This window comes from Oncorhynchus mykiss, chromosome 7, assembly GCF_013265735.2.
Source record: "Oncorhynchus mykiss isolate Arlee chromosome 7, USDA_OmykA_1.1, whole genome shotgun sequence".
NCBI classification, from domain to species: Eukaryota; Metazoa; Chordata; class Actinopteri; order Salmoniformes; family Salmonidae; genus Oncorhynchus; species Oncorhynchus mykiss.
Window position 1 is genome coordinate 83,705,352 of NC_048571.1, and position 54,113 is coordinate 83,759,464.

The following is a 54,113-nucleotide window of genomic DNA, read 5'->3' on the forward strand; positions in this document are numbered from 1 at the left end:
TTTGTTCATCAAGTTTGGCTAAGAAAAAAACCCGAAAATCCAGTCATTATAAAGCCAAACATTTTTCCAAATTAACTCCATAATATCGACAGAAACATGGCAAACTTTGTTTAGAATCAATCCTCAAGGTGTTTTTCACATATCTATTCGATGATATATCACTCGTGGAAGTTTGGTTCCTCCTCTGAACGACATGGAAAAATGCCTGCAGCTGGAGATTGCGCACCAATTTCGACGGAGGACACCAGGCGGACACCTGGTAAATGTAGTCTCTTATGGTCAATTTTCCAATGATATGCCTACACATACGTCAAAATGCTGCAAACTCCGTGAGGAAACGACAGAAAGTGTAGGCTCATTCATTGCGCATTCACAGCCATATAAGGAGACATTGGAACACAGCGCCTCCAAAATCTGAGGCATTTCCTGTTTGAAATTTCATCTTGGATTCACCTGTAACATCAGTTCTGTGGCACTCACAGATAATATCTTTGCAGATTTGGAAACGTCATGGTGTTTTCTTTCCAAAGCTGTCAATTATATGCATAGTCGAGCATCTTTTCGTGACAAAATATCTTGTTTAAAACGGTAACGTTTTTCATCCAAAAATGAAATACTGCCCCTAGAGTTTACAGAAGCAAACGGAACAAAACGGCGATAAACATACCTGAAATTTGTCCAATTGAAACTATCGTTTGCAACTGTTGGACTAATTATTACACCGTAGATTGACTAGATGCAGGCAAGAGTGAGCAAGGCAGTATGAATGTGTCACTGTCTGTCAATTCAAATGATTCTCTCAACCTGTTTGTGCCTACATTGTAAACTTTCATTCATAGGCTAGGTTGTAGCAACCTCATGATGCGTAAAGGGAAAATGTACAGTAGTAGCCTAAACCTATCTATGTTACATTAAACTGGGTGAATGGAATATGAATGACAGTCGTCCAACATGCTGTAATAGAATTAAGGCCATTCTCATGAAAAACATAGTGTCCTCCATCATCATAAACGTCACCGACCGACACTGGCAGGCAGACCAGCTCCTTGGGAGTGGAGCACCCTTACTGGGTTGTATGGAACAAGCATGTCTGTCAGATAAGAGGGGGCAAGGTCATGCAGTACTTTAAAAGTTAAGTGTAAGATCTTAAAAATCAGACTGATACTTCACAGGCAACCAGCCTAGTGCAGATACAACTGGAGGGATTGTAGTGTTGGTTAAAATCCCAGCTGCAGTGTTTTGGACAAGTTGTAGGCTTTTAATAATAGAGACTGAGCAGTTGGAGAGGAATCCAATCGTCTAATCTAGATTGAACAAATGCATTGCATTTTTCGGTATTTGACTGTTAGATTAAGTGTATGAGCTATGGGTTTATCTGTGATTGACTGTATGACTATTTGAACCTACATTTGTAGTGTGTGTAGGGGCAGTGTTCACCAACCATCTTTGCTGAGATCGGTGGATTTTCACCACAAGGTCACATAACACAACAGATTCCGCCAAACAAGTTCTTGTTGAGAAGCCAAGTATTCAATGGGAAAGGTCAGATGCTTCTTATCTAAATGTTGAAAGTGCGTGGGTGACGGAGAGAAAAAAAATAGTGAAGTTTGAGGCAAGGTGGTGGAGAGTGATGTGGAGCTGAAGATGAGGGTGTGAGCAGGTGGGTCTGGCCAGGTGTGATGTCGTAGTGGCGGGGAATATAATGCAGGCAAACATAAATCTGTTTAACCTCATTTCTACCAGCATGTCAAAAAAAAAACTCTAGACCACCTTTACTCCACACACAGCATGTCACATGTGCAACCAGAGGGAAAAAACTCTAGACCACCTTTACTCCACACACAGAGATGCGTACAAAGCTCTCACTCGCCCTCCATTTGGCAAATCTGATCGTAATTCCATCCTCCTGATTCCGGCTTACACAAGAAGTAAGAAGTACCAGTGACTGGCTCAAAATGGAAGTGGTCAGATGACGCGGATGCGTCATCGGCTTCATCAATAAGTACATCGATGTGGTCGATTGACCGTACGTACGTATCCCAACCAGAAGCCATGGATTACAGGCAACATCCGCACCGAGCTAAAGGTTAGAGCTGCCGCTTTCAAGGAGTGGGACACTAATCCGGACGCTTATAAGAAATCCCGCTATGCCCTCAGACGAACCATCAAACAGGCAAAGCATCAATACAGGACTAAGATTGAATCCTACTGCACTGGCTCTGATGCTCATCCGATGTGGCAGGGCTTGCAAACTATTAAGGACTACAAAGGGAAACCCAGCTCTAAACCCTCAGAGGTAGGAATCACATTACCTTTGTTTTGGTAGTGTTCAGTAGAGAAAGCTTGTTGGACACTAAGAAAGCTTTGCTGTAGAGCTTTTAACACAAAACCCCGGTACGGGCCAGCTGAGTATAAGACCGTATCATCTGCATGTAAATGGATGAGAGAACTTCCTGCCTGAGCTATGTTATTGATGTAAATTGAGAAGAGCGTAGGGTCTATGACTTGGGTGGCTGGAGTCTTTGGCAATTTTTTGGGCTTTCCTCCGACACCGCCTGATATAGTGGTCCTGGATGGCAGGGAGCTCGACCCTGGTGATGTACTGGGCTGTCAGCACCACGTCTGTAGCGCTTTGTGGTCAAGAGCGGTGCGTTTGCCATACCAAGCGGTGATGCAGCCATCTTGTCTCCCAAGATGGCATAGCAGTCAGGCGTCCTTTGTCCTCGTATTTTCGTGTCCCGTATATATATATATATATATATATATATATATATATATATTTACACCTTTCTTCGCATATCTTTTACATATTTTCTTTTCCAAAAACTCAACTTCAAAACACTCTTCTGCAACCGGCAGTATTATTTACCTCAAATCTGAAATGCACAATAGAAGCTAACCAGAAGCTAACCAGAAGCTAGCCAGAAGCTAACCAGAAACTAACCAGAAGCATGCCTGAAGCTAGCCAGAAGCTAGCAAGTTTACTGGCTAACTTTAGTATTCAGCCAACCACGGTTTGTGGTCATCAGCTATCCTTTATCACGAAAATATATCGCCAGTTTTGTACAACGCAACTCAGACCAGAACATACCGGCCCTATTTTTCTCTCCTTATCCCCGGATTTCAACCACAAGCTCTGGACATTTACACCTGTATCTCGCAGCTAGCTAGCTGCTATCCGTGTGACTATTGGCTCACGTCGATCCTGGAGCAAACATCAATTATTCCGGAGCTAGCCAGCTGAAGAGTTCCATCAGCCACTCCTGGGATACAATCACCTATCCGGACCCGTTTTACGGCCAATGCGGAGCCCCACTGGGCCTTCACGACTGGACTACCGACGTTATTCAACTGGCCCCTCCGTCGCGACGTTACCTGAACGCCCATCGGTGGCCCGCTAATCATTAGTTGTCTTATCGGCTGCTATCTGAATAGGTCTATCGGACATTTTTTCTTGGGTAACTATAACTATATATATTTTGCCAATTGGATTGATCCCCTCTACCACACGGAACCCCACTAATCTACCGACGGAAACGCACGAGGTGGCTAAAAACAGACCTCCATTCTATGCTAGCTTGCTACCGATGGCCCGGCTAGCTGTCTGAATCGCCGTGACCCCAACACACCTCACTACTCACTGGACCCTTATGATCACTCGACTAAGCATGCCTCTGCTTAATGTCAATATGCCTTGTCATTTGCTGTTCTGGTTAGTGTTTATTGGCTTATTACACTGTAGAGCCTCTAGCCCTGATCACTATAACTTATCCAACCTTTCAGTTCCACCACCCACACATGCGATGACATCACCTGGTTTCAATGATGTTTTTAGAGACAATATCTCTCTCATCATCACTCAATACCTAGGTTTACCTCCACTGTATTCACATCCGACCATACCTTTGTCTGTACATTATACCTGGAAGCTATTTTATCGCCCCCAGAAACCTCCTTTTACTCTCTGTTCTAGACGATCAATTCTCATAGCGTTTAGCCGTACCCTTATCCTACTCCTCCTCTGTTCCTCTGGTGATGTAGAGGTGAATCCAGGACCTGCAGTGCCTAGCTCCACTCCTATCCCCCAGGCGCTCTCTTTTGATGACTTCTGTAACCGTAACAGCCTTGGTCTCAAGCATGTTAACATTAGAAGCCTCCTCCCTAAGTTTGTTTTAGTCACTGCTTTAGCACACTCTGCCAACCCGGATGTTCTAGCCATGTCTGAATCCTGGCTTAGGAAGACCACCATTTTCATCCCTAACTACAACATTTTCAGACAAGACGGAACGGCCAAAGGGGGCGGTGTTGCAATCTACTGCAAAGATAGCCTGCAGAGTTCTGTCCTACTATCCAGGTCTGTACCCAAACAATTTGAACTTCTACTTTTAAAAATACACCTCTCTAAAAACAAGTCTCTCACCGTTGCCGCCTGCTATAGACCACCCTCTGCCCCCAGCTGTGCTCTGGACATCATATGTGAATTGATTGCCCCCCATTTATCTTCATAGCTTGTGTTGCTAGGCGACCTAAACTGGAACATGTTTAACACCCCAGCCATCAATCTCACACAAATTATCAATGAACCTACCAGGTACCACCCTAAAGCCGAAAACATGGGCACCCTCATAGATATCATCCTAACCAACTTGCCCTCTAAATACACCTCTGCTGTTTTCAACCAAGATCTCAGCGATCACTGCCTCATTGCCTGCATCCATAATGGGTCAGTGGTCAAACGACCTCCACTCATTACTGTTAAACGCTCCCTGAAACACTTCAGCAAGCAGGCCTTTCTAATTGACCTGGACGGGGTATTCTGGAAGGATGTTGATGCCCCATTCAAAAAATGTTGAACCAGGAACAGATATAGCCCTTGGTTCTCTCCAGACCTGACTGCCCTTAACCAACACAAAAACATCCTATGGCGTTCTGCATTAGCATCGAACAGCCCCCGTGATATTTAACTTTTCAGGAAAGCTAGAAACCAATATACACAGGCAGTTAGAAAAGCCAAGGCTAGCTTTTTCAAGCAGAAATTTGCTTCCTGCAACACAAACTCAAAAAAGTTATGGGACACTGTAAAGTCCATGGAGAATAAGAACACCTACTGCCAGCTGCCCACTGCACTGAATATAGGAAACACTGTCCCCACTGATAAATCCACTATAATTGAGAATTTCAATAAGCATTTTTCTACGGCTGGCCATGCTTTCCACCTGGCTACCCCGGTCAACAACACTGCACCCCTACAGCACCTCGGCCCAAGCCTTCCCCATTTCGCCTTCTCCCAAATCCAGTCAGCTGATGTTCTGAAAGAGCTGCAAAATCTGGACCCCTACAAATCAGCCGGGCTAGACAATCTGGACTCTTTCTTTCTAAAATGATCTGCCGAAATTGTTGCCACCCCTATTGCTAGCCTGTTCAACCTCTCTTTCGTGACGTCTGAGATTCCCAAAGATTGGAAAGCAGCTGCGGTCATCCCCCTCTTCAAAGGGGGGGGAAACTCTTGACACAAACTGCTACAGACCTACAGTGGGGCAAAAAAATATTTAGTCAGCCACCAATTGTGCAAGTTCTCCCACTTAAAAAGATGAGAGAGGGCTGTAATTTTCATCATAGGTACACTTCAACTATGACAGACAAAATGAGAAAAAAAAATCCAGAAAATCACATTGAGAGGTAAACATGGCAATGCTTTCACTGATTGCATGTAAAGGAAGATCATTCCTACATGATAGAGTGCTTGCTTTGTTATCATCTGATCTTTTGTCTTTTCTGTCATCCTGTGAACCCCTGTCATTGCTGTTCACGGGCAATATTTTGTTTTTTGGATGCTGAAAACATTTAACTTATTGCCAACCACTAGAAATGGGCATCTATTTCTGAATTAATGTGTCCAGTTGTCTTTAAAAAAAAAACATTTTTTACTAAAGAGCAAATGTTTGTCTTACTCTTTGTCTTAGGTTGGCCATGGGTTGAAAGGGCTTCCTAGGTTGTTTCATCCTGTTTATGTCTCTGGCTTCAGTATCCAATATCAAACAAACCCTTATTTCAATACATGACCTCAGGGGCATAGAGTTTGGCCACACTTTTCCTCGACATGGCCTGATGCTGCTCCACTGGCTAGCCAACAACATTCACACTGACAACAACGGCAACATGAGACTCAATTTCAACCCAACTAGGGGAGACTATGGCTTTAATTTCTATGGAAACGCTGACAGACCCCGCCCATTACCTTTTCTGCCCTCTGAAAGTGGTAGTTACTACTCATTAGGGAATATTGATGGAAATTACAACTATAATGGCACTACGGCACTTCCTGATTATGTCACTCAAAGCTTCTACAACTCATGGATACCTGAGAGAAACAGAGACAGAGTCATTATCAGAGTTAGGGAGGAAGGATCCAATCAGTTAATTGTAGATGAGGTCTACATCACACAGCATTACCCGCCAAATGAAAACAGAGGAAGTGTCTATGATCCAGACAATACATACCCTGTCAGTTTCAGCCTCAAGATCAACGACAACAGTGTGGAGAACATCTGGGGACACACACCTGGGCTGGCACTTCTTTTGGCAATTGCATTGTACTTGGCACGTCCCAAGGTCTCATTTATACAGCAAGTGTTTATTACCATGGAAAGCCAGCATCACATGCAGGATGATGAAACTAAATTGATAAAGCTTGAGGTGAAAACCACAAATAGAGGAGGTGCCAGGATCACCTTCAGTGGTATCCCCAGGAGGCTATTTGACAAGGGTGTGATTTGGGCACTTTATAAGAACAATGACAGTATGGACATGCTAGACTTTTCCTCAGTCATAGGGTGCCTCTGGGTCCTTTGACACCTCAGTACCCCTCAACCCTGGTCACCAGGCCAGGCTTCATTTGTATTATACGGGATTTACAACACATCTGGGGAGGAAATACATAGGAGTCCTGAGATTCATGATGCCAACAGAGAGATTCCTGTTTATATTAGCGGCTATAAGCCTAACGCCAGTCTGCAGCTCTTCGTAAAGGAATGAAAGGCCTGCGCTCGCCTGTATGTGAAAAAGTCCTTCACTGACTGGAAGGAGAAGTTTAATAACTCCTGGGTTGGGTTTTACTCTTCAGAAAAAAACAACACCAATGAATATAATACCTACCAATGGAAATGGGCTGTGAAGTTTTCTGAGGAAAGCCGCTCAGATTGGAAAGATATACCTGAGTATGACGTCTATGTGTACAGGTCTAGTATGCCCATGTCTCCTGGGGTCCAGGCCCGATTCATGCTGGAGAAATCTGGGGGTGAAAAGGCACGCACTCCACCCTGGGAGGTACATACATCAGCAATTTAAAGCACACAACTTTTTACTGGTACGTGCTTTTGTCCATTGTGTTTAGCCGGGTTCTTACATGCCCATCCTCTGCTTATTGTTAATGGATTATTATCTATGGGATTTTTCATCCTGTTTCGTATTGATTACATATGCCATTGATATTATCATTGATATCTAATTGTGTAATTGTCTCCGTCCATTTTTGTTTGTCATTTCTGAACCCTGCTTGTCCTTTTTATTGATTGATTTGAATTGCTAATCTGTGCAGAGTGTAAAAATAAAAATATAAAGAATCTGACCTCAATAAACTATTGATGAAATTGAAGTGAAAACACAATAAAAAGCTGTGAAAACCAAATAATCTTGAGCACTTAGAAGATGGTCTGAGTGCAAGGGTGAGATAATGCTAGCCGGTCACGCTGATTGTTGACTAATGTCCATAGTCAGTCAGTTTTCATATTAATGTAAGGTATTATGAAGGATGGAACCATCTGTGAACTGTCAAATATACTGTACACATACACAAACACACACACAGGACTGCATGAATAAGTTTTAAACCTAAAAATATAACATAATTTCAAGAAACTTAATTTCAAGAAAAGCATGTGTTGTAAGTGAATGGATTTTGCAACTTTATGAAGCTTTCTTTACCCTTCGTGTTCGTTACTAAAGAGCTTCCCCTTCATAAGTTTAGATAAGCCCCCAAACCAGGAAGTACTAAGGTTAACAATGGGCCTCACATCCTCGATGACACAAACCTGTCTTTCTCCATTCCCGACCAGTGGGTTTGTCCGCACATGGTATGTACTGTAGGCTTCAACGCTGACATACCCTGCCGATAACATTCTCTGCCCTCTGAAATAAGTAGTTATTACTCTCTAGGGATAAATTTAATTTATTTTGAAACATGTGTAAAACAGTGGTGTTGTAGATCAGCCTTTTTAAAACTCAGTTTTACTGACCCTTGTCTCGTATCTGCCCTGTCTACTGGTTGTGTATGTCGACTACCAGAGGCATATTTGAGACAGAGGAGAGAGGAGTTTTATTTTGATGTGAGGACAACAATACATCATGCTACAGTATCGATCAATTAACAAATTTCCAAATGTTATTTTGGAAGACCTTATGGTACATATTGTGAAAGATTAAAGTGACAGTTCACTCCAAATTCAAAGTTGTAAGAACTTTTCTGACATTTTTAGACCTAACGTTTTCATATCTAGTGGTTTAACTATGTTCCTGAACACTTTTAATGTATTGTCAAACACTAGAAATCAATTACAGATTAAAAATGTAAACATTTCTGAAGGTACAAACATTGACACAATCGTTGCTCTGACTTCGGTTGGCCATAAGTGGGAAAGGTTTCCTAGGTTGTTACATCCTGCTTTTGTCTCTGGCCTCATTATGCCCTATAAATGCCAATACACTGTAACCATTACCTCAATAAATGATCTCAAAGACAGAGTTTGGCCACACCTCTCCACAACATGAACTGATGAGGCTCCAGTGGCTAGCCAACGACATGAATATTGAAAACAATGGCAATATGAGAATTGATTTTGATCCAACTAGGGGAGACTATGGCATTTATTTATATGGAAATTATTGCCCTGAAAGATCCCTTCTGTTACCTTTTCTGTTGCCAGAAAGCTGAAGTTACGACTCACTAGAGAACTTGTCCCCTGAAAGAGGAAGCTACTACTCACTAGATCATTTGTCCTGTGAAAACGGAAGTTACTATTCTCTAAGGAATGTGTCCGCTGGAAGAGGAAGTTACTACTCATTAGATAATTTGTCCTCGGAAAGAGGAAGATGCTACTCACTAGACCATTTGTCCACTGAAATAGGAAGATGCTACTCACTAGACCATTTGTCCACTGAAATAGGAAGATGCTACTCACTAGACCATTTGTCCCGTGAAAGAGGAAGTTACTACTCACTAGGGATTTCTGCAGGAGGAAATAGAAATTACAATAACGCTACATCGAGGAGTTCAGACAGAGAATCAGGGTCAGAATTCAGTCAGCACTTAGTGAAGTCTACATCACACAGCATTTTCACCCAGATGAGTACAGGAGGGAGAAGCTGTGATCCAAGCTATACATACTGTGTGGATGTCAACCTCCTAAGAGAAATTAAAATGCTCTCAACCTTTACCGGAGGTGAAACTCCATATAAAGACGTGATTCATGAAAAAAAGTCTGAAGCATCTTGTAAAAACCTGGAGGACACCTGGTCTGCCACTTTTACTGTCAAATGTACAGTACTGAGTCAGGTAACCAACTGTACAGTACTGAGTCAGGTAACCAACTGTACAGTACTGAGTCAGGTAACCAACTGTACAGTACTGAGTCAGGTAACCAACTGTACAGTACTGAGTCAGGTAACCAACTGTACAGTATTGAGTCAGGTAACCAACTGTACAGTACTGAGTCAGGTAACCAACTGTACAGTACTGAGTCAGGTAACCAACTGTACAGTACTGAGTAAGGTAACCAACTGTACAGTATTGAGTCAGGTAACCAACTGTACAGTACTGAGTCAGGTAAACAACTCTACAGTACTGAGTCAGGTAACCAACTGTACAGTACTGAGTCAGGTAAACAACTCTACAGTACTGAGTCAGGTAACCAACTGTACAGTAATGAGTCAGGTAACCAACTGTACAGTACTGAGTCAGGTAACCAACTGTACAGTACTGAGTCAGGTAAACAACTCTACAGTACTGAGTCAGGTAACCAACTGTACAGTACTGAGTCAGGTAACCAACTGTACAGTACTGAGTCAGGTAACCAACTGTACAGTATTGAGTCAGGTAACCAACTGTACAGTACTGAGTCAGGTAACCAACTGTACAGTATTGAGTCAGGTAACCAACTGTACAGTACTGAGTCAGGTAAACAACTGTACAGTACTGAGTCAGGTAACCAACTGTACAGTACTGAGTCAGGTAAACAACTGTACAGTACTGAGTCAGGTAACCAACTGTACAGTACTGAGTCAGGTAACCAACTGTACAGTACTGAGTCAGGTAACCAACTGTACAGTACTGAGTCAGGTAAACAACTCTACAGTACTGAGTCTGGTAACCAACTGTACAGTACTGAGTCAGGTAAACAATTGTACAGTACTGAGTCAGGTAAACCACCAACTGTACAGTATTGAGTCAGGTAAACAATTGTACAGTACTGAGTCAGGTAACCAACTGTACAGTACTGAGTCAGGTAACCAACTGTACAGTACTGAGTCAGGTAACCAACTGTACAGTACTGAGTCAGGTAACCAACTGTACAGTACTGAGTCAGGTAACCAACTGTACAGTACTGAGTCAGGTAACCAACTGTACAGTACTGAGTCAGGTAAACCACCAACTGTACAGTACTGAGTCAGGTAACCAACTGTACAGTACTGAGTCAGGTAACCAACTGTACAGTATTGAGTCAGGTAACCAACTGTACAGTACTGAGTCAGGTAACCAACTGTACAGTACTGAGTCAGGTAACCAAATGTACAGTACTGAGTCAGGTAACCTACTGTACAGTACTGAGTCAGGTAACCAACTGTACAGTACTGAGTCAGGTAAACCACCAACTGTACAGTATTGAGTCAGGTAAACAATTGTACAGTACTGAGTCAGGTAAACAACTGTACAGTACTGAGTCAGGTAAACAACAGTGCAGTACTGAGTCAGGTAAACAACTCTACAGTACTGAGTCAGGTAACCAACTGTACAGTATTGAGTCAGGTAACCAACTGTACAGTATTGAGTCAGGTAAACAATTGTACAGTACTGAGTCAGGTAAACAACTGTACAGTACTGAGTCAGGTAAACAACTGTGCAGTACTGAGTCAGGTAAACAACTGTACAGTACTGAGTCAGGTAAACAACTGTACAGTACTGAGTCAGAGAAACCTCCAACTGTACAGTACTGAGTCAGGTAAACCACCAACTGTATAGTACTGAGTCAGGTAAACCTCCAACTGTACAGTACTGAGTCAGGTAAACCTCCAACTGTACAGTACTGAGTCAGGTAAACCACCAACAGTACAGTACTCCACACGCTCCAGGGGACTCAGGTAAACCACCAAGGCTTTGTGTCATTTAAATTCTGAATGACAGGATGGAGAATGACGACTTCATATTTGAAAACTACGCAAGAAGTAAAAGCCAGGATCATCTGGATCCCCAAGAGGCTTTTGGACCAGGATGTAATGGTGGTGCTTCATGAGGATAGTGATGGTGATAGAGTTTATCTATTTTTGTTTAACTAGTCAAGTCAGTAAAGAACAAATTCTTATTTACAATGACAGCCCCACCCCGGCCAAACCCTAACACTGGGCCAATTGTGCGCCGCCCTATGGGACTCCCAATCACAGACGGATGTGATACAGCTTGGAATCGAACCAAGGTCTGTAGTGATGCCTCAGCACTGAGATGCAGTGCTTTAGAAGTTAATTTGCAATCTGAATTCACTAGAACCATGCATTGTGCCTTAGACCTTTGTGCCACTCGGGAACCCCAGTAGGAGTGAGCTAGACTGTGTCTTGGCTGACAGAGACTCTGGCAGCACCTCAGTACCCCTCAACCCTCTAGGTCAGGCTTCATAAAAGTATCATGCTCAACCACTGTCGGGAAGGAGGTCTGGAGAGGTTTTAAGTTTCATGATGCCAACAGAGAGAATCCTGCTGATAATTTTAGCTATGATTCCAGTCTGCAGCTCTTCGTAAAGGATGGAAAGGCCTGCGCTCGCCTGTATGTGACGAAGTCCTTCACTGACTGGAAGGAGAAGTTAAATAACTCCTGGGTGGGGTTCAACTCTTCCCTTAATAAATCCATGCTCTACTATAATACCTGGCAATGGGCAGTGTCTTTTCCGAAAGAAATACAATCAGATTTTGGAGGGCTTAGCTGAATATAACGTCTATATCTAGTATAGTCATCGCTCCTGTGGTCCCGGTCTGATTTATGCTGCAGTGTAGATCCAGTGAAATAGCCCTACTATGCCTTGCGAGAGAGTTGTGCTCAGACAAATCATATCGTAAAGGGATTATAGATGAGCTGTAGTGACAGTAGAAATTGACAGAGAAATCACCCTGTCATGTACAATGCATCAACAATTTACACAATAATATTATTATTATTATTTAATTTTTTTTGTGTTGGCATTGTGTTGTACGTTATTTGGTTCTTAGATGTGCTTCTTCTGCCTTTCAGGTTTATATATTATTACACAGTATCCTGTTTCATATTGATTACGCAACGTTGATAATGTAGCTGATAACGGACTGTGTAAATACCTCTTGTCAGTGTTTGTTTCATTTCTACACCCTGCTTGTACTTTTTATTGATTGATTTTGCTAATCTGTGTGAAATGTGAAAGAAAGAGAGCCAGTTCTCGCCGTCTGGTCAATCAAATGGGGGAAAAAATAAACACTTGTGAACAGTCAAGTTTGACTCATCCTCAACATAATGAAAAGCTGACAGGTTCTGGAGCTGGTCAATGCAGATTTATTGAATTCAGTCAATGAAATTGTTCAATTTTGAGCTTGACGCTTTTGCCGATGAGTGTCAAGTATTTACATACTGTATCAGACAAGGTTTTGAAAGAAGCCACCCGAAGACAAACAAACAAACAAGGAAACAAACACACACACAGAGCAATGATTACAGCATCAACGGTGGTTATGATTAGCATTAGCATTAGCATAGCATGCATTAATAATCTAAACGCTGCATTCACCTTTCTAGATCACTTCAGATATTATGATTAGCATTAGCATAGCATGCATTAATAATCTAAACGCTGCATTCACCTTTCTAGATCACTTCAGATATTATGATTAGCATTAGCATAGCATGCATTAATAATCTAAACGCTGCATTCTCCTTTCTAGATCACTTCAGATATTATGATATGTGAATTGAAATAGAATGATTTAACATCTCTGGAGAGACCGTTATGGGGGATTGTGTGTAGATTGATTTAAGAAAAAAACAAAGAATTTAATCAATTTTGAGAATAAGTCTGTAACGTAACAACATGTAGAAAAAGTGAAAGGGTCTGAATACTTTCTGAATGCACTGTAACCAGATACATAAACAGCCGTCTATGGTCTAGCTACCGGTATAGGGACCAACCTATTCCACATGGTAGGGTACTAGGGGCCTTTTGGCAGGGCACGCAAACCATAGTTGGCTGTGCATCCTGCTGGAAACATGCATTGTCGAACCAGAGCCAAGTCACGGTCAATCCGTATAGGACCTTTTCAATCTCAAATGGCAGTGATCCTTTGGCACGTGTTGGGGGCGATGAAACAACAAAGCCCCATTCAATGAAAGGAAGTGGAGTGGGCGGCGGAGCGATTTGCATGTCGAGCTTGGCAAAAGGGGGCATGAATTGTTGACATCCAAACTCATTGTGATGCACTCAGGTTACAAACTAGGTTTTAGACGATTCTTCTTGACCAACATTATCAACATTATTATTACAATTTGTAGTCAATTTTGACATTAGAATACATATTTCTGACTCTAATCGATTAGTTGGTTTTTAGGGGCAGTAGTTCATTAAGTGAAATATTAGCTTGATCTGAAGTTCATTACAGTATGGCAAATCTAATTAAGTTCATTTGCGTAAAATATGATGTTTCTGTTTATTATTTTCAATAAATGTGCAAAAATGTCTAAAAACATGTTGTCACTTTGTCATCATGGATGAGAGAAAAAAAATCTGTTTCATCCGTTTTTAATTCAGGCAGTACCAACATGTGGAATAAGACAAGGGTATGAATACTTTCTGAACAGAAGGTTCACATGATGGAAGTTAGAAGTAGCCTAAATATTCATTATTTAATATATAGAATAAAATGCACTGACTATTATGTGACAAAAAATACCTGCGACTAAAACTAGACCGAACTGTTCTAGTTTTAGTTGCCTGAAATGTGACTAAGACTAAAATGAAATGACTAAAATGTGACTAAGACTAAAAAGTGTTTTAAGACTATAACTAAATAAAAAAACACTGGCATGTTGTTCAGCTAAAATAGTTGAACAATCTTTTATCAATGGCAGTACAACTACATGTGATATGATCACGTATTTCCATTGTGGTCCTCGTGAAATTACACGAAAACAAAATATACACACGAATTATAACACTGAAAAACTAAAACAATTATCTCAAATACATCTCATCAATAGGGAGAAAACCGTAGAAGGAATCTAATTGATTACCAAAAGTAACATTCAATGAAACAATTATCCTTTCTATTAGCCGGAGCAGTTTTAAAGCATTTTTTCCAATAAACACTTCTTATGGTTTATCTTAAAAGTCCATAATGTATGGATGTATCTTTATGAATTGGTATTCTGTTCCTCTGCACCAGTGTTAAAACGTTCTAACAAGGGACACAAAAGGTTATTTGTCATGCTATTTCATTACCAGATCATATCGAGAAGCCCAGTAGACCATGTCATTTGTTGTCATTATATCCAGAAACATTTATAAGTCGGGTGTTGCACAATAGTCTATCCCACACAAACTATGCACAGAAGAGTAGGTCTCCAATCCAAGGCAAGAAAACATATGCAAACATAGACTCATTACCTTGATGCTTTCTCTGTTAAAATCTAACAAGACCTTGCTGTAAATCAAGCAGGAAACAACAGACTATCAACATCAATTATTAGATTCAACGTGGATCCAGGAAAAACTGGGTAGTGCGTATGGTGCTGAACTTCCTGCCATCCAGGACCTCTATACCAGGTGGTGTCAGAGGAAGGCCCCCAAAAAAGTGTCAAGCACTCCAGCCACCCTAGTCATAAACTGTTCTCTCTGCCACCGCACGGCATGCTGTATCGAGCGCCAAGTATGGGACAAAAAGGCTCCAAAACAGCTTATACCGGGAAGAGCAGCTGCTGTTTTGGCAGCAGCTAATAGGGATCTTTAATAAATACAAGTACAAATACCCCCAAGCCATAAGACTGCTGAACAATTGTTATTATTTTACCAGGTAAGTTGACTGAGAGCACATTCTCAGCAACGACCCGGGGGACAGTTACAGTGGAGAGGAGGGGGGATGAATGAGCCGTTTTGAAGTTGGGGATGATTAGGTGACCATGATGGTATGAGGACCAGATTGGGAATTTAGCCAGGACACCGGGGTTAACACCCCTACTCTTACGATAAGTGCCATGGGATCTTCAGTGATGACAGAGAGTCAGGACAGACTTTTAACGTCCCATCCGAAAGAAAACACCTTACACAGGGCAATGTCCCCAATCACTGCCCAGGGGCATTGACATATACAGTATTTTTTAGAACAAAATAAAGAGTGCCTCCTACTGGCCTTGCAGCAGCATTTCCAGCAGTTACAATCCATTTCTGATATCTGTATAAAGAATAATGTGATAGAAAATGAGGCAACGGTGTGCTTTACGACCATGCCGTGTTAATCCGACAGAAAGAATTTTAAAAAATGAAATGATGTCCCCCCCACTTCTAAAACCGAAGTTGCGCCCCTGGATTTAACAACAACTTACACTGCCATAAATACAAGGAAAGAAAAATTATGTTTTATGTAACATGATTTTGGACAAGTACGTCAAGACACCAACCATGAGAAATGGTTAAACTCGTGAATTTGAAATGGTTAAACTCTTGAATATAGCTATGATCCCGTTTATATCTTAATGTAATGACATGACAAAATTTGGCAGATTATTATCAATGACTTGTCAACAGCTGTAACAAGTTGTCCAGTGTAGGAAATCCTCACTGGTATGCTTGTATATAGAAAGACCCCAGTCCTTAATGATTACAAGATTAGCCATAACATGATTCAGCGACCATGCTAAGAATAGTAGTACTCAGTGATGTCTTCAGTTGGATTTGCCCCAAACATAATGCTTTCTATTCAGTACAAAAAAAATACAATTTTTGTTGCAATTTTACTTTAGTGCAAACAGGATGCATGTTATGGAATATGTTGTATTCAGTACTGGCTTCCTTCTTTTCACTCTGTCATTTAGGTCAGTATTGTGGAGTAACTACAATGTTGTTGATCCATCCCCAGCTTTTTCTTATAACATTAAACTCTGTAGCTGTAATAAAGTCATAAATTGGCTTCATGGTGAAATCCCAGAAGGTTTTCCTTCCTCTCCGGCCAATAAGAGAGATGGACGACTGTATCTCTCTAGTGACTGGGTGTATTGATACACCATCCAAAGTGTAATTATTAACTTCACCATGCTCAAAGGGATATTCAATGTCTGTTATATATATATTTTTTTACCAATCTACCAATAGGTGCCCTTCGTTGCGAGGCATTGGAAAATCTCCCTGGTCTTTGTGGTTGAAACTGTGTTTGAAATTCACTACTTGACTGAGGGACCTTACAGATACTTGTATGTGTTGGGGTATATGGAGATGAGGTAATCATTCAAAAATCACGTGAAACACTATTATTGCAAATTAACTTAATTAGATTTGCCATACTGTAATAAACTCTAGATCAAGCTAATATTTCACTTAATGAACTGCTGCCCCTAAAAATCAAATAATCGATATGAGTCAGAAACATGTATTCTAATGTCAAAATTGACTACAAATTGTAATAATAATGTTGATAATGTTGGTCAAGAAGTCTCGTCTAAAACCTAGTTTGTAACCTGAGTGCATCACAATGAGTTTGGATGTCAACAATTCATGCCCCGTTTTGCCAAGCTCGACATGCAAATGGCTCCGCCGCCCACTCCACTTCCTTTCATTGAATGGGGCTTTGTTGTTTCATCGCCCCCAACACGTGCCAAAGGATCACTGCCATTTGAGATTGAAAAGGTCCTATACGGATTGACCATGCCTTGGCTCTGGTTCGACAATGCATGTTTCCAGCAGGATGCACAGCCAACTATGGTTTGCGTGCCCTGCCAAAAGGACCCTAGTACCCTACCATGTGGAAAAGGTTGGTCCCTATACCGGTAGCTAGACCATAGATGGCTGTTTATGTATCTGGTTACAGTGCATTCAGAAAGTATTCAGACCCTTTCACTTTTTCTACATGTTGTTACGTTACAGACTTATTCTCAAAATTGATTAAATTCTTTGTTTTTTTCTTAAATCAATCTACACACAATCCCCCATAATGGTCTCTCCAGAGATGTTATATCATTCTATTTCACTTCACATATCATAATATCTGAAGTGATCTAGAAAGGTGAATGCAGCGTTTAGACTATTAATGCATGCTATGCTAATGCTAATCATAATATCTGAAGTGATCTAGAAAGGTGAATGCAGCGTTTAGATTATTAATGCATGCTATGCTAATGCTAATCATAATATCTGAAGTGATCTAGAAAGGTGAATGCAGCGTTTAGATTATTAATGCATGCTATGCTAATGCTAATCAAAACCACCGTTGATGCTGTAATCATTGCTCTGTGTGTGTGTTTGTTTACTTGTTTGTTTGTTTGTCTTCGGGTGGCTTCTTTCAAAACCTTGTCTGATACAGTATGTAAATACTTGACACTCATCGGCAAAAGCGTCAAGCTCAAAATTGAACAATTTCATTGACTGAATTCAATAAATCTGCATTGACCAGCTCCAGAACCTGTCAGCTTTTCATTATGTTGAGGATGAGTCAAACTTGACTGTTCACAAGTGTTTATTTTTTCCCCCATTTGATTGACCAGATGGCGAGAACTGGCTCTCTTTCTTTCACATTTCACACAGATTAGCAAAATCAATCAATAAAAAGTACAAGCAGGGTGTAGAAATGAAACAAACACTGACAAGAGGTATTTACACAGTCCGTTATCAGCTACATTATCAACGTTGCGTAATCAATATGAAACAGGATACTGTGTAATAATATATAAACCTGAAAGGCAGAAGAAGCACATCTAAGAACCAAATAATGTACAACACAATGCTAACACTAAAAAATTTAAATAACTGTATTATTGTGTAAATTGTTGATGCATTGTACATGACAGGGTGATTTCTCTGTCAATTTCTACTGTCACTACAGCTCATCTATAATCCCTTTACGATATGATTTGTCTGAGCACAACTCTCTCGCAAGGCATAGTAGGGCTATTTCACTGGATCTACACTGCAGCATAAATCAGACCGGGACCACAGGAGCGATGACTATACTAGATATAGACGTTATATTCAGCTAAGCCCTCCAAAATCTGATTGTATTTCTTTCGGAAAAGACACTGCCCATTGCCAGGTATTATAGTAGAGCATGAATTTATTAAGGGAAGAGTTGAACCCCACCCAGGAGTTATTTAACTTCTCCTTCCAGTCAGTGAAGGACTTCGTCACATACAGGCGAGCGCAGGCCTTTCCATCCTTTACGGAGAGCTGCAGACTGGAATCATAGCTAAAATTATCAGCAGGATTCTCTCTGTTGGCATCATGAAACTTAAAGCCTCTCCAGACCTCCTTCCCGACAGTGGTTGAGCATGATACTTTTATGAAGCCTGACCTAGAGGGTTGAGGGGTACTGAGGTGTTGCCAGAGTCTCTGTCAGCCAAGACACAGTCTAGCTCACTCCTACTGGGGTTCCCGAGTGGCACAAAGGTCTAAGGCACAATGCATGGTTCTAGTGCATTCAGATTGCAAATTAACTTCTAAAGCACTGCATCTCAGTGCTGAGGCATCACTACAGACCTTGCTTCGATTCCAAGCTGTATCACATCCGTCTGTGATTGGGAGTCCCATAGGGCGGCGCACAATTGGCCCAGTGTTAGGGTTTGGCCGGGGTGGGGCTGTCATTGTAAATAAGAATTTGTTCTTTACTGACTTGCCTAGTTAAACAAAAATAGCCTAGTTGCCTAGTTAATTGCCTAGTTAAACATCACCATCACTATCCTCATGAAGCACCACCATTACATCCTGGTCCAAAAGCCTCTTGAGGATCCAGATGATCCTGGCTTTTACTTCTTGCGTAGTTTTCAAATATGAAGTCGTCATTCTCCATCCTGTCATTCAGAATTTAAATGACACAAAGCCTTGGTGGTTTACCTGAGTCCCCTCGAGCGTGTGGAGTACTGTACAGTTGGTGGTTTAGTTGGTGGTTTACCTGACTCAGTACTGTACAGTTGGAGGTTTACCTGACTCAGTACTGTACAGTTGGAGGTTTACCTGACTCAGTACTGTACAGTTGGAGGTTTACCTGACTCAGTGCTATACAGTTGGTGGTTTACCTGACTCAGTACTGTACAGTTGGAGGTTTACCTGACTCAGTACTATACAGTTGGTGGTTTACCTGACTCAGTACTGTACAGTTGGAGGTTTACCTGACTCAGTACTGTACAGTTGGTGGTTTCTCTGACTCAGTACTGTACAGTTGTTTACCTGACTCAGTACTGTACAGTTGGAGGTTTACCTGACTCAGTGCTATACAGTTGGTGGTTTACCTGACTCAGTACTGTACAGTTGGAGGTTTACCTGACTCAGTACTGTACAGTTGGAGGTTTACCTGACTCAGTGCTATACAGTTGGTGGTTTACCTGACTCAGTACTGTACAGTTGGAGGTTTACCTGACTCAGTACTATACAGTTGGTGGTTTACCTGACTCAGTACTGTACAGTTGGAGGTTTACCTGACTCAGTACTGTACAGTTGGTGGTTTCTCTGACTCAGTACTGTACAGTTGTTTACCTGACTCAGTACTGTACAGTTGGAGGTTTACCTGACTCAGTACTGTACAGTTGGAGGTTTACCTGACTCAGTGCTATACAGTTGGTGGTTTACCTGACTCAGTACTGTACAGTTGGAGGTTTACCTGACTCAGTACTATACAGTTGGTGGTTTACCTGACTCAGTACTGTACATTTGGAGGTTTACCTGACTCAGTACTGTACAGTTGGTGGTTTCTCTGACTCAGTACTGTACAGTTGTTTACCTGACTCAGTACTGTACAGTTGTTTACCTGACTCAGTACTGTACAGTTGTTTACCTGACTCAGTACTGCACAGTTGTTTACCTGACTCAGTACTGTACAGTTGTTTACCTGACTCAGTACTGTACAATTGTTTACCTGACTCAATACTGTACAGTTGGTGGTTTCTCTGACTCAGTACTGTACAGTTGTTTACCTGACTCAGTACTGTACAGTTGTTTACCTGACTCAGTACTGTACAGTTGTTTACCTGACTCAGTACTGCACAGTTGTTTACCTGACTCAGTACTGTACAATTGTTTACCTGACTCAATACTGTACAGTTGGTGGTTTACCTGACTCAGTACTGTACAGTTGTTTACCAGACTCAATACTGTACAGTTGGTGGTTTACCTGACTCAGTACTGTACAGTTGGTTACCTGACTCAGTACTGTACAGTTGGTTACCTGACTCAGTACTGTACAGTTGGTTACCTGACTCAGTACTGTACAGTTGGTTACCTGACTCAGTACTGTACAGTTGGTTACCTGACTCGGTACTGTAGAGTTGTTTACCTGACTCAGTACTGTACAGTTGGTTACCTGACTCAGTACTGTAGAGTTGTTTACCTGACTCAGTACTGTACAGTTGGTTACCTGACTCAATACTGTAGAGTTGGTTACCTGACTGAGTACTGTACAGTTGGTTACCTGACTCAGTACTGTACAGTTGGTTACCTGACTCAGTACTGTACAGTTGGTTACCTGACTCAGTAATGTACAGTTGTTTACCTGACTCAGTACTGTACAGTAGGTTACCTGACTCAGTACTGTACATTTGGTTACCTGACTCAGTACTGTACAGTTGGGTACCTGACTCAGTACAGTACAGTTGGTTACCTGACTCAGTACTGTACAGTTGTTTACCTGACTCAGTACTGTACAGTTGGTGGTTTACCTGACTCAGTACTGTACAGTTGGTTACCTGACTCAGTACTGTACAGTTGGTGGTTTACCTGACTCAGTACTGTACAGTTGGTTACCTGACTCAGTACTGTACAGTTGGTTACCTGACTCAGTACTGTAAAGTTTGTTACCTGACTCAGTACTGTAGAGTTGTTTACCTGACTCAGTACTGTACAGTTGGTTACCTGACTCAGTACTGTAGAGTTGTTTACCTGACTCAGTACTGTACAGTTGTGTACCTGACTCAGTACTGTACAGTTGGTGGTTTACCCGACTCAGTACTGTACAGTTGGTTACCTGACTCAGTACTGTACAGTTGGTTACCTGACTCAGTACTGTACAGTTGGTTACCTGACTCAGTACTGTACAGTTTGTTACCTGACTCAATACTGTAGAGTTGTTTACCTGACTCAGTACTGTACAGTTGGTTACCTGACTCAGTACTGTAGAGTTGTTTACCTGACTCAGTACTGTACAGTTGTGTACCTGACTCAGTACTGTACAGTTGGTGGTTTACCCGACTCAGTACTGTACAGTTGGTTACCTGACTCAGTACTGTACAGTTGGTTACCTGACTCAGTACTGTACAGTTGGTTACCTGACTCAGTACTGTACAGTTTGTTACCTGACTCAATACTGTACAGTTGTTTACCTGACTCAGTACTGTACAGTTGGTTACCTGACTCAGTACTGTAGAGTTGTTTACCTGACTCAGTACTGTACAGTTGGTTATCTGACTCAGTACTGTACAGTTGGTTACCTGACTCAGTACTGTACAGTTGGTTACCTGACTCAGTACTGCACAGTTGTTTACCTGACTCAGTACTGTACAGTTGGTTACCTGACTCAATAGTGTACAGTTGGTTACCTGACTCAGTACTGTACAGTTGGTTACCTGACTCAGTACTGTACAGTTGGTTACCTGACTCAGTACTGTACAGTTGGTTACCTGACTCAGTACTGTAGAGTTGTTTACCTGACTCAGTACTGTACAGTTGGTTACCTGACTCAGTACTGTAGAGTTGTTTACCTGACTCAGTACTGTACAGTTGGTTACCTGACTCAATAGTGTACAGTTGGTTACCTGACTCAGTACTGTACAGTTGGTTACCTGACTCAGCACTGTACAGTTGGTTACCTGACTCAATACTGTACAGTTGGTTACCTGACTCAATAGTGTACAGTTGGTTACCTGACTCAGTACTGTACAGTTGGTTACCTGACTCAGTACTGTACAGTTGGTTACCTGACTCAGTACTGTAGAGTTGTTTACCTGACTCAGTACTGTACAGTTGGTTACCTGACTCAATAGTGTACAGTTGGTTACCTGACTCAGTACTGTACAGTTGGTTACCTGACTCAATACTGTACAGTTGGTTACCTGACTCAATAGTGTACAGTTGGTTACCTGACTCAGTACTGTACAGTTGGTTACCTGACTCAGTACTGTACAGTTGGTTACCTGACTCAATACTGTACAGTTGGTTACCTGACTCAGTACTGTACAGTTGGTTACCTGACTCAGCACTGTACAGTTGGTTACCTGACTCAATACTGTACAGTTGGTTACCTGACTCAGCACTGTACAGTTGGTTACCTGACTCAGTACTGTAGAGTTGTTTACCTGACTCAGTACTGTACAGTTGGTTACCTGACTCAATACTGTACAGTTGGTTACCTGACTCAGTACTGTACAGTTGGTTACCTGACTCAGTACTGTACAGTTGGTTACCTGACTCAATACTGTACAGTTGGTTACCTGACTCAGTACTGTACAGTTGGTTACCTGACTCAGTACTGTACATTTGACAGTAAAAGTGGCAGACCAGGTGTCCTCCAGGTTTTTACAAGATGCTTCAGACTTTTTTTCATGAATCACGTCTTTATATGGAGTTTCACCTCCGGTAAAGGAGCATTTTAATTTCTCTTAGGAGGTTGACATCCACACAGTATGTATAGCTTGGATCACAGCTTCTCCCTCCTGTACTCATCTGGGTGAAAATGCTGTGTGATGTAGACTTCACTAAGTGCTGACTGAATTCTGACCCTGATTCTCTGTCTGAACTCCTCGATGTAGCGTTATTGTAATTTCTATTTCCTCCTGCAGAAATCCCTAGTGAGTAGTAACTTTCTCTTTCAGGGGACACCCTTCCTGGTGAGTAGTAACTTCCTCTTTCACGGGACAAATGGTCTAGTGAGTAGTAGCTTCCTCTTTCAGGGGACACACTTCCTAGTGAGTAGTAACTTCCTCTTTCACGGGACAAATGGTCTAGTGAGTAGCATCTTCCTATTTCAGTGGACAAATGGTCTAGTGAGTAGCATCTTCCTCTTTCAGTGGACAAATGGTCTAGTGAGTAGTAACTTCCTCTCTCAGTGGACAATTGGTCTAGTGAGGAGTAACTTCCTCTTTCGGAGGACAAATTATCCACTGAGTAGTAACTTCCTCTTCCAGCGGACACATTCCTTAGAGAATAGTAACTTCCGTTTTCACAGGACAAATGATCTAGTGAGTAGTAGCTTCCTCTTTCAGGGGACAAGTTCTCTAGTGAGTCGTAACTTCAGCTTTCTGGCAACAGAAAAGGTAACAGAAGGGATCTTTCAGGGCAATAATTTCCATATAAATAAATGCCATAGTCTCCCCTAGTTGGATCAAAATCAATTCTCATATTGCCATTGTTTTCAATATTCATGTCGTTGGCTAGCCACTGGAGCCTCATCAGTTCATGTTGTGGAGAGGTGTGGCCAAACTCTGTCTTTGAGATCATTTATTGAGGTAATGGTTACAGTGTATTGGCATTTATAGGGCATAATGAGGCCAGAGACAAAAGCAGGATGAAACAACGTAGGAAACCTTTTCCACTTATGGCCAACCGAAGTCAGAGCAACAATTGTGTCAATGTTTGTACCTTCAGAAATGTTTAAATTTTTTGATCTGTAATTGCTTACTAGTGTTTGACAATACATTAAAAGTGTTCAGGAACATAGTTAAACCACTAGATATGAAAACGTTAGGTCTAAAAATGTCAGAAAAGTTCTGACAACTTTGAATTTGGAGTGAACTGTCACTTTAATCCTTCACAATATGTACCATAAGGTCTTCCAAAATAACATTTGGAAATTTGTTAATTGATCGATACTGTAGTATGATGTATTATTGTCCTCACATCAAAATAAAACTAATGAGTAACCAAAAAATATATAATCTTCCTGTGCAGCCTACCACCAGAATCAAATTTTGACTGTGTTTGTCTCTCTCCTCTGTCTAAAATATGCCTCTGGTAGTCTACATACACAACCAGTAGACAGGGCAGATACGAGACAAGGGTCAGTAAAACTGAGTTTTAAAAAGGCTGATCTACAACACCACTGTTTAACACATGTTTCAAAATAAATTAAATTTATCCCTAGAGAGTAATAACTACTTATTTCAGAGGGCAGAGAATGTTATCGGCAGGGTATGTCAGCGTTGAAGCCTACAGTACATACCATGTGCGGACAAACCCACTGGTCGGGAATGGAGGAAGACAGGTTTGTGTCATCGAGGATGTGAGGCCCATTGTTAACCTTAGTACTTCCTGGTTTGGGGGCTTATCTAAACTTATGAAGGGGAAGCTCCAGATAGCCCAGAATAAGTTGATCAGGGTAGTTTTGAAGGTGAGTCCATGCACTCACATAGGCAGCAGCCAGCTGCTTTCAGGAACTAAACTGGCTGCCTGTTGAGGCTAGGGTGTCCCAGATTAAACTAGGTTTGGTTTACAGGAGTATTTATGGTCCTGCGCCCAGATATTTAAGTGATTACTTTCCTGGTGTTAGGGATGCACACAATCACAGCACCAGATCAGGTCATCAGATCAGCTTATACAGGTTCAGGAATAATACTGGAAAAGGTATTTTCTTGTATACTGGAGCCTCAGAATGGAATGAGTTGCCTATAAAAACAACGTCATCTCTGGACAGCTTTAAAAATAAAGCAAAAGTATGTTTGATGTCTTCTGTGCCCATATGAATAACCCCTATTATGTAACTGGAATGATGAGATATATGTTCTTCTCTGTTTTTGATGAGATAGATGTTCTTATTCTCTGTTTTTGATGAGAGAGATGTTCTTCTTCTCTGTTTTTGATGAGAGAGATGTTCTTCTCTGCTTTTGATGAGATAGATGTTCTTCTTCTCTGTTTTGGTTGTATTATTTCTCTGCCATACTGTGTTTGATCCTGTCCAGCCATCTTGTCTCAAGAGGACCACGATGGAAATAAGTCCCAGACTTTATTGTTTATGTGTGCTTGTTTTTTTTAAATGGTTGAATTAATAAACTAAACTAACCGAGCACGAAGGGTAAAGAAAGCTTCATAAAGTTGGAAAACCAATTCACTTACACATGCTTTTCTTGAAATGAAGATGTTATATTTTTAGGTTTAAAACTTATTCATGCAGTCCTGTGTGTGTGTTTGTGTATGTGTATAGTATATTTGGCAGTTCACAGATGGTTCCATCCTTCATAATACCTTACATTAATATGAAAACTGACTGACTATGGACATTAGTCAACAATCAGCATGACCAGATAGCATTATCTCACCCTTGCACTCAGACCATCTTCTAAGTGCTCAAGATTATTTGATTTTCACAGCTTTTTATTGTGTTTTCACTTCAATTTCATCAATAGTTTATTGAGGTCAGATTCTTTATATTTTTATTTTTACACTCTGCACAGATTAGCAATTCAAATCAATCAATAAAAAGGACAAGCAGGGTTCAGAAATGACAAACAAAAATGGACGGAGACAATTACACAATTAGATATCAATGATAATATCAATGGCATATGTAATCAATACGAAACAGGATGAAAAATCCCATAGATAATAATCCATTAACAATAAGCAGAGGATGGGCATGTAAGAACCCGGCTAAACACAATGGACAAAAGCACGTACCAGTAAAAAGTTGTGTGCTTTAAATTGCTGATGTATGTACCTCCCAGGGTGGAGTGCGTGCCTTTTCACCCCCAGATTTCTCCAGCATGAATCGGGCCTGGACCCCAGGAGACATGGGCATACTAGACCTGTACACATAGACGTCATACTCAGGTATATCTTTCCAATCTGAGCGGCTTTCCTCAGAAAACTTCACAGCCCATTGCCATTGGTAGGTATTATATTCATTGGTGTTGTTTTTTTCTGAAGAGTAAAACCCAACCCAGGAGTTATTAAACTTCTTCTTCCAGTCAGTGAAGGACTTTTTCACATACAGGCGAGCACAGGCCTTTCCATCCTTTACGAAGAGCTGCAGACTGGCGTTAGGCTTATAGCCGCTTATATCAACAGGAATCTCTCTGTTGGAATCATGAAACTCAGAACTCCTACGTATTTCCTCCTCAGATGTGTTGTAATTCCCGCATAATTTAAAAAGCCACATTGATTTGTGCGGATGAAGCCTGGCCTGGAGACCAGGGTTGAGGGGTACTGAGGTGTCAAAGGACCCAGAGGCACCGTCTATGACTGAGGAAGAGTCTAGCATGTCCATACTGTCATTGTTCTTATAAAGCGCACAAATCACACCCTTGTCCAAAAGGCTCTTGGGGATACCACTGAAGGTGATCCTGGCACCTCCTCTATTTGTGGTTTTCACCTCAAGCTTTATCGATTTAGTTTCATCATCCTGCATGTGATGCTGGCTTTCCATGGTAATAAACACTTGCTGTATAAATGAGACCTTGGGACGTGCCAAGTACAATGCAATTGCCAAAAGAAGTGCCAGCCCAGGTGTGTGTCCCCAGATGTTCTCCACGCTGTTGTCGTTGATCTCTACATTGTGTATTCGTTGAATTACATCTCGTGTAATGGTTGGGAGAACTTGGATTTGTGTTAAGAGGCTGAAACTGACAGGGTATGTATTGTCTGGATCATAGACACTTCCTCTGTTTTCATTTGGCGGGTAATGCTGTGTGATGTAGACCTCATCTACTATGAGCTGATTGGATCCTTCCTCCCTAACTCTCATGACTCTGTCTCTGTTTCTCTCAGGTATCCATGAGTTGTAGAAGCTTTGAGTGACATAATCAGGAAGTGCCGTAGCGCCATTATAGTTGTAATTTCCATCAATATTCCCTAATGAGTAGTAACTTCCACTTTCAGAGGGCAGAAAAGGTAATGGGCGGGGTCTGTCAGCGTTTCCATAGAAATTAAAGCCATAGTCTCCCCTAGTTGGGTTGAAATTGAGTCTCATGTTGCCGTTGTTGTCAGTGTGAATGTTGTTGGCTAGCCAGTGGAGCAGCATCAGGCCATGTCGAGGAAAAGTGTGGCCAAACTCTATGCCCCTGAGGTCATGTATTGAAATAAGGGTTTGTTTGATAGTGGATACTGAAGCCAGAGACATAAACAGGATGAAACATCCTAGGAAGCCCTTTCCACCCATGGCCAACCTAAGACAAAGAGAAAGACAAACATGTGCATCTTTAGTAAAAATATTTGTTTTTGTAAGACAACTGGACACATTAATTCAGAAATAGATGCCCATTTCTAGTGGTTGGCAATAAGTTAAATGTTTTCAGCATCCAAAAAAACGAAATATTTCCCGTGAACAGCAATGACAGGGGTTCACAGGATGACAGAAAAGACAAAAGATCAGATGATAACAAAGCAAGCACTCTATCATGTAGGAATGATCTATCCTTTACGTGCAAAAAGGGAAAGCATTGCCATGTTTACCTCTCAATACCACAAGGATGATGCAAGTGGAGTGTAGTATACTGCTATAGGTTGGTTCTCTTTGAATGCAGTAGGTAATCATTGTTAAAGTCATTACTTAATGGTTTGAGTTCATACAGAAATATAAATATTTATAAATACACTGACTGCACAAGAGGCAGGCCTTCCGGTTTCTCATTTTCCTGAATAAAAAGTCACTATGTTCAGAACACATAATAAGGGCAACATTGTATGATTTTATGTGATGATAAAGATACTCTAATCAAAATATTTCACACTGTCTGCATAATTTCAATCAAACATTCATTTGCATGAGACAAAGTCCACTAAAAGTTCTAGAGCTGCTCCATGGAATGCATCTTGACTGGCTGCATTACCACTTGGTATGGCAAACGCACCGCTCTTGACCACAAAGCGCTACAGACGGTGGTGCTGACAGCCCAGTACATCACCAGGGTCGAGCTCCCTGCCATCCAGGACCACTATATCAGGCGGTATCAGGCTGGTGTACAGCAATCTTAATGGTTTTAATGGTGCTCTGTGGGATGTTCAAAGTTTCAGATATTTTTTATAACCCAACCCTGATCTGTTCTTCTGCACAACTTTGTCCCTGGCCTGTTTGGAGAGATCCTTGGTCTTCATTGTGTCGCTTGCTTGTTGGTGCCCCTTTCTTAGTGGTGTTGCCGACCCTGGGGGCATTTCAGAACAGGTGTATATATACTGAGATCATTTGAAAGATCATGTGACACTTAGATTGCACACAGGTGGACTTTATTTATCTAATTGTGTGACTTCTGAAGGTAATTGGTTGTTGCACCAGATCTTATTTAGGGGTTTAATAGCAAAGGGGGTGAATACATATGCACGCCCCACTTTTAATCTTATTTCTTTTGTTTTAATTTTGAAACAAGTAATTTTTTAACTTCACTTCACTATTTTGGACTATTTTGTGTATGTCTATTACATGAAATCCAAATCCAAATCTATTTAAATTACAGGTTGTAATGCAACAAAATAGGAAAAACACCAAAGGGGAAGAATAGTTTTGCAAGGCAAAATGTGGAAAACATGTCAGTTCATGCTGCAAGAGCTCTGATGTGTTGGAGGACAGGGGTGAGAACCATGAGCCTCCTAGGAATTGTATTGAAGTCATTGTACCCTGAGGAGGACTGAAGCTAGCTGTCCTCCGGCTACACCATGGTGCTACCCTACAGAGTGCTGTTGATGCTACTGTAGATCTTCATTGCAAAACAGCGTGTTCTAATCACTTATTTGGTGACGTGAATATAATTAATAGAGTTTCATCTAATAAATGTTTTAAAAAAATGTATTTTTATGAAATTCACTGAGGAGGATGGTCCTCTGCTTCCTCCTCTGAGGAGCCTCCACTGCTGTCTACAGTACCTAGATGTAGAACCAAGGTGTCTGTCTGCTTACTGTACCTAGATGTAGAACCAAGGAGCAAGGCCTGCTTATAGGGTCGGGGGGGGGGGGGTGTCAGAAATATTTTCTCTATGTTCACCGTCACAATTATCAACACACTTGCTGATGTTGGCATGAAATGAATGGGTTTTGACGAATAAAAAAGTTGCTGATGTGTCGAGGCTTGGCCCCTCACTGGCCAATCAGAATATTCTCCATTGCGAAACACGTGTTTGCTTCAAGTTGTGTATTTACATTATTTTATGTATTGCCTTGGAATCAACACCAATTCCAATGTTAGTCCTTTATAGATTGCTAAATGGCTTACAGAAATGAAATAACAAAACGTAAACCTATCTTTGCTAAATACGTTAAATTGAATTCATTTGCAGTCCACGTTGTTCTAATAAATGACATGGCTTCAATAGCATTCAAATTGATATAATGGCTAAGCCTACTGTAAATTGCAGCTGAGCATGGACATAACAAACATTGTTAATAAGCAAGATTAAAGAATACAGAGAGTTTTTTCATCACATTTGGAAACTTGTAAACATGAGCAATACTGTAAATTATGTAATACATCCTGAAAATAAATATACATATCAAATTAAGCAAATTAGTTACCCCCCGAAAAAATCTCACCTTCTTGTGCAGGCTACCACCAGATTGTAGTCTTGACTGTGTTTGTCTTGCTCCTCTGTCAACAGAACCCAAGATTGGAACAGGCTAAAATATGCTTCTGGATTCCTACATACACGTAAACAGTGCAGATACAAGCCATCAAAGCTGAGTTTTAAAAAGGCTGATCTACAATGTCACTGGGTGACTCATGTTTCATCAGAAACAAAACTTATCCCTTGTTAGTGCTCACTTTCAGAAGGCAGACAAAGTAATGTGCTTGTGTTTGCATAGAAATGAAAGCCATGCTTCTCGTAAACACATACCAGGCAGTGGTGGAAAAAGGGCCCAATTGTCATACTTGAGTAAAAGGAAAGATAATAACTCAACTGAAAGTGAAAGTCATCCAGTAAAATACTACTTGAATAAAAGTCTAAAAGCATTTGGTTTCATGTGTACTTAAGTATCAAAAATAAAAGCATACATCATTTCACATGCTTTATGTTAAGCAAACCAGACGGCATCATTTCCTTGTTTTTCTTCAGTTGTGGAAAAAGTACCCAATTGTCATACTTAGACATAATTTACAAACAAAGCATTTGTGTTTAGTGAATCTGTCAGATCAGGTAGTAGGGGTGACCATGGATGTTCTCTTGATAAGTTTGTGAATTGGACCATTTCCTGTCCTGCTAAGCATTCAACATGTACAACTAGTACTTTTGGGTGTCAGGGAAAATGTTTGAAGTAAAGGTACAAGTTGACCAAAATATAAATAGTAAAGTAATGTACAGATACCCAAAACAACTACTTATGTCGTACTTTACAGTATTTTTTACTTAACTACCGATACCTGGTGCGGCCACACCCACTGGTCTGAGCACCTTGGAAGTTCAGATGGGTTAAATGGAATAGTAACTGCAATCTGAACCCTGAATGTAGGTCTGTAACCTCTCACATGTAACCTAATATAATATTAACTGTAGGCCTGTAACCTCTCACATGTAACCTAATATAAAATTATCTGTAGTTCTATAACCTCTCACATGTAGAGTAATATAATACTATACTGTAGTTCTATAACCTCTCACATGTAGAGTAATATAATACTATACTGTAGTTCTACACTGTAAAGTAAAGCATTTACATGTTTTTCTGTGTTTATGAACAATGGTAGAATACTGTGAATTTACAGGGATAAACGTAACTTTCGTCGTGTAGAATAATAGGAAATGTCAGAAATAGTAAAATACATGAAACTTCCTGTATTTTTACAGACATTGCATCCCTTTTTCACAACAATAAGCTCTCGAAATACAGCAATATACATTATGAAGAAAACACAAAATGTAACATTCGTTTATGGATATTTACTTTCGTTTTACGTTCTAAATGCAGATAATTATTGTAAAAAACAACAACATTTCTGATGTTTATAAACAGTATAAAACTATGCAAGAGAATGTAAAAAGAATGCTGTCGTCTGTGATTGTACTGATATTGATCACTACATTACAAACATGAATTCCCTCAATCACTTTCATGTCTGTCAGCCACAATGCAAATAGTCTGGGTAGCCATTTGATTACATGTTCAGGAGTCTTATGGCTTGGGGGGTAAAAATTGTTGAGGAGCCTTTTGGTCCTAAGCTTGGCGCTCCTGCACCGCTTGCCATGCGGTAGCAGAGAGAACAGTCTATGACTTGGGTGACTGGGGTCTTTGACAATGTTTAGGGCCTTCCTGTGACACCGCCCGGTGTAGAGGTCCTGGATGGCAGGCAGCTTTGCCACGGTGATGTACTGGGCCTTACGCACTGCCCTCTGTAGTGCCTTGTGGTCGGAGGCCAAACATTTGCCGTACCAGGCTGTGATGCAACCAGTCAGGATGCTCTCGATGTTGCAGTCGTAGAACCTTTTTAGGATCTGAGAACCCATGCCAAATCTTTCAGTCTCCTGAGGGAGAATAGGTTTTGTCGTGCCCTCTTCACGACTGTCTTGGTGTGTTTGGACCATTCTAGTTTGTTGGTGATGTGTACACCAAGTAGCTTGAAGCTCTCAACCTGCATCATGTACTTTGTTAAAGTAAAGAAATTATTTACTTCCTCAGAGCTTAACCACAGGATCAGGCAGTTTAGCTACCAAGGATCTGATGTGAATTCCACACCCTCAGAAGTTGATGAAAAGGGAATTAAACTAGGTGGCCAGGCAACAGAAAACTGGCCTCATTTGAGGCTCCTCCCTGTGATAATAGGCAAAAAGATTACTGATAAAAAAGATTCTATATGGCAACTAACAATCCTACTTAAATAGCCTGTGGAATTAATCTGTACCCCTCCATTTCTGTGGCTCAAGTTCATTTGCTCAATGTTCTGATTCCTGAGTATCTACAGACAAGAAAATACTGTTTGCCTTCTCAAAAACTGAAACTAAAGCACCACTATCTGATCTACTATCCTGCTTTGATACTAAAGTTTGGCCTAACTTATAAGGCTGTGGACAGCGAGGTTCGAAAGTTAACATTCATATTTCAAAAGATGTGTCCGGAGAGTGCAACATTTAAAAAACGTGTGTCAAACGCTTGCCAATAATCACCAACTTCTGCAAACCGATCTGTACTCAAGTTCCTTTTTTTGCAAGTAAAAGATTAATTCCCTTTTCAATGCTGAGTTATACAATGATGCTTTACACAATGCAGTGGAGGCAAGCTTGCTTAGGAGACCGGATATTGTGGTGTCCACTGAGATACATTTCAAGGGCACCTTTTACAGAAAGGGCCTCTTTCTATGCCTTTGTAATCGTGTGTCATAAGAATTCGAACAGATAGAGCTTCTGTTGATAAAGGAGAACAAGAATGTCTACTTTCCTGTTACACGTCATAGGACTGTATGAAGATCAAAGTGCTGTTGACGGCATGATGTGTCTAAACGCAGAAGTTTGGCTCACTACACCACAGTATGTATTCTACAGAACTAGAGTCATTTCACTGGAACACGGCATAGTAGATGCTGAATAGGAAATCAATTTGTATTTTACCTTTATTTAACTAGGCAAGTCAGTTAAGAACACATTCTTATTTGCAATGACGGCCTAGGAACAGTGGGTGAACTGCCTGTTCAGGGGCAGAATGACAGATTTGTACCCTGTCAGCTCGGGGGTTTGAATTTGCAACCTTGCGGTTCTATATATTATTGAAACAATGGTGCGATGAGGTTCCCGTGGGGAAAGATTCCCGTGGGGGTTGGCATGGAAGCCAAGAAGGGGAGTGAGGTGTGTGTGTGTGCTCAAACACACATGTGCATGGGGTCTGGGAGAGGAAGTGTGTCCATCTGATGAATGGGCATGTGCCTGAACTAAATTTTATACACGAATTGTAGTCTCACCCATTAATTTCTAATGACCTGTCATTTTTGACAGGAAACATCACGTGTACAAAAGTTCTTATGGCTTGAATCCCGCTAACGGGAACGATATGACAACAGCCAGTGAAAGTGCAGGACGCTAAATTCAAACAACAGAAATCTCATAATTAAAATTCCTCAAACATATAGTCAAAAAGTTCCATTACAGTTCATAGAAACATGTCAATATAGAATCAAACTTTGGGATGTTTTTATCTTAAATCTTTAACCTCTAGCGACGAGCAATCCCATATCCGGGACCTTAAGTATAGCCTCAAGCTCATTAGCATAACGCAACATTAACTATTCATGAAAATCGCAAATGAAATGAAATAAATATATTGGCTCTCAAGCTTAGCCTTTTGTTAACAACACTGTCATCTCAGATTTTCAAAATATGCTTTTCAACCATAGCTAAACAAGCATTTGTGTAAGAGTATTGATAGCTAGCATAGCATTAAGCCTAGCATTCAGCAGGCAACATTTTCACAAAAACAAGAAAAGCATTCAAATAAAATCATTTACCTTTGAAGAACTTCAGATGTTTTCAATGAGGAGACTCAGTTAGATTGCAAATGTTCAGTTTTTCCCAAAATATTATTTGTTTAGGAGAAACCGCTCCGTTTTGTTCATCACGTTTGGCTAAGAAAAAAACCCGAAAATTCAGTCATTATAACGTCAAACTTTTTTCCAAATTAACTCCATAATATCGACAGAAACATGGCAAACGTTGTTTAGAATCAATCCTCAAGGTGTTTTTCACATATCTATTCGATGATATATCATTCGTGGAAGTTTGGTTTCTCCTCTAAACCACATGGGAAAATGCATGCAGCTGGAGATTACGCAATAATTTCGACGGGGGACACCAAGCGGACACCTTGTAAATGTAGTCTCTTATGGTCAATCTGCCAATGATATGCCCACAAATACGTCACAATGCTGCAGACACCTTGGGGAAACGACAGAAAGTGTAGGCCCATTCCTTGCGCATTCACAGCCATATAAGGAGACATTGGAAAAAAGCGCATTCAAAATCTGGGGCATTTCCTGTTTGAAATTTCATCTTGGTTTCGCCTGAAGCATCAGTTCTGTGGCACTCACAGATAATATCTTTGCAGATTTGGAAACATCAGAGTGTTTTCTTTCCAAAGCTGTCAATTATATGCATAGTCAAGCACCTTTTCGTGACAAAATATCTTGTTTAAAACGGAACGTTTTTCATCCAAACATTTTAATAGCGCCCCCTATGCATAACTGGTTAATAATGTTCCAACCGGAGAATTCCTTTGTCTGTAGAAATGCAATGGAACGGAAGCTAACTCTCGCGTGAACAAGTGTGACAAGCTCATGCCACTGGCAGACCTCTGACTCATTCAGCTCCCATTCCCCCCCTTCACAGTAGAAGCATCAAACAAGGTTCTAAAGACTGTTGACATCTAGTGGAAGCCGTAGGAAGTGCAATATGACCCCATAGACACTGTATATTCGATTGGCAATGAGTTGAAAAACTACAAACCTCAGATTTCCCACTTCCTGGTTGGATTTTTTCTCAGGTTTGTGCCTGCCATATGAGTTCTGTTATACTCACATACATCTTCCAAACAGTTTTAGAAACTCCAGAGTGTTTTCTATCCAAATCTACTAATAATATGCATATCTTAGCTTCTGGGACTGAGTAGCAGGCAGTTTACTCTAGGCATCTTATTCATCCAAGCTACTCATTACTGCCCCCAGCCATAATGAAGTTAGGGTTCGGTGTGTCCCCCACCGGACAGTTAAGCTAACATAGGATAATATGATTAGCATGAGGTTGGGCAGAAAGCTTAAATTCCTGTTAATATAACTGCACTGTCCAATTTACAGTAGCTATTACAGTGAAATAATACCATGCTATTGTTTGAGGAGAGAGCAAAACATTGCACATGCACTGCTGCCATCTAGTGGCCAAAATCTACATTGCGTCTGGGCTGGAAAAATACATTAGGGCCTTTCTCTTGCATTTCAAAGTTGATGGTACAACTATTATCTTATACCAGATGTAATTTGTTATAATCTCCTACATTACTTTCACATTTCCACAAACTTCAAAGTCTTTCCTTTCAAATGGTATCAAGAATATGCATATCCTTGCTTCAGGTCCTGAGCTGAAGGTTAGATTTGGGTATGTCATTTTAGGTGAAAATTGAAAAAAAGGGGTGGATCCTTAAGAGGAAAGAGCTTTTTCCATGACACAATGTCCCAAGAATGTCCTCTGGGACAAACCGGGGACTATACTAAACCTCCAAGGGATCATGACGCAACATCCCAAGAATGTCCTAGAAATGTCCTCAGGGATATCCCGGGACAAACCGGGAACTAGACAAAACCTCCAGCGGACTATGACACAATGTCCTAAAAACGTCCTCAGGGACGTCCTGGAACTAGACAAAACCTCTAGATGACCATGACAGAACATCCTTAAAACATCCTTGGGGATGTTCTCGGGAATTAGACAAAACCTCCAGGGTACCATGACACAATGCCTTGATAACGTTAGGCGACAATTTCGTGACTTCCTAATGACTAGGCTAACATATATAATTGTTTTAAGGTTGTCGTACCATGGATCATTAAGCTATTTGATTTTGAATTTAGGACCCCTTCAGGTATAGAATAAATCAAATGTAGAATTTTTCCTTTTCTGCTAACGCCCATAGAAACGCATTAGATAGCACATTCATAAAATGAAAAAATTCTGGGAAAAAAAATATCAAAAGGAATAAGGTTTTGATGTGTCTGTCCTATTTCTAGGATATATAAGAAAGCTCAGGAAATATTTTAGATTTTTTCGTACACATATTTAACACCTTATTTTTGTTGGCACAAAACTACCTCCATACTTCCATTCATGTTATCAGTCACCTTCAGACAAGTCCTGTGAAATATTAGTTTGTAAGCCACACAGTTTTCGAGAGAAGGTCTGATTTTTCGGGATGTCTCAAGCTTGGCCACCTTCCACCACAGATAAGGAAGGCCGACATAGGAGGATGGATTGGATTGAGACACAGCAACAACAAAAAATACCTCTAATTTAAAGGTACAGATTATTTTATTACATTACTTAGATTGAAGCACGGGTGCGTCAATAGACTCTTATTAATGTAATATCTTTTATTACGCTTAGAGGAAATCATTTTTCTATTAATCGCTCAACATTTTATTACATTTACCGGGTTTGTTTTGTTTTCCAAAAGATTGAATACCGAAATATCTCAAAAGCTTTTAGGTTAGTCAGTCCCACTAACCCTAATCCTTGAGTGGCATTAACATATGGTAGCATAATAGGTATGTACATATCACATTTTAATATAAAGTGGTTCCTCTTAGTTATAGTGCTATAGAAATACATCCGGTAGAATGCATTTATCATCGTGTGGTGCTCCCTTTGCATCATACCGGCTATAAAACTATACCAAAATATAGTTTTTAGGTGGAATTGTCCTTTAACAAGCAGGCCACTTTGTTAGAGTGAGGGCTGTTCGTGGCTAATTAGAGCGGCCCTGGGTGTGTGTGTGTGTGTGTGTGTGTGTGTGTGTGTGTGTGTGTGTGTGTGTGTGTGTGTGTGTGTGTGTGTGTGTGTGTGTGTGTGTGTGTGAGTGTGCGTGTGTGTACGTGTGTGTGTGTGTGTGTGTGTGTGTGTGTGTGTGTGTGTGTGTGCTCCAGGGAACAGGGAAGGTAGAGTACAGCAGGTCATTCCTCTCCTACAGCTGCCCTGCCTGTTGGGTTCTGTTCTGTCCTCACTGTACTGTCCCCTACCCTTTCCCCAGCACTACAACCCACTATGAGCCGGCCTCTTGACATGCTTCTGACAAATGGAATGGTCGTATCATAAAAAGGGATGTTCATGCAATCATATGGAATGTTCATAAGATCAAATGGAATGGCCATATGAGGAAATGGAACGGTCATAGTGTGAAATGGAATGGTCATATGATGAAATGGAATGGTCATAAGCTCAAATGGAATGGTCAAAATATCAAATGGAATGGCCATATGAGGAAATGGAATGGCCATATGAGGAAATGGAATGGCCATATGAGGAAATGGAATGGCCATATGAGGAAATGGAATGGCCATATGAGGAAATGGAAAGGTCATACAATGAAATATTGATACCATACAATAACAGCGAATGTCGATACATTGTATTGACCCCCTCATTTTTTTGATGTCCTTCAGCTAATTAACCCCCTTTCACTTACTGCAGGAGTAAATCGCAGCATTAGAAGCAGTGGAATATTTTCTTGAAAACGGTGATAATGTGACTCGCTGTGCACCTCTCCCAATCAGAACAATTTCATCATAGCAAACAACATAGCAATGAATGCTCTATTTTTAAAAAAATATATATATAATTATTTAGGCAAATGGACACCTGTATGTGAGTGGAGTGGAGTTGTAGTATAGTGACGAGTGGAGTACACATCATTTGACTGAAACACAGAGTGGATAATATTTGTATTTATCTCCCACTCCCATTTTCGCTCCACTGTCACTCAGCCACGAGTTCTGCTCTGCGCAAGCATTTCTTGTTTCCTTCATCAATATTATTTTAATTACACCTATTACGTTGTGTTGATCTAACTCACTGCCAGTGATGTGCAAAGATGTTGAGTTCACCAATAAATTGGTAACTGACAGCCTGTGTAATTGCAAGACAAAACGAATTTGCGCTTGCTGACGTTTTGATTTCAACAAGGCTATTGTTAAAAAAAAGATGATAGTCAGTCTATGTTTGTAACAGTGCTAAAGTCAACAGCTACCTGGCTGGCTTGTTCCTCCTGATTGATTTAGAGTTAGCATGTTGTTTAATAGCCTGTACCGAGGGTTCCCAAGCCTCTTCTTGGGGACTGGATAGAGAGTCTGTTGTGATGAGGAGACTCAGCAACGATGTGTAGTAGGGCTGGATAGAGAGTCTGTTGTGATGAGGAGACTCAGCAGTGATGTACAGTAGGGCTGGATAGAGAGTCTGTTGTGATGAGGAGACTCAGCAGTGATGTACAGTAGAGCTGGATAGAGAGTCTGTTGTGATGAGGAGACTCAGCAGTGATGTACAGTAGAGCTGGATAGAGAGTCTGTTATGATGAGGAGACTCAGCAGTGATGTACAGTAGGGCTGGATAGAGAGTCTGTTGTGATGAGGAGACTCAGCAGTGATGTACAGTAGGGCTGGATAGAGAATCTGTTGTGAGGAGGAGTAGTTAACTATGGTGTAAAGTACTTAAATAAAACTACTTTAAAGGACTACTTAAGGCTGAGGCGAGGGAGCCCAAAGAGCCGGCCGAGGCGCGGAAGGTTGACAAGCTGGCTGAGACGCGGGAGCCTGACGAGCCGGCTGAGGTATGGGAGCCTGACGAGCCCGGCTGAGGCATGGTGTGGGAGCCTGCAGTGCCAACCGAGGCTTGTTAGCCTCTCGAGCCAGCTGAGGCATGGGAGCCTGACGAGCCCGGCTGAGGCATGGTGTGGGAGCCTGCAGTTCCAACCGAGGCTTGCATGGCCTGCAGTGCCAACCGAGGCTTGTTAGCCTCTCGAGCCAGCTGAGGCATGGGAGCCTGACGAGCCCGGCTGAGGCATGGTGTGGGAGCCTGCAGTGCCAACCGAGGCTTGTTAGCCTCTCGAGCCAGCTGAGGCATGGGAGCCTGACGAGCCCGGCTGAGGCATACCGGTTGCTTTTGAAGCGGCACCTGGACCCAACATCACCAACAGAAATATTTTAAAAACTCCCTGATAATTCCAATTGTGGTGTCTGCATTCTATAACTGTTCCGTAACTACAGACGCTGGGAGACGGGAAGCAAGTACAGGGTGAGGATTTAACAATAAATAGACAAGGAACTGAACAAGAACAGCGTCTGGACAAGAGAAACAAATCAACATCAATGCAGACACGGGGATGAAACTGAGGAACTGACAGATATAGGGGAGGCAATCAATGATGTGACTCTTATTATCAAGAGAACATCCCTGGTAATCCTTAACGGCTCTGGTCTGGCGGACTCACTAAACACAAATCATTTTTCTGTAATTGTTGTGCTGGAGTGTGCCCCTGTCTATCGGTAGTAAATCTGGTTAAATTAATATAAGGCATTTTAAATTATTTATAATCTTCATTTTAATTCTGATACATAAGTATATTTTAGCAATTACAATACCTTTTGAGACGTACCTATATTTAAACCAAATACTTTTAGATTTTTACTTAAGTAGTATTTTACTAGGTGACTTTCACTTTTACTTGAGTAACTTTCTATTAAGGTACAGTATATTTACTTTTGATATTTGGGTACTTTTTCCACCACTGGTTGTTGATACAGGGACATCAATTTAGATTGACACACATATTATTTCAATCGTATTTACCTCCACAGAAAGTATACGCACCAAGCACTTTGAGGGAGCTCAATGGAAATACAATACATGACCAACAGGATGTGGACACCTGCGCATCCAACATCTCATTTCAAAATCATGGGCATTAATATGGAGTTGGTCCCCCTTTTGCTACTATAACAGCCTCCACTCTTCTGGGAAGGCTTTCCACTAGATGTTGGAACATTGCTGCTATAACAGCCTCTACTCTTCTTGGAAGGCTTTCCACTAGATGTTGGAACATTGCTGCTATAATAGCCACTACTCTTCTTGGATGACTTTCCACTAGATGTTGGAACATTGCTGCTATAATAGCCACTACTCTTCTTGGATGACTTTCCACTAGATGTTGGAACATTGCTGCAGGGACTTGCTTCCATTCAGCCACTAAAAGTATTAGTGAGGTCAGGCACTAACGTTAAGAAAAATATATATTGTTTGCTTCCTACATGAATCCACATGTGTTATTTCAATGTTGTAATGTCTTCACTATTATTCTACAATGTAGAAAATAGTACACATTTTTACAAAAAAATGAAATTAGTAGGTGTGTCCAAACTTTACACTGCTACTGTATATTTCTTAATTAGCAAATAAAATAAATCAATCTAATCTGCGTGTTAAACATCCTACTCCTCACGCTCTGACTCCACTTGTTTGACATGTGAAAGGCTGCAAGTCGATGGCTGTTTCTGAAAAGGCACAAATGTCCCAATATTTTGCACTTTTTTTTTTTTTTACCAGGGCACTGCTGCTACTCACTGTTTATTATCTTATTATCTGTGCATAGTCACTTCACCCCCACCTATATATAAAAATGACCTCAACAAACCTGTACCCCGCACACTGACTCGGTACCGGTGCCCCCTGTATATAGCCTCCACACTGACTCTGTACCGGTGCCCCCTGTAAATAGCCTCCACACTGACTCAGGAACCAGTGCCCCTGTACATAGCCTCGTTATTGTTACTTAAATTATTATTTTATTATAGTCTATTTTCTTAACTCTCCTTGAACTGCACTGTTGGTTAAGGGCTCGTAAGTAAGCATTTCACGGTTGTATTCGGCGCATGTGACGAATACAGTTTGATTTGATTTGATTAGTGCAAGGCCGATTTGTTTTAAGACTGGTTCGTTTCTACTTTACCTGAGATGCTTTGGAGTCACAGGCAACGTATGACTTCAATTAGGTACAGTGAAAATCAATATTACACAGAATGTGATCAAGCCTAACTATAAAAAACATATTTTTTTCAGAGAGTGAGATATTTTCTTGTAAAATCAATAAATGTTTCAGATTATTTTAGTAAAAAGAAGAGGAACGATAGTCTCAGCACTGGCAAGATGGCCCAAGGAACTTAACAAGAGACATTTTGAGAACTTTTGAGAAATTTTGAGAAATTCCACAAATTATTTAAAATGTAGATGAGGCTATGATTAATATTCTGGAAGTCTACATCCCGCGTGGCACCCTATTACCTATATACTGGAGACAGAGAGGAGACAGAGAGGAGACAGAGAGGAGACAGAGAGGAGACAGAGAGGAGACTGAGATGAGAGAGAGGAGACTGAGAGGGGACAGAGAGGAGACAGAGAGGGGACAGAGAGGAGACAGAGAGGGGACAGAGAGGAGACTGAGATGAGATAGAGGAGACAGAGAGGGGACAGAGAGGAGACGAGTCAAAACCGAGAACGAGAAGAGACCGAGACGAGACCGAGAGGAGACAGGAGACATGGAGGGGTGAGATGAGAGAGAGGAGACAAAGAGGGGACAAAGAGGAGACTGAGGTGAGAGAGAGGAGACAGAGAGGGGACAAAGAGGAGACTGAGATGAGAGAGAGGAGACTGAGAGAGGACAGAGAGGAGACAGAGAGGAGACAGAGAGGAGGCAGAGAGGGGACAGAGAGGAGACAGAGAGGGGACAGAGAGGAGACTGAGATGAGATAGAGGAGACAGAGAGGGGACAGAGAGGAGACGAGTCAAAACCGAGAACGAGAAGAGACCGAGACGAGACCGAGAGGAGACAGGAGACATGGAGGAGTGAGATGAGAGAGAGGAGACAAAGAGGGGACAAAGAGGAGACTGAGATGAGAGAGAGGAGACAGAGAGGAGACAGAGAGGGGACAGAGACGAGACCGAGACGAGACCGAGACGAGACCGAGAGGAGACAGGAGACATGGAGGAGACAGAGAGGGGACAGAGAGGAGACAGAGAGGAGACAGAGAGGGGACAGAGAGGAGACAGAGAGGAGACTGAGAGGAGACAGAGAGGGGACAGAGAGGAGACAGAGAGGAGACAGAGAGGGGACAGAGAGGAGACAGAGAGGGTACAGAGAGGAGACTGAGAGCGGACAAAGAGGAGACTGAGATGAGAGAGAGGAGACTGAGAGGGGACAAAGAGGAGACAGAGAGGAGACAGAGAAGTCAGAGAGGGGGCAAAGAGGAGACTGAGAGGGGGCAAAGAGGAGACTGAGAGGGGACAAAGAGGAGACAGAGAGGAGACAGAGAGAAGACAGAGAGTAATGTTTACTGTTAATTTTTGTTGTTTTTCACTTTATATATTCACTTTGTATGTTGTCTACCTCACTTGCTTTGGCAATGTTAACACATGTTTCCCATGCCAATAAAGCCCTTGAGTTGAATTGAATTGAGAAGACAGAGAGGAGACAGAGAGGGGACAGAGAGGAGACAGAGAGGGGACAGAGAGGAGACTGAGATGAGAGAGAGGAGACAGAGAGGAGACAGAGAGGGGACAAAGAAGAGACTGAGATGAGAGAGAGGAGACAGAGAGGAGACAGAGAGGAGACAGAGAGGAGACAGAGAGGGGACAGAGAGTGGACAGAGAGGAGACAGAGAGGGGACAGAGAGGAGACTGAGAGGAGACAGAGAGGAGACAGAGAGGGGACAGAGAGGAGACAGAGAGGAGACAGAGAAGTCAGAGATGAGACAGAGAGGAGACAGAGAGGGGACAGAGAGGAGACAGAGAGGGGACAGAGAGGAGACTGAGAGGGGACAAAGAGGAGACTGAGATGAGAGAGAGGAGACTGAGAGGGGAAAAAGAGGAGACAGAGAGGAGACAGAGAAGTCAGAGAGGGGACAAAGAGGAGACTGAGAGGGGGCAAAGAGGAGACTGAGAGGGCACAAAGAGGAGACAGAGAGGAGACAGAGAGGAGACAGAGAGGAGACAGAGAGGGGACAGAGAGGAGACAGAGAGGGGACAGAGAGGAGACTGAGATGAGAGAGAGGAGACAGAGAGGGGACAGAGAGGAGACAGAGACGAGTCAAAAACGAGACCGAGACCGAGACGAGACCGAGACGAGACCGAGAGGAGACAGGAGACATGGAGGAGACTGCGATGAGAGAGAGGAGACCGAGAGGAGACAGAGAGGGGACAAAGAGGAGACTGAGATGAGAGAGAGGAGACAGAGAGGAGACAGAGAGTCGACAGATACGAGACCGAGACGAGACCGAGAGGAGACAGGAGACATGGAGGAGACAGAGAGGAGTCAGAGAGGAGACAGAGAGGATTATAATCACAGTCGTGTATATCGCCCCCCAAGCAGACACATTGACGGCCCTGAAAGAACTTCATTGGACTCTATGTAAACTGGAAACCACATATCCTGAGGCTGCATTTATTGTACCTGGGGAATTTAACAAGGCTAATCTGAAAACAAGGCTCCCTAATTTTATTAGCATATCGATTGCGCAACTCAGGCTGGCAAAACCCTGGATCAGTGTTATTCTAACTTCCACGAAGCATACAAAGCCCTCCCCCGCCCTCCTTTCGGAATATCTGACCATGACTCCATTCTGTTGCTCCCAGCCTACAGACAGAAACTAAAACAGGAAACACCGGTGCTCAGGTCTGTTCAATGCTGGTCCGACCAATCAGATTCCACGCTTCAAGATTACTTCGATCACGTGGACTGGGATATGTTCCGCATAGCGTCGGACAGCAACATTGATGAATACCCTGATTAGGTGAGCGAGTTTATTAGCAAGTGCATCGGTGATGTTGCAACCAAACCTTCCCATATCCAGAAACCGTGAATTGACGGCAGCATTCGCGCAAAACTGAAAACGCAAACCACTGCTTTTAATCTGGGCAAGGCGACCGGAAACATGACCTAATACAAACAGTGTAGATATTCCCTCAGCAAAACCATCAAACAAGCTAAGCGTTAGTAGAGAGACAAATTAGTCACAATTCAACGGCTCAGACACGAGAGGTATGTGGCATGTGACTACAAAAAGAAAACCAGCCCCTTCGCGGCCCACTACCAAAACCTGTGGACTATCCTTCACTGCAGCCAACGTGAGTAAAACATTTAAATGTGTTAACCCTCGCAAGGCTACCGGCCCAGATGGCATCCCTAGCCGCGTCCTCAGAGCATGCGCAGAACAGCTGGCTGGTGTGTTTACGGACATATTCAATCAATCCTTATCCCAGTCTGCTGTTCCCACATGCTTCAAAGGGACACCGTTGTTACTGTTCCCAAGAAAGCTAAGGTAACTGATCTAAATGACTATCGCCCCGTAGCACTCACTTCCATCATCATGAAGTGCTTTGAGAGACTAGTCAAGGACCATATCACCTCCACCCTACCTGACATCCTAGACCCACTCCAATTTGCTTACCACCCCAATAGGTCCACAGACGACGCAATCACACTGCACACTGCACACTGCCCTAACCCATGTGGACAAGAGGAATACCTATGTGAGAATGCTGTTCAACGACTACAGCTCAGCATTCAACACCTTCCAAACTTGTCATTAAGCCTGAGACACTGGGTCTCGACCCCGCCCTGTGCAACTGGGTCCTGGACTTTCTGACGTGCCGCACCCAGATGGTGAGGGTAGGAAACAACATCTCCACCCCGCTGATCCTCAACACTGGGGCCCCACAAGGGTGCGTTCTCAGCCCTCTCCTGTACTCCCTGTTCACCCATGACTGCGTGGACAAGCATGCTTCCAACTCAATCATCAAGTTTGCAGACGACACTACTGTGTTAGGCTTGATTACCAACATTGATAAGACGGCCAACAAGAAGGATGTGAGGGCCCTCGGAGTGTGGTGTCAGGAACATAACCTAACACTCAATGTCAACAAAACAAAGGAGATGATCGTGGATTCAGGAAACAGCAGAGGGAGCACCCCCCTATCCACATCGACAGGACAGTAGTGGAGAGGGTGGAAAGTTTTAAGTTCCTCGGCGTACACATCACGGACAAACTGAATTTGTCCACCCACACAAACAGCTTGGGGAAGAAGGCACAGCAGGGCCTCTTCAACCTCAGGAGAATGAAGAAATGTATCTTGTCACCAAAAACACTCACAAACTTCTACAGATGCGCAATTGAGAGCATCCTGTTGGCTGTATCACCGCCAGGTACGGCAACTGCTCTGCCCACATTCGTAAGGCTCTCCAGAGGGTAGTGAGGTCTGAACAAAGCATCACTGGGGGCAAACTACCTGCCCTCCAGGGCATCTACACCACCTGATGTCACAGAAAGGCCTAAAAGATCATCAAGGACAACAACCACCCGAGCCACTGCCTGTTCACCCCGCTATCATCCAGAAAGCGAGGTCAGTACAGGTGCATCAAAGCAGGGACCGAGAGATGGAAAAACAGCTTCTATCTCAAGGCCATCAGACTGTTAAACAGCCACCACTAATATTGAGTGGCTACTGCCAACATACTGACAACTCCATCCACTTTAATAATAAAACATTGGATGTAATAAATGTATCACTAGTCATTTTAAGACACTTCATTTAATGTTTACATACCCTACATTACTCATCTCATATGTATGTACTGTACTCCATGCCATCTACTGCATCTTGCCTATGCCGTTCGGCCATCGCTCATCAATATATTTTTATGTACATATTCTTATTCATTCCTTTACACTTGCGTGTTTAAGGTAGTTGTTGGGAAATTGTTAGATTACTTGTTAGATATTATTTCATGGTCGGAACTAGAAGCACAAGCATTTAGCTACACTCACATTAACATCTGCTAACCATGTGTATGTGACAAATAAATAAATAGAATATCAAAATTTGAGATAAGACAGAGAGGAGACAGAGAAGCCCCCAAAGCAGAGATTTTCATTAACCTGCTTTAAAATTAACAACTGTCTTTTTAATTGAACTCCCTGTTCTCCTCAAGCTTTGAACAACAAATGAAATTTTCTTGGCTACATTGTTCCTGTCTTGTGAGTAGCCCAACCTAAAGAAAAGCCAATAGATGTAGCTGTAGAGTTATTGTGGTCTACAGGGATGTAAATTCTCTTCTCAGGCTGTCACATTTTTATCTGTGGTAGATGGCTGACTTTAGCAATGTAATCAGGGACATTTTACAGCACCTTCCTGCCAAATTGACTATAAAAGTATGGTTATAATTCATTAACAATAGCCCCTGTGGATATCTTCCTTAGAATAGGATACCTGCTGTGGACCTGAATAGTTGCTGCTATATACAGAGTCCCTTAATGAACCACTTCCTGAATTGCATGAAGCCATAAAGAGAGAGAAACAAGAGGACGATGGTAATCTTTTAAGGACATTCTATCTTCTTTGACCCAATCTATAATGAATGATAAAACCGCTGATGTATGCACATGTCTATCAAGTTCAGATTGGTTCCTTGAGTTGAACATTTTTACTCAGATTCCAACATATCACTAATAATAAATGTGTTTTACAGTTTTACAGAATGAAAAGTGTGATTTATAAATTTATGAACATCATCTGAGCAGATAATAATGTCTGTGTGTGTGTGTGTGTGTGTGTGTTCGTACGTGCGTGCATGCGTGCGTGCGTGCGTGCGTGCGTGCGTGCGTGTGTGTGTGTGTGTGTGAGTGAGCAGATGATTAATCTGCAGTAGCACCTTATCCTGTTCTCAGCTGTTCTTCTGCATCATGCTTATATAAAGACCATACCAGCTGATGTCTGCGTATATAGAGTATATAAAATAAATATCCGTCTCTCTTTCTCTCTCTGCCTCCCTCTCTCTCTGCCTCCCTCTCTCTCTCTGCCTCCCTCTCTCTCTCTGCCTCCCTCTCTCTCTCTGCCTCCCACTCTCTCTCTGCCTCCCTCTCTCTCTCTCCTCCCTCTCTCTCTCCTCCTTCCCTCTCTCTCCTCCCTCCCTCCCTCTCTCTCTCTCCTCTCTCCGTCTGAATGTTTTTTCTTCTGCAGCTGCATGATGTAGATTGGTGAAATAAACCAGTCATTATGACTGTAATTATAATGTAAAAGGGAATGCATCAGTAACTCACTGCATAACTCAACAGGCCAGTGCCTCATCATCTTAGTACTTCCTCAACTGAAGCATGGGGAATCCCAGGTGTGGAATCTCAGGTGTGGAATCTCAGGTGTGGAAACCTCAGATGTGGAATCTTGGGGAATCCCAGGTGTGGAATCTCAGGTGTGGAATCTCAGGTGTGGAAACCTCAGGTGTGGAATCATGGAGCATCCCAGGTGGGGAATCCCAGGTGTGGAATCTCAGGTGTGGAAGCATGGGGAATCTCAGGTGTGGAATAATCGGGAATCTCAGGTGTGGAATCATGGGGAATCCCAGGTGGGGAATCCCAGGTGTGGAATCCCAGGTGTGGAAACCTCAGGTGTGGAATCATGCGGAATCCCAGGTGTGGAATCTCAGGTGTGGAATCTCAGGTGTGGAAGCATGGGGAATCTCAAGTGTGGAATAATGGGGAATCTCAGGTGTGGAATCATGGGGAATCCCAGATGTGGAATCTCAGGTGTGGAATCTCAGGTGTGGAATCTCAGGTGTGGAAGCATGGGGAATCTCAGGTGTGGAATCATGGGGAATCACAGGTGTGGAATCATGGAGAATCCCACGTGTGGAATCTCAGGTGTGGAATCATGGGGAATCCTAGGTGTGGAATCTCAGGTGTGGAATCTTAGGTGTGGAATCTCAGATGTGGAATCATGGGGAATCATGGGGAATCTCAGATGTGGAATCATGGGGAATCCACGTGTGGAATCTCAGGTGTGGAATCATAGGGAATTATGGGGAATCTCAGGTGTGGAATCATGGGGAATCTCAGGTGTGGAATCATGGGGAATCCCATGTGTGGAATCCCAGGTGTGGAATCATGGGGAATCATGGGGAATCTCAGGTGTGGAATCATGGGGAATCATGGGGAATCCCACGTGTGGAATCCCAGGTGTGGAATCATGGGGAATCCCATGTGTGCAATCCCAGGTGTGGAATCCCCAGAGTGGAATCATGGGGAATCCCACGTGTGGAATCATGGGGAATCCCATGTGTGCAATCCCAGGTGTGGAATCACGGGGAATCATGGGGAATCCCACATGTGGAATCTCAGGCGTGGAATCATAGGGAATCATGGGGAATCCCACGTCTGGAATCATGGGGAATCACGGGGAATCCCAGGTGTGGAAACTCAGGTGTGGAATCATGGGGAATCCCAGGTGTGGAGTCCCAGTTGTGGAATCATGGAGAATCATGGGGAATCATGGGGGATCCCAGGTGTGGAATCTCAGATGTGGAATCATGGGGAATCCCAGGTGTGGAATCATGGGGAATCACGGGGAATCCCAGGTGTGGAATCTCAGGTATGAAAATCACGGGGAATCCCATGTGTGGAATCATGGGGAATCACGGGGAATCCCAGGTATGGAATCTCAGGTGTGGAATCTCAGGTGTGGAAACCTCAGGTGTGGAATCATGGGGAATCCCAGGTGGGGAATCCCAGGTGTGGAATCTCAGGTGTGGAAACCTCAGGTGTGGAATCATGGGGAATCCCAGGTGTGCAATCTCAGGTGAGGAATCTCAGGTGTGGAAACCTCAGATGTGGAATCTTGGGGAATCCCAGGTGTGGAATCTCAGGTGTGGAATCTCAGGTGTGGAAACCTCAGGTGTGGAATCATGGAGCATCCCAGGTGGGGAATCCCAGGTGTGGAATCTCAGGTGTGGAAGCATGGGGAATCTCAGGTGTGGAATAATGGGGAATCTCAGGTGTGGAATCATGGGGAATCCCAGGTGGGGAATCCCAGGTGTGGAATCCCAGGTGTGGAAACCTCAGGTGTGGAATCATGCGGAATCCCAGGTGTGGAATCTCAGGTGTGGAATCTCAGGTGTGGAAGCATGGGGAATCTCAAGTGTGGAATAATGGGGAATCTCAAGTGTGGAATCATGGGGAATCCCAGGTGTGGAATCTCAGGTGTGGAATCTCAGGTGTGGAATCTCAGGTGTGGAAGCATGGGGAATCTCAGGTGTGGAATCATGGGGAATCACAGGTGTGGAATCATGGAGAATCCCACATGTGGAATCTCAGGTGTGGAATCATGGGGAATCCCAGGTGTGGAATCTCAGGTGTGGAATCTTAGGTGTGGAATCTCAGGTGTGGAATCATGGGGAATCATGGGGAATCTCAGATGTGGAATCATGGGGAATCCCATGTGTGGAATCCCAGGTGTGGAATCATGGGGAATCATGGGGAATCTCAGGTGTGGAATCATGGGGAATCATGGGGAATCCCACGTGTGGAATCTCAGGTGTGGAATCATAGGGAATCCCACGTGTGGAATCATGGGGAATCATGGAGAATCATGGGGGATCCCAGGTGTGGAATCATGGGGAATCCCATGTGTGCAATCCCAGGTGTGGAATCCCCAGAGTGGAATCATGGGGAATCCCACGTGTGGAATCATGGAGAATCCCATGTGTGCAATCCCAGGTGTGGAATCACTGGGAATCATGGGGAATCCCACATGTGGAATCTCAGGCGTGGAATCATAGGGTTTCATGGGGAATCCCACGTCTGGAATCATGGGGAATCACGGGGAATCCCAGGTGTGGAAACTCAGGTGTGGAATCACGGGGAATCCCAGGTATGGAATCTCAGGTGTTGAATCACGGGGAATCCCAGGTGTGGAATCCCAGGTGTGGAATCATGGGGAATCCCGGGTGTGGAATCTCTGGGAATCATGGGGAATCCCACGTGTGGAATCATGGGGAATCCCAGGTGTGGAATCCCAAGTGTGAAATCTCAGGTGTGGAATCATGGGGAGTCACGGGGAATCCCAGGTGTGGAATCTCAGGGAATCATGGGGAATCACTGGGAATCACGGGGAATCACGGGGAATCACGGGGAATCTCAGGTGTGCTAAGTTGCTACACAACAAAAGTGTTTTTAAACTGAATAATTCATCATAAAAAGTCTGATCCTATAGGCGTATCATTTTCAATTGTGATCACCATTTATAGCAGTGTGTTCCTAGACTTCTTACCTGGTAAAGTAATGGTTAAAGACAGGAGACGTGTCAGTGGAACATCTGCAGTGAGGGCCTACTACGCAAACTCATTAGTGAACAAGCACTTCTAAGGAGACATTGGATGCACGATACTATACCATACTATTCTCTCCTGTGCTGTATTGTACTATACTGTACTTGACTATACTGTACTATACTATACTATAGTGTACTATACTATACTGTACTACACTGTACTGTTCTCTATTATACTGTACTGTATTATATTGTACTCTACTGTACTATACTATACTGTACTATAATATATTGTACTATACTGTACAGTACTATACTATAATATACTGTACTATGCTGTACTGTATTATACTGTACTCTACTGTACAATACCGTACAATACTATGTTCTACTATACTGTACTGTATTATACTGTACTATACTGTACTATACCGTACTATACTATATTGTACTATACCAAACTATACTATACTGTACTATACTGTACTATACTGTACTGTACTATACTATAATATACTGTACGATGTTGTACTGTATTATACTGTACTCTACTGTACTATACCATACTATACTATATTGTACTATACGGTACTATACTATACTATACTATACTATACTATACTACACTACACTGTGTTTTTAAACTGCGAGCAGGTGATGCATCTGCAGCAGCACCTCACACTGTACTATCCTATACTGTACTGTAGTGTACTATAATATAGTGTACTATAGTGTACTATACCGTACTATACTACGTCAATGGTAAATAATGATTAGAGTGCCAGTGTACTTAGCTGTGCAAGGAGTAGCAGAGTTACGGTAGCCGGGGAACAGCAGTCGTACCAGATGAGTTATTAAGACCTTCTGAGTTGTACCAACAGTCTTTCAGATTATTCAGTTGGCCTGAGTCTGGGCTAGAGTCTCCGAGCACCTTGGTCTGTAATCCAAAACAACATCCAAATTCAGCAATGTGTCTGATTAAAAATATAATCAAACAAGAAAGAAAATCTGATGCCGTCAATGAAAAATCAAATCATTTTCAATTTCCGGGTGCTATTTAACTGTGTCATATGATCTCGGGCCGATTTACCTGGGATTATAGGCATTAAAATTAACAGTTGACATAGCCTTAAGTATCAGTGGAACATCTGGTGTGAGGGCTGGTGAGGGTCTCAGTCTGCCTGTATCTAAAGATAGACCAGTCTGCTGACTGCTGTATCTGTGCTGTAGTCTCCAGACATATTGGCCCTTATTTGTACTGTTAAAAGTAGTCTCTCCAAGCACCGACCTTGTTTCTATGTAATCTCCAAGCACCACCCTTGTTTCTATGTAGTCTCCAAGCACCGACCTTGTTTCTATGTAATTTCCAAACACCGACCTTGTTTCTATGTAATCTCCAAACACCGACCTTGTTTCTATGTAATCTCCAAGCACCGACCTTGTTTCTATGTAATCTCCAAGCACCAACCTTGTTTCTATGTAGTCTCCAAGCACCGACCTTGTTTCTATATTATCTCCAAACACCGACCTTGTTTCTATATAATCTCCAAACACCAACCTTGTTTCTATGTAGTCTCCAAGCACCGACCTTGTTTCTATGTAATCTCCAAACACCGACCTTGTTTCTATGTAATCTCCAAACACCGACCTTGTTTCTATGTAATCTCCAAACACCGACCTTGTTTCTATGTAATCTCCAAGCACCAACTTTGTCTCTATGTAGTCTCGAAGCATCTGTAAACCAACATCATCAGCATTCGTCAGGCTTTGCCAGGGGGTTATTGCAATTCTCCAACCATGTCTAACATCTGTTTGATTTAGGAAGAGTGCATCTCTCTCACACAAGACACACTGGTAAAGGTCAACGGAAGGTAATGACGGTCGAGCTTGAGAGAGCAGAGGGAAACAGATAATGCACAATGCACCGTAACCACGGCTGGGGTTCCATTTTAATAATTCAGCCAATTCAGGAAGTGAAATTCACATTTCAATTCCAATTTTGATCAATGCTTTCCTATGAGAGTTTTTTTTGTTTGTTGACGGGATTCAAAATGGATTTCGATCCGTGCCCTGACCGTAACCAAATCAACCGTATATCTCCTTGTTCCGTTCAAAGTGATCCCGTCTTAACACAGATGACGAGAGGCTCAGTTTGTGCTATACGGTACCTCAAAATGAGTCTTCAGTACACTTTGAAATGACCTACATAAAATATGCTGAATTTTCTTTGCCACACAAAAAGCTATCTATTATTCATAGGCTGTGCCTCATCTTAAACTGTATGTGTGTGAGTGTGTGTGTGTGTGTGTGTGTGTGACAAGTGCGCAATATCTAGAACAAAAATAAGCCTGTTCCTGTTTTAGGAATGTTTTCCATATCCTCATGATACACCTGCTGTAAACACAATGGCTTCAATGGTTTCAAGTTCCTTGATGTCCACATCACCAACAAACTATCACGGTCCAAGCACACCAAGATGGTCGTGAAGAGGACACGATAACACCTTTCCCCCTCAGGAGACTGCAAAGATTTGGCATGGGTCCCCAGATCCTCATGTGGCAGGACTTGTAACATGGCTCATATAGAGAGGTTTGCTAATATCATTAGTTGAAGTGATTATTGAATGGCAGTAACTATTGTCGATTGCAATTAAGGAAATGTGGAAATACAGATATTTAAAACTTGGGCTCATCAAGTAATTCAAAATAGGCCAATCAAGGTCAGGAGTACAGAAGCCAGAAACCTGGAGATTTTACAATATTTGAAGAGTGAAGCAAACTAATTTCGAGACATCTCTTGAAGACTGTAAATTCAAATTGCTTTACTTTTCCTATTTAATAAAATATACTTAATTTTTCCATATATGATGGAAATGTGTGTTCTGTCTTCCAACCCCTCCGATATACACATATACAGTACACACACTGTACTGGTGCCTCTGATATATAGCAAAGTTACCATTACTCTGTACTGGTATCTCTCATATATAGCCAAGTTACCATTACTCTGTACTGGTGGTACCTCTAATATATAGCCAAGTTACCATTACACTGTACTGGTACCTCTGGTACCTCTCATAAATAGCCAAGTTACCATTAAACTGTACTGGTACCTCTCATATATAGCCAAGTCACTCATTGTCTATTTATGATTACTTTACTTTAACGTGGTAATACTTGTCTATTGTTTATCTATTTTCTTTCTCTCTGCATTGTTGGGAAGGGTCTGTAAGTAAGCATTTCACTATTAGTCAACACCTGTTGTTTACGAAACATGTGACAAATACAATTTGATTTGACAAACAAAAACACAGTCTGGTCATTCCTCTGAGGTGTCCCTCTCAGCGGGTGTTCCTAGCAGGGCTGTGTTCAGCATCACAGGGAAGTGTCTCTCTCTCCCTCCCTTCCTCTCTCTTTCTCCCTCCCTTCCTCTCTCTGTCTCTCTCTCTCTCTAGGGGTGCTCTGCTATCATACATCCCCTGCTCTGCTTGGCTTTGTTCTGCCTGTTGTAAAACACACTGTGATCTGCTGCCTACTTTGATGACAGAGAAAGAGGAGAGGAGAGGAGAGCGAGAGGAGAGACCGAGAGTAGAAAGAGAAGAGAGGGAGAGGGGAATGAGGAGAGGTTGTCCGCTCCATGCTGCTGAGGCATAAATGTGTGGCTCTAAGATAAAACGGGTAGCTAGGCCCAGAAGACATCCCTCAGCCTTCACCATCTGGGAAGTATTGTTGTTTTACTGTAGTTGAGGTTCCAAGGTTCCAAGGTTCCAAGGTATTAAAGAAAGACCTGCTTTTGAAATGCTCCCCTCTGAACAATAAACGACATGCATGACCAGAATGTATGATAGTGTACCATCAGAGAGAGAGGGGATGAAATAGAGTGAGTTAGAGAGAGAGAGAGGGGAAGAAGCAAGAGAAAGAACCACATCGAAACAAGCTGAATTCAAACCATGGAGCAATGCCGCCCCCTGCCTGTGCTATCTGGGTGCTCTTCTAAATACACAGTGCATCAATTTCATATTTCCTTCACTCACAGTATAGCCTAATCAACCCCTAAACTGGCTCTAATT

General features: G+C 42.2%; 2 protein-coding genes across 2 annotated transcripts; one reads left to right on the top strand and one right to left on the bottom strand.

Moving 5' to 3' along the window:
• Nucleotides 1–6,009: 6,009 nt before the first annotated feature.
• On the top strand, nt 6,010–6,852 carry LOC110529053. The gene has a single exon (XM_021611193.2). The coding sequence runs from the start codon at nt 6,010–6,012 to the stop codon at nt 6,850–6,852; it is 843 nt and encodes a 280-aa protein (XP_021466868.2).
• Nucleotides 6,853–25,833: 18,981 nt separating this feature from the next.
• On the bottom strand, nt 25,834–30,146 carry LOC110528625. Its single transcript, XM_036984239.1, has 2 exons — nt 29,976–30,146; nt 25,834–27,622 (listed from the first exon to the last, which is right to left on the bottom strand). Exon 2 carries the CDS (start codon nt 27,613–27,615, stop codon nt 26,155–26,157), a length of 1,461 nt encoding a protein of 486 aa, XP_036840134.1. The 5' UTR covers nt 27,616–27,622; nt 29,976–30,146; the 3' UTR covers nt 25,834–26,154.
• Between the last annotated feature and the right edge of the window lie 23,967 nt (nt 30,147–54,113).

Bases quoted from the DNA above. Each gene is read 5' to 3' on its own strand.
- LOC110529053 (XM_021611193.2), top strand. From the start codon at position 6,010: ATGTCTCTGGCTTCAGTATCCAATATCAAACAAACCCTTATTTCAATA.
- LOC110528625 (XM_036984239.1), bottom strand. From the start codon at position 27,615: ATGGGTGGAAAGGGCTTCCTAGGATGTTTCATCCTGTTTATGTCTCTG.